The 53,724-nt window shown below is 27.5% G+C and overlaps 3 protein-coding genes across 3 annotated transcripts in view; 1 reads left to right on the top strand and 2 right to left on the bottom strand.

Moving 5' to 3' along the window:
• Positions 1–1,254, bottom strand: part of LOC115721128 (cytochrome P450 94C1) — a 1,888-nt gene extending 634 nt beyond the window's left edge. The window contains exon 1 of the mRNA XM_030650376.2: positions 1–1,254. This exon is cut by the window's left edge and continues 634 nt beyond it. Within this exon, the coding sequence (XP_030506236.2) occupies positions 1–1,210 (1,210 nt within the window). The 5' untranslated portion in view covers positions 1,211–1,254.
• A 34,978-nt stretch (positions 1,255–36,232) lies between these two features.
• On the top strand, positions 36,233–40,952 carry LOC115718683 (probable fatty acyl-CoA reductase 4). The gene is made up of 10 exons (XM_061109730.1): positions 36,233–36,454; positions 36,590–36,693; positions 37,630–37,832; positions 37,913–38,013; positions 38,500–38,728; positions 38,830–38,994; positions 39,506–39,587; positions 39,878–40,147; positions 40,403–40,533; positions 40,621–40,952. The coding sequence occupies exons 1-10, from the start codon at positions 36,373–36,375 to the stop codon at positions 40,778–40,780; spliced, it is 1,527 nt and encodes a 508-aa protein (XP_060965713.1). The 5' UTR covers positions 36,233–36,372; the 3' UTR covers positions 40,781–40,952.
• A 2,830-nt stretch (positions 40,953–43,782) lies between these two features.
• Positions 43,783–53,200, bottom strand: LOC115720620 (fatty acyl-CoA reductase 3). Its single transcript, XM_030649783.2, has 10 exons — positions 52,965–53,200; positions 52,746–52,849; positions 52,320–52,522; positions 51,594–51,694; positions 49,211–49,409; positions 46,324–46,485; positions 45,171–45,252; positions 44,705–44,977; positions 44,456–44,583; positions 43,783–44,144 (listed from the first exon to the last, which is right to left on the bottom strand). The coding sequence occupies exons 1-10, from the start codon at positions 53,041–53,043 to the stop codon at positions 43,991–43,993; spliced, it is 1,485 nt and encodes a 494-aa protein (XP_030505643.2). The 5' UTR covers positions 53,044–53,200; the 3' UTR covers positions 43,783–43,990.
• Between the last annotated feature and the right edge of the window lie 524 nt (positions 53,201–53,724).

Genomic DNA, 53,724 nt, shown 5'->3' on the forward strand with positions numbered 1-53,724 from the left:
AATCGGGTCCCCATATCCGCTCCATCCGACCCATAGCGTACGGGTGGTAAGTAACCCTCGTACCCTTCCGTACAAAAGTCCCGTCAGGAAGAACGTCGTCTTCCTGACAGAACTTCGAGTCAATTTGTATCGGCGGGAACAGCCTCATGCTCTCGTGGACCGCCGCGTGCAGGTAGTTCATCTCTCTCATCTCGCCGTATCCCGCCACAACCGGGTCACCCGACCCGGATATAACCCGACCCGCTTCTTCTCGGATCTTGGACTCGACTTCCGGGTGCTCCGAAATCAAGTAGAAGAAACTTGTCAGAGCCGAAGAAACCGTGTCTCGACCGGCTAAGAGGAAGCTAACGACTATGTCGCGAAGATAACGGTCATCGTCGATTGAAGCCATGAATCGGGAAAGAAGGTCTCGTTTGTCGGCGAAACCCATTTTCCGGCGATGGGTTATCATCTGGGTGGCTAAATCGTCCACCATTTTAACGGCTTGTTTCAGCTTCTTCTCCGAGCCGATGTTGAAAAGTCTCTTGATTTTCCATATAATAGGCGAAGCCGTCATGGCTCGCTCGGCTGAGATTTTGGAAGCCAAATCAAATGCGGCTGCGAATTCGGGTATGGGCATGGATAGTTTCAAACAACCCGGGTCCAACCCGAATGAAAAAAGGCATATATTATCAAAAGAAAATCTTCTAAACACATCTTGTAAATCCAAAACGACGTCGTTTCCTTCAAGAATAGGAATAAGCCTGTTCTGAATTTCCGAAGCCACAATTTCAAACGCGTAACTCTTAACCGTCGTACTCCCAAGTTCCAAACTCGCCATTTTTCTCTGAAATCGCCACGTGTCACCATCGACGTTAAAAATTCCTCGACCGAGTAAATCGCCGAGAATCATCGAAAACGGTTTTCCTTTGGGGTAATTATCGAATCTGGTCTTGAGAATATACTCAACGTTTTCCGGGTTGGCCGTGACGATGTTGTTAAGGACGTGAAAATGAATCGTTGAAGTCAACGATTTTTTGAGAAGGTGTGTGTACCAATCGCAGAGGTTGAGAAAATCGGCTGACCAAGTCGCCGATAAGAATGAACGGCAGAGATGGCAGTTACACCAGGGTTTGATTCTGAAGAGAAAGACTAAGAAAGAGAAGAATGAGAAGAAGAAAGTGAAAGTGAAGAAGAGAAGAGCAAGAGTAGTAGTAGCCATGGAATCCATATGAAACGACTGCGTTTTATGAGAGAGAGAGTCTGTTTTGAGGTTTTTTTGGGTTTGGTTTTTTGAGTTATATATATAAGAAGAATTATTATTATTATTAAAGTGCATGAACAACACGTGGGGAAAAAAGAGGAAGGGGTGACGTAAGCATTAGGTTTAATATAGCACGTGGGATATGTCTGGTTATTCAGTCACTTACTTTACTTAAATCAAAACTTGCTGTCTCCTGTCTGGTTTTTTCCACGTCATCATTATTACTATTGTATTGTTGTTTTTTTTTTTTTTTTTTTTTTTTTTTTGAGATAAAACTCTTGTTTTGTTGTTAAATGTTGTTTTATACTTAGAGTATAAATACTTAAATTTAATTTATAATTTTAAATAAATATATAATTTTAATTTTTAATAATTATAATATGAGTTTTAAAAATATAATTCAAGTATTATTACAGTTATTTATTTACAACTTACAACTAAGAGTTAAATTTAAATATTTATAATGCAAATTACTCTTTTATATTTTATATTTATTATAATAATAAAATAAATTCTGTATTTTTTAAACTGTAAACATAAAATTTTGAACTTAATTTTTAATAATTTTTTTACCATATAACAAACTTTAAGATAATTCCTAATACGAACAGATACATAAAATATAATTAGTTTTGTAATAACACATTTTGATCGAATCATTATTATGTTTTATTTTGACAAAAAAAGTCAACAAAATAGATAGTCTTAATAACTTTTACAAAACAAAGAGTTTTAAATGTTATTTATCCTTTAATTTATTTTATTAAAAATTAAAAATAAAACATAGTATTTAATTGACTTATTTTGTGATGAAATATGGAACACTAGTCGTCATGGCACACCGTTTAAATAAATAAAAATAAAAATAATAATAATTTTTTTAAATAAAGACTTTTTTTTTTATTTTTGGGTTATCTAATAAAATTAGATAAAATACCAAAGATATATTAATCCGTGTTAACCTAACCTTCAAAAAGGAAAATTAAAAATCTCCTTAACCTACCTCATTTTGAACTGAGTAATTTTTTTTAATAATTATTAATAATAATAGATAATGTTAAAAAAAGAAATGCTAATTATAATTTTCTATATACAATTTACAATATAATTATTATAAATTTTGAAATTTTTTTTGAATAATTTACAATATTAAAAATAAAATTTTTTTATATTCAAATTCAATAAATTTTAAATATATTTTTAAAATATTTCGAAAAGTTAACGATACTATATAGAAGGCACATATTTATATATAATATAATTAAATATTTAAATAAAATATCGAAAGCACGCAATTTGACTTAATCTACTACTCTATAATTATATAATAATAATTAATATATATTTATAGTCAAATAATTTTTGTAAAGAGATATATATATATTAGCATAAACAGTATAGTAATAAGCTAAATAAACATTTTATTAAATGGATATCCTTGAATATATATTGGAAAATAAATCTCTGACTTTTTCATAATTTATGTCTAATAATTAATGTTTGAATATGGGTATATCTTTAGCTTATAATTTCCAAGTCAAATTAATGTAATATATATTTTTTATTAAAGGAAATTAATGTAATTTTATAATAAATTAATAAATAGTAGTGAGAAATAAAAATTAATTAATATATTGTATTTGCTAATTGTACACGGCATTAAGAAATGATCGACAACTCAACTATGCTTGTCTTTTTCATAAAATGTCTTAATTAGTAGTTAATTATATTTGGAATAATTATATAACGCACAATTTTTTGTAAAATATTTATATTTTTACGTTCAAAGAATTAATGTATTTTTATATTTTTACGGTTTTCCAAAAAATAACACGAAAACAACATAAAATCAACAAGAAAACAACATAAAAGTAACATGAAAATAACATCAAAATAACAACAAAAAAACAACAAAAAATAACATACATATAACAAAAAATAAACAACAAATGAACAAAATTTCAACATAAAAAGACCGTATTTTATGTAAATAAAATAAAAAAAATCGTAAAAATATTTAAAAATTCTGTGAAACCGTATTTTTGTTGTTTTTGTGCATTTGTGAAATTAACCCATTATATTTTATGTACTTGATTATTATTGCTTCATTTAAAATATTTTATTAACTAGATAATAATACATTACAAAAAACTTTTACTTTTAGTGACTATTTTTTAGTCACTATATAAATTTTTTGTGACTAAATATAACTTTTAGTCACAATAAAAATTTACTTGTGACTAAAACATAGTATATAATTACAAGTTGTTACTAATTTAGTTTTAGTCGCAACAAGTATTGTGACTAAAAATACATTTAGTCACAGTAAATTGTAATTTTTGTGACTAATACATTTAGTCACGGACCTTTTAGTCACAAAGTAAAAATGATAATTTATAATTAGTCACAATTTTTTTACTTTTAGTCACAACAAAGTAAAAAATTTTGTAATGATATTTTATGTTAATTTTTGTTTTGTCAAGCGATCTGCTATAATAATGTCGTTTATTGTTTTGTTTGCAGTGTTTATTTATAATAAAGTTATAATTTTTCAATTTCTTATTTTACCTGGAGTCTCCAAAAATGCTTTTTTTTTCTAAGCTAATTTGGCCATTCTAAGTTGATGAAGATATATAATTAAATAAAGTATAATAAAAAATTAGAAAATAAGAGTAAGGAGAGAATAAATAAAGGCATTTGAAGTCATTTTTAGTAACGTAGTTGTAGGTTGTTTTAAATATAAGTAAATTGTAGCAAAATCTCGAATAGTTTTACTTCACTAGTAATTAACTTTCAAAATTAAAATTTTGGCATCAAAAACTTCCAAAACTCGCATTCTGCTAGCGATTTGCTATTTTTGTCTATTTTTTACTATTAATTGTCATATTAGACTGTCCATGCCCCAGGCCTCCCACTCAGGCCTAAAAATTCTTTTAAAAAAAAGCTCAAATTTATTTTTTAAAAATATCATTTTTTGTATTTTTATTATTTTTTATTAAAAAATATAGCTATATATTTTCTTAAAAAAATAGTTAATTTATTTTTTAAAATACAAAATTTGATATTTTATTTAAAAAAAAACTCTCAATTATAATTTTGAAATATTATTTTTACAATTTTATCGCTATATATAAATAAAAAAAGTATAAATTTTTTTATATAAAAAAACTCAATTATATTTTCTAGCTCAAAATTCTCAATTGGCTTTTAGACGAGCTTAATTATTATATAAGACTTAATATTTAATTGTATCAATAATAATATACCACTTAAAAAAATGTTGACATAACTATGTGTAAGTCTTTATGTAATAAAAATTTCATTTTGTATTTTTGGTGTAAAAATTTCAAAAAAATATTAGGGAGCAATAATATTTTTGAATATTTATCATATTTTAATTATGAAAAGTGTTATACTATGAACCACATTAATTTTGATGCATCATTCATGCATGCACATATGTCGATAATAATAATAATAATAATAATAATAAACATATTTATGTCGACCACGTATATTTAAGAAAAAGAAAAAAAAAATAAATAGAAATGAATATGCACTTGTGGTGCCCATATATTGCTATACAATAAAGTTTATGTACAAACTATAAACCATTATTGGTTTTCTTTGTCGGCACATAAATAATAAAAAAGAAAATTTTATTTAATATACATAAAAAAAAAATTCTATTTCAAAAAGTACCCTCTTAAATATTTTGTACAATACTAATCTACTAATTTTTTATTTTTCCAAAAATACCCTTATTATTTATTTATTTTCAAAACCTAAATAAACTCAAAACAATTTCTCTCTCTCCAGCCGCCCCTCTCATCCTCCTTCTTCTTGGCCTCCCCAAGTCGACCCAGCCGTCCCCCAGCTGACCCCCAGTCGCGTTTCCTCTCTCACAACAAGCTTTTAGAGTCTTTGCTTTTGGAGCCTTTCGCAACGTGCTTCTTCGTCGATGTAGAAGCGGATTGGAAGATGACATCGTGAAGGAGCCCTTGACCTTCAAGATCTTTTCAGCAGCAAGAAGGTATTGTTAATAAAAAGTTTGTTTTTAGTATTTTTTTGTGGTTAATTTAGAGAGATTATATATTATTTATATTGAAATACATTTTATTTTGATGAATTTTTCTTAATTTATAGTCAATTTTATATGGTGGTTATAGTATTTTCCGATCTAGTGTGGTGGTGGTGGTTATTTATGTTTTCGATTATTTATTGACAGATTCTCGATAGGTTATCGATAAGATGTTAAAAAAAAATTATTTTTGGTTTTTTTGTGTGGTTAATTTAGAGAGATTATATATATTTTTTTAGTGTGACATAATGGTATTTTACAATCAGTTAATAGCTTAATAGCTTCAAGGTCCTAGGTTCGAACCCATGACCTCTCCCTTTTTCCCACCCCTCCCTCACCACTAAGCTAGCCTTAGTGGCTTAGAGAGATCATATATTATTTGTGTTGAAATATATTTTATTTTGATGAATTTTTCTTATTTTATGGTTGATTTTATATGGTAGTTATGGTGTTTTCCGATCTAGTGTGGTGGTGGTGGTTATGTATGTTCTCGATCATTTATCGACAGATTATCGACAAGATGTTGTTAAAAAAAATTGTTTTTGTTTTTTTAGTTAGATCGATTATATATTATTTGTGTTGAAATACATTTCATTTTGATGATAATTTCTTTTAATTTATGTAAGTTTGATTATCGACATATTGTCGATGGATTCTCGATAGGTTCTCGATAGTAGTAATTAGTCTTTTAGTTGTCATAATTGATGAGTGTATACTAATTATCGATGGGTTCTCGACAGGTTCTCGATAGGATTTAGTGGTTATAGTGTTTTTTGATCTAGTGTGGTGGTGGTGGTCATGTATGTTCTCGATTATTTATCGACAAGATATTGTTAAAAAGAGTTTGTTTTTAATTTTTTTTGTGGTTAATTTAGAGAGATTATATATTATTAGTGTTGAAATGCACTTTATTTTGATGAATTTTCTTAATTTATAATCGGTTTGATATGATTCTCGATAGGTTATCGAAAGTATTAATTCATGTTTGGTGAGTGTTTACTGATTATTGATGGGTTCTCGATAGGATTTAGTGTTTTTTATCATGTTTTCTCTTACGTTTTTTTTTTTGTTGTATTGTTTATCTTTTACAGATGGCTCCAAAACTTATTATTCCCACTTCAGCTCACTTTTCAGGTCGTGTGACGTATAGAGGGAGTGGAATATTCACTTCAATCGTTCAAAAATTTAAAAGACATGAAGGATTAATTGAAAGGATAAGGGAACCCTGGCCTTTTGGCCAATTTTGGAAGGCTGAAACTTTTGCTTTCTCTTCAATAGATTATTGCAAGGATGAAGGGAACCCCTTTTGGCCAATGTAGATTGATAGATGATAACTTCAACAAAATAAATATCAGAGCTAATAGCCTAACACTAATAACAAAGAAAAAAAATGAAACTCTGGAAGTTCGCTTTTATACACCTAATTAAATCCTTCAACACTCTAAGCACCATCATAAAATACAACCAGAAACACAAGTGATCCTGCAATTCAGTACAAACCACCAACAACTGAATCAGAATGACCACTTGAGAACTTGCAGAAAAGCAATCAATAATCGTGGAAAATAATAATCAGTCAATCATCGAGAAACAGTCGATAACATGTCGAGAAATCATCAATAACATGGGACAAGAAAGTTTGAAAACACAACTATACACACTATAAAAAAACTATTGACAAACAATCGAGAACGCAAAGATAACATGCCAAGAATGACTTTTTTTTTGCTAAAACACATCTCAATCATGATTGGAAATGTAAAATCATTTGCCATTTTGACAAACTGTCGAGAACCTATCGAAAAGCTTTCGAGAAAGGTCATCCCTGACCTTAGGACATTCGAGTGGAGAACCTTTCGATAACCTATCGAAAAGCCTTAGAGAAAGGTCTTCCCTGACCTTAGGACATTTGAGTCAAGAACCTTTCAAGAACTTATCGAAAACCCGTCTAGAAAGGTCTTTCTTGACCTTGAGACATTCGCATCGAGAAACAGTCGAGAAAAATACGAACACACAGAATACTTCAAAAAATGAGATCTCGCAATTTTAGCGAAAATTATATTAAAAACAAAAGGGTAAAATGGAAAGTTCGTGTAATCAAAATATAACATCATTATTTACGTTGAGAATAAAAGATAATTTAATCACAAAATCATTATTTTTATTTAAAAACCTATTGTTATTTGATTGTGAATAATGTCATATATATATAATTGCATATTATCAAATGACAAAGATAGAGGTTCCGAAATCTTTTTAAATTTTAAAAAATTGTTAGAAAAATAATTATAAATAAATGAGATATCAACTCAATAATTATATAAATTAATTAATGGATAGTAATACATATCCAAAATAGTGTACAAATATAGGCCTTAAAATTTGAGTGGACATATACATATACTCATGTCTCTTTCATAATTTTCTAATGTTGTCGGCCTAAAAATAAAAAAGAAAAGAAACTTAAGAAAAGTACCTAAGCCGCAACTTTATCCCACTCTTCACATAAATATATGAATTTTGTCTTATTTTTCAATTTAAAATTTACATATATTATAACAACAAATTATTTAAAATTTATTTTGATTTCGCTAAATTATTTTACTTTAAAAGTGACGTGTATTTAAAATCCCCTAATTTGAAGGACCCAAAAAAATTTTTTTTTAATAATTTTTAAAAATACTAATGGTTTTGGAAGAGATGGTACTTTTATTTTTTAATACTTTTTAAAAATACTTATATGAGAAGCTTAAAGCTTGAAAACAGAGTAAAAAAAAAAGAAAGAAATGAATAAAAATGATATCTGGTATATTACTGAGCTGAGAAAAAGGGCCTTTATATAGGCAAGAGTACAAAGATAGAAAATTAACTAACTCCAAAGATAGTTGGAGTGACTTAATAACAACTTAACAACCTCTAATAGCCCCCCTCAAGATGGAGTGTAAATATTGATTACATTCATCTTGGAAACAATATTTGAAAAGGGATTCGGAAGTAAAGGTTTGGTAAATATATCAGCCAAGTTTTGTTGAGAAGTGACATGAAGGAGCTGAAGAGAGCCTTGCTGAATTTTCTCTCGAATGAAATGGCAATCTATTTCAACGTGCTTGGTGCGTTCATGATACACCGGATTTTCGCTGATGTGGATTGCAGCGGTGTTGTCGCAATAGAGATTAGCAGGTTCTTTGTGAGAGACACCAAAATCGTTGAGAAGGGCAAGGATCCATGTCAGTTCTGAAGTAGCATTAGCCATTGCGCGATATTCAGCTTCAGCAGATGAACGGGATACCACTTGTTGTTTTTTTGATTTCCATGAGACTAGGGACTTCCCAAGGAAGATGCAGTAGCCAGAAACGGAACGACGAGTGTCTTGACAGCTGCCCCAATCGGCATCAGCAAAGAAAGAAACCTGGACATTGTCACGGGAGAGGCTGGTTTCTGTGTAGGCTTGCAGATGGGGTGCTGTATCAGACGGAAAAAACAGCCCCTGACCTGGAGTTTGTTTTAAATATTGTAATATTCGGTTAGTGGCCTGCATATGAGGGAGTCTTGGACATGAGAGAAATTGGCTGAGGTAATTTACAGCATATGTAATGTCTGGCCGAGTAATGGTTAGGTAAATTAATTTACCTATCAAACTTCTATAGACCGAGGGATCTGGGAGAATTTTCCCTTTGTCCTTGCTCTATTTTAGATTGAGTTCCATGGGTGTAGAGGCCGGTTTAGCTCCTAGATAACCCGTATCTTTAAGAAGTTGTAAGGTAAATGGCCTTTGAGAAACAGAGATGCCTTGGGAAGTTCTACCAACTTCAAGGCCAAGAAAGAAGCAAAGTTTGCCTAAATTTTTGAGTTTAAACTTGTTATCAAGTTTTTGAGTGAATTGTGATATGGCAATAGTACTATTGCTAGCTATGATCATGTCATCAACATAGATTAGTATAGCTATGAATGTGGAGTTTTGTTTCTTGATGAACAAAGAGTTATCGGATAATGATTGTTTAAAACCATCTTCGATCAAGGTGGAGCTTAGTTTAGCATACCATTGTCGGGATGCTTGTTTGAGGCCATAGATACTCTTGTTCAGTTTACAAACTGTATTGGGAGGAGCATTATAACCAGGGGGATTTTCATGTAGACCTCTTCATGGAGGTCACCATGAAGGAAAGCATTGTTGATATCAACTTGATGGATTTCCCATTTATTTATGGCAGCAAGAGCCAAAAAAACTTTGAGAGTGTTGAATTTGGCAACAGGTGCATAGGTTTGAGAGAAATCAACGCCGGGTTTTTGGCTATAGCCTTTAGCAACAAGGCGAGCTTTAAATCGTACTACTTCACCAGCTTGGTCATATTTAACTTTGTACACCCATTTGCAACCAATTGGTTTGTGTCCAGGAGGTAACTTGGTAATGATCCAAGTTTTATTTTTTTCTAAAGCATGAGTTTCAGTATCCATTGCTTCGAGCCAATGTTTAAATTGTGAAGCCTCAGCATAATTTTGAGGCTCGGTCTGAGTATATGCTGCAAGCACAGCGGCTCTAAATGAAGGATGGAGTTTTATATATGATAAGAAGGGTTCAATAGGATGATTAGTGGATGCCACATGACATACATAATTTTTTAAATGAGTTTGACAATATGTCGTCCTGTTTTTGTGGTTTGGATGTCAGGTGGTGCACTTGTGTCATGTCCTTTTGATGCAGAAACTGGTGCAATATGTTGCTGAACTGGAGAATTTGTTGCTGGTTTTTGTGAAGCTGGTGTAAGGGGAGTACTCTGCTGAATTGGAGAATCTGCAGCAGGGGATGACTCGGGTGTGAGAGCGATTGGTGGCTGGAGAGAAGATGTATGTGTGTGTGGATCTGCAAGTATTGTTGCTGATTTAATAGGCTGCTGGCAGGGAAGGATTAGTTGAGAAAAACAATGATTAATCTCATCTGAAGAAGTAGTAGACATATAAGGGAAAATGTCTTCATGAAAGAGGACATCCCTAGAAATATATGTTTGGTGAGACTCAATGTCAAGCAAGAGATAGGCTTTCATTCCTTGTGGATAGCCAATAAAGACCGAAGCACGGCTTCTAGGGGAAAATTTGTGCCTTTTTGAAGGTAAGGTTGAACCATATGCTAGACATCCAAATGATCGAAGGTGATCATAAGTAGGTGTCTTATTGTGAAGGACTTCAAAGGATGTGCTTGTTTTGAGCAAAATTGATGGGGTACGGTTTATAAGGTAAGTGGCAGTGGCAATGAGATGAGGCCAATAAACCAAAGGAAGACGAGATTGAAATCCTAATGCGCGAGCAACGTTTAAAATGTGTTGGTGTTTTCTTTCCACAACGGAATTTTGTTGTGGTCGCTCAACACAAGAATGGTAGTGTGTTACTCCTTTAGATGCATAGAAGGATGAAAGATTCAATTCCTTGGCATTATCAGATCTTACAGCCTTTATGGTGTGAGAAAATTGAGTATAAACCATTTGAAAAAAATCTGGGATAATCTTTTGAACTTCAGACTTAGTTTTTAACATGTAAGTCCATGTATATCTAGACTTATCATCAACAATAGTCAAGAAGTGTTTATAACCTTCAGTACTTATTATGGGAAATGGTCCCCAAATATCCATATGGATCAAGTCAAAAATCTTAGATGCAAAATTGTTAATAGAGACAAAAGGTAGTCTTTTTTGTTTGACAATATTGCATATATGACAATGGGTATGAGAATTGGAGGTAAAGGAAGAACCAATCTTTTTATTGAATATGTTTGAGATATACAAAGATGGATGGCCAAGGCGTGTATGCCATTGGTCTACATTGATTTTATTGAAAGCTAAACTAGAATTACTAGCAGCTGCTATGGGAGGTTCTTGGTGTATGAGATACAACTTTCCTTGACGTTTAGCTGTCCCAATCACCACACTCCGAGAAGGATCCTGTATAACACAATTTTTGGTGTTAAATCGAACATAATAATCTGATTCATCAACCAAGGCAGTGACAGAAAGCAGATTTATATGAAAGTCAGGAATGTAAAGTACATTGTGAAGGGTAAGGCTATTATTAATGCTTACCGTGCCAATGTTTGAGACAAAAATTTTGTGTCCACTAGGTAAAATAACATACTTTGGAAAAGTTGAATCTTTGAAGGAAGTAAAGCAAGAAAAATTAGAGCACATATGGTGTGTAACACCACTATCAAGAACCCATTGAAAAGAATTGAAATGTGATTTACCAGCCTGGTTTGATGCTGCAGCAGGTTCAGCACGAGTAGATTGAGTAAGTTGCTGGCTGAGCAACGAAATTAATTGCTGGCATTGTGCAGTGAGGTCAGTAGTAGGACTAGCAGTGGCTGGATGGTCATTTGGGTTGCTAGTGGATGCTTGATTCACTTGAGCTTTGCCCTTATCATTGCGTTTCTTGTCCCCATATCCAGGTGGAAAGCCGTGAATGAAGAAACACTTATCGACTAGATGACCCGGTTTACCACAATGAGAACATGAAGGCCTCGGTTTTTTATTTCTTGGAGGGTTGGTAGCTGGTGGGCGTACTGATGCAGCAAGTGGAGGATTTTCAGTAGAACCAAGTGTGCGTTGACGTTCTTCTTGAACAATCATAGCGAAGACCCGAGAAAGATTGGGTAAAGGTTCATTTAGTAGAATTTGGGTACGGACAGATGAGTAAGATTCATTGAGTCCAGTGAGGAATTGAAGGACTTGATTTTGATTGTAAAAATCAAGAAAGACCTTTAGAGCACCACAAGTGCATGTTGTATTCGGCTGAAATTCTTTCAGCTCATCCCATAGGGATTTGAGTTTGGTGAAATATGAGGTGACGGAATGGTCACCTTGTTGCAACCGAGTTAGTTGCGTTTGAAGTTGAAAGATTCGAGGGGCATTACCCTCATTGAATCTTTCAGCTAAATCATGCCACATATCAGTAGCTAGGTCAAAATACATGATACTTTGGGCAATTTCAGCAGAGACGGAATTGACGAGCCAGGACATAACCATATTGTTACAACGAAGCCAAGAAGGGAGAAGTGAGTTACCAGATTCAGGGCGAGGGAGAGAACCATCGATGAATGCAACTTTGTTCTTTGCAGCCAAAGCCATGGTGATGCCCCTTTTCCACGATTGATAGTTGATTCCAGTGAGAACCGTCGAGACCAGAACGAGACCGGGGTGGTCACCAGAGCTGAGGAAGAACGGACTGGATGCATCTTCATTGGCATGGCGATCTTGAGTGGAACGCCTATGTGGAATCGGATTTTCTTCGGTTCTTGGAGATTGTTCTTCGTGATTATCAGTGGTGTGCTGAGGGCGATGCCTGGTTGTAGTTCGTCGAGAAGTCGCCATTGGAGCTGCTGTTTGAGCGGAAGTAACATCAGGTGGAGGATCTGATGAATTATTGTCAGGTGGAGGAGGAAGAAGACCATCCTAAGATCTTGCGGTAGGCCTTGCCATGGAAAAAGGAAGGGTAACGTCTGATACCATATGAGAAGCTTAAAGCTTGAAAACAGAGTAAAAAGAAGGAAATGAATGAAAAAGATATCTGTTATTCTACTGAGCTGAGAAAAAGAGCCTTTATATAGGCAAGAGTACAAAACAGACATGTGCTACAATTACACAACTTGGCAAATAACTAAACAGAAAAATAACTAACTCCAAAGACAGTTGGAGTGACTTAATAACAACTTAACAACCTCTAATAACTTACAACAAAAAAAATCTTATTTTTAGTAACAACAAAACTTCTGACTAAAAGTAAAAAATTGTGACTAATTATAAATATCATTCTTATGTTGTGACTAAAAAGTCCGTGACTAAAAGTATTAGTCACAAACATTATAATTTATTGTAACTAAATATGTTTTTAGTTACAATAGTACTTGTTGTGACTAAAATTAAATCAGTAACAACTTATAGCTAAATATTATATTTTAATCACAAATAACTTTTATTGTGACTAAAACTCACACTTAGTTACAAAATATTTATGTTGTGATTAAAAAATTATCACTAAAAATAATTATTTTTTATAGTGATTATTTATTCATATAATAAAAAGCTCATTTTTTGTTCGTAAAGCTCCTTTCTTTCGAGTCAGGATCAGCCTTAAAAAGATAATTTTAGTTAATAATTATTATATTAAATTATATAAGATTAAATATTTAATAATATCCACGTAATATATATTTATATATAAACAGTGATATCTACCTAGGAAAGCCACACACACACTTGTCAATAATAGCATAATGTGTATATAAGTTGGAAACAAGTGGATGATATGATAAAATTAAGTAATAATTTAGAATAGAGAGATACGTACGATGACAGAAGTAATTATTAAATTTGTTTTTATATATAAATGAAGAAACAACTGGTCCAAGTGGAGAAATCTACTTTCATGTCTTAATCATATTATTTTTATATGTATACATAATGAATGTGTAGAGTTGTGACCACCAATATATATATATATATAAAGGGTATATATATATATAAAGGGGATTATTATAGTATTAGGTAAATATCTTTCAATAGGGATAATAATTTATAATTTTTTATTTAATTTAATAGACTTTGATTTAATCTAATGGTTCAAATTAACTCTTAAAAACTACACTATAATTAATATATTTCTTTATTTATAATTAATCTTGAATATTATTAATTATCGATTTAATTAACCTAACTCCAAACTATAATTTTTTTTACTTTTTATTTTACATCTACTAAAAATTTAATTTTAATTATATATATTTTCATTTTAAATTTACATAAATATATTTTTATTAAATTTATTTTAAAATAATAATTATACTTATAGAAAATTATAACATGTTCAACTTATAATAATCAATGTAAATATTGTAATTGATGTAAGATAATTTTACCACTTACACTATAATTATATTATTGATTGTATTGATTATTTTAGAATTAAATAACTTGAATATTTTATACTCTTTTAGCTATAATTATTCTTAAGGAAAAATAAAATTAATATATAAATTTAAAATTAAAAAATAATTAATGAAAATTATAAAAAGTTATAAGGTAAATAAATAAGAAAAATTATAGATTTGGAGTATTGTTAGTTGGAAATTAATTATAAATAGAAAAATATTAATTATGGTGTAGTTTCCAAAAGTTAATTTAAGCCATTTGATTAAATTAATGGCTATAAATCATGAGCATTACTATTAGGCACCAGTGATAGCATCTTAACGACATGTCGCGTTGCGATTGGCTAGCGATACTCCCTAAAAGCTATTATATTAAATTATATGAGACCCAATACTTAGTTGGACCAATAACAATATTAACACATAGGAGGGTGCTAGACACTACTGGTCTCTTTTAGCATTTCTCATAAATCATTATACCTATCAATATAGGTAAAAATTACATTACCTATTGTACTAGCACTTATATATAAAGGGATATTTGTTGATATTATATATACGCGTATACAGATTCATGCATTTCACAATCAATTCAAGCCCCACTTCTTATAGTGCAATGAATTGATTGCGCCCACCAAAATGTGTTTGGCTGTCAACAAAATTTTGCCAAGAAATTCTATCACTTGCAAAGTTTTTTAATTAAATTCAATAAATATATATACATAAATTATTAGTGGGTATTAATATAAAGTGTTTAACACTTTTTTTTTTATAAGTAGCACTCTTTTTATACCAATTGCAAAGAAGATATTAAACACTAATTAATAGTATATATCATTACAAAAAAAGACCATTTTTAGTGACAATTTTTTTAGTTATAATATAATTTTTTTGTAATTAAATGTAACTTTTAGTCACAATAAAAATTACTTGTGACTAAAACATAGAATTTAGATACAAGTTGCTACTAGTTTTAATCACAATAAGTATTGTGACTAAAAACATAATAAATTGTGATTTTTGTGACTAATATTTTTAGCCACAGATTTTTTAGTTATAGTATAGAATTAGAAATAATAATTTATAATTAGTGAAAACTTTTTAACCTTTAATCGTGACTAAAAGTATTTATTTATTTTTTTTTTAGTATTTTAACATTTTTCTATATATCTACACGAAAATTAATTAAATATATATATCTACAATTTTTTCTATATATGCATGTATGAGAAGATCATGATAAGATATTATTATCTTCAATATATATATTAGTTAGAAAAGGATGTCACTTTCGTAGACTAAGTTATATATACATATAAATATAAATTGTATTAATTATAATGTTGGTACTAGTAATTAATTAATAGTCCCCACTTAATTTTTGTTTCCATATTAGGATAGAATATTAAGTCTATAGGTGTGGAACCCTATTAGCTACCGATGGTGTGTATAGATTTTGAATGATATGGCATGTTTACTAATATGTAATGAGAATTAATGGTAAGGTAATCATTTTTTTACATTTGTTTACTTACATTATTAAAATTAAGAAAGGGAGAACTTGATTAAATAAGGGAGAAAAGAAAGGAATGAACTTCCCCCACCAATTTTATAAGGAATGCCATTAAGGGTAATGGATTTTAATTATTTTTATTTTATTTTTTAATATTAAATATATAATGATAATTTTGTCCTTTAAAATATACCTCACAAAATTAACTACCATATTATATAGTTTAACTCAAAAGGGCAATTTAGTCAATTTAAGCATTCCGATTACGTTTCCTAGTAAAGTAAACAAGATAAATCACAACTATTCCATTTCTAAAAAATTTTAGTAAACAACATATTACAAATATTGATTCCGATTATTTTTCATTTATTCCGTTACATTTCTTTATTAATTTTTTCAGCATTTAGAAAAGTTTACTTCAAACAGTTCAAAACTTCTCACATTGACTTTATATCATTTATACACTTTATAAATGATAAAAATAGGCCTCCAACAACTATATTTCTATAACTACCTTTTAATTACATTCAAATACAATTAGTAACTCAATTTACTAATTAATTAGAAGGAATAATATGGAAAGGAGTTACAAAGTTTGTTATTTTCATCTTTTAAGGATTTGCAACTTCTTCTTATAATTTATGCTCAAACTATGTAACTTCCTACATATATTACCATTTGACAAAATTACTATTTAATTTATTACACTTAACTATTTGTAACATAATTATTTAATCTAAATATAATGTTATATTAATAATATAACATATACCACAAAAAAAAAATATATAACATAAATTAATAATTTATAGTGATATATTTATGGCACGTTTACTATACAGTATTCAGAATTAGAATAAATTAATAAAAAAATATAACGGAATAAATGAAAAATAATTGGAATCAATATTTGTAATATGTTGTTTACTAAATTTTTTTAGAAATGGAATAGTTGCGATTTTTCTTGTTTACTTTATTAGGAAACGTAATCAGAATGCTTAAATTGACTAAATTGCCCTTTTTAGTTAAACTATATTATATGTTAGTTATTTTGTAAGATATAGTTTAAAGGACAAAATTGTCATTATATATTTAATATTAAAAAATAAAATAAAAATAATTAAAATCCATTACTCTTAATGGCATTCCTTACAAAATTGGTGGGAGAAGTTCCCCCTTTCATAATTTTAATAATGTAAGTAAACAAATGTAAGGTAATAATTACCTTACTATTGATTCTTATTACTTATTAGTAAACATACCATTAACTCAAACAAGTTAAAAAAATTTATTCATGCAATTCTTTTAAATAATCGATAGCAAGTTCGTTGAACCCTGTAAATTAGTGTAAAATTGCATGAGTCCAAAGATACTCCAAATTCGGGAGTCCAAAGGTATCGTTGATTGGCTAGCCATTCCTGAAAACATACTAGACATTAAGAAGCATGCGATACTTAATCCATTATTAACTAGTTATTAATTAATCTATTATTAATTAGTTAGTTCAACTAATTAATCTTTTTTACCAATAGTTATATACTTTTAATAAAGTAATAATTTTAGTAGCAAACACTGAGGAACTAGCCTAACTTTTTTGAAAACAATCTAGTCAAGGTTTCACTTTCAATTTTTCATATTTTATATAAAAACTTAATTAATTATTACATAAAATTAAAGGTTTAATTAATTTTTGTCTTTAAGCCTAAAAGAAAAGTATAAGATTGTCCTGATCATTTTTCATAAATTAATTATATATTAAAAAAATTAAAAATAACCCCCCAATATTTTTCCTTTCTTTATTGAAAAAAAATACCAATCAAACTTTTGAGATTAGTAATAATTAGCCATTAAATAATTTTTATATTATACATTTCTTTAGCAAATATAATTATAAATACGCTTAGTTAATTTATAAATACACGTAAAATATTAAAGTATTATAAAATTAAGAATTTTGTGAAAACTAAATAATATTAATAACGTGCTCATGAGATCAATATTTTTTATATATGCATGTCATTTAAGAATTAATTAAATTTTCATACAATGAAAAATGATTAAAATATATAATATTTATATAGCAAGGCTAATTAAGTTGGTCAATTATGCTAATTATTATAATATTAAGTTGTGGTTGAATAATTTATCAAATACACACACCTATATATCATCATTAAATTTTTGATTTAGTGATATAAATTATAATATCGCAGTCATTTTTTTGCCGACTGAGAGCTATAAATATAAATATATAATTAATTAATTAATTAATTAGCAAAACATGTTATGCACGTTTTAAATATTGATTTAGAATAAATCTCACACACATATAATAATTTTAATAATATATTTATAGGAAAAAGGCAAAATAATAGTAATAAAGTCAATGAAAGAAGCAGCTTTGTTTGCATCCAATATTATATTTATCTTTCTACTAATAATATTAACAGTACACCATACTTTTATAGATTAGTAAATGTAATTAACATAAATTATTCCAATTCAAAAAAAAAAAACATAAATTATTGATATTTTATAATTATATATAATTTTATATTTTATTATAAGCTATTAGAGTTATAATTTCTCAATTTCGAAAATTTTATTAAACTCTAAGAGTATTATATGCTAACTATAAAATATACAATTTTTATGATTTTTGCTCGACGATGATGGAAAATGCGATAGATGACCATTAAAGTCAGGGTAAGTTAGAACCTATTCTTAGTGGGACAAACATAAGAGATATTTTAGATGGAGTTTAGGCGGGGAGGTGGTATTTGACAATTTTACCCATAAACCTTTAGTTGCTTAAGTGTGAAACAAGAATAAAATTGTAATTTTACTATTTTAGAGAGAATTGTCTCTTAGTGGATTTTGGTGGAATGTTCATTTCAGCTTAGTTTATTATAGAAAAAACTAAGTTTTATTACATTAATTATTATACAAAGAAAAGACAAATTAGAAAGAACTATCTCTTGAAATTCTCCTTCTCACTTTCGACCCTAGCAAAAACTAGAAAAATCAGCCCAATCTCATCAAGTTTTTTGAGATTTCATCAGCAAAGATTTAAGGTAGCTTAAGCCTAGGTATGCTCTAGAAACTTTTGATTTGTAACGTCCCCGCTTCAAGTTTTTATTGGGCCTTTACACCCAAGGAATGATGGCTCTTATACACGAGTACGTCACTCTGGCTGCTTCATGGGCTGACGACTAGCCCTACAAACCAACACGAGTGTTTTCAGTGTGCTTGTCCTCACTCACACGCTTCTTGGAAAAACTTCCCTGGGGTCACCCATCCTAAAATTACCCCAGGTCAAGCACGCTTAACCGTGAAAATCTTTCGTGATGGGCTACCGAAAAACAAGATGCACCTTATTGATACAGGTAGTACCAATCAATCCATTTAAGTCCTCTTCAACTGTGTAGTCCCATACCTACACAGTCTCAGAATCATCCCACTTGACTTTTTCCATGCGATGTGAGATTGCACAGATTTACCGGTATTTTTCTGACGGATCACGAGATTACTGATTGTCACATAATTTATCACGATTTTTGAAAAAATCTTTTGATTAGCAAAGGTGTGCACTGTAATTATTAGAAAGTCACTGTAGCGTACCTAGGTATTAGGGCGTTACATTTATAATTGACTTTTTATTTATTTATAAAAATAAAAATAGCATAATCTTGAAATAGAAACAACATTACCTCAAAATAGAAATAATTTTTATAAAATGGAAACAGTATAATCTCGAAATGAAAACAACATAACTTCAAAATGGAAACAACTTTTATAAAAATGAAAAAAAAAAATATATAAAAATAATAATAAAAAAAAGCAGTATACATGGTAATTCCCCATTAATAATTAATAGTAGCAAAATTTGCCGTCAAACTCCTATATGTTTGATTTTTTGTACACTTTACTTTTCCTTTTTTTGTGGCAAAATCACCTTAAGTGCCGTTCCGTCAACATATTTATTGTTCTGTCCATTTTGCCCAATTAAATGCTGATGTGTGATTGATCCTAATCACCCAATTATCTTACATCGAAAATTTTATCCACGTGGCACCCAATTTGGGAAGAAGAAGAAAAAAATTGTTACAGTTTTTTTTTTTTTTTTATATAAATTTGTTAATTTTTTTTAATGATATTAATTTTTTTAGTTTGTCATGTGATATTAAATTTGTCATATAAGATAATTGGGTGACTAGGATCGACCACATAAGTATTTAACTGGACAAAATGGACCAAACAATAAATTAACAAACAGAACTGTAATTAAAGAGATTTTGCTAAAAAAAAAAAGAGTAAAATATATAAAAAAAATCAAACAGAGTTTGGCAGGAAATTTATCTTAATAATAATAGAGTTTGGACCATTACATAAACTAGGTAGCTAGGGTTTAACTTATGTATAGATAGAGTTTGGACCAAATTAATTATTTAAATTAAATTAAATAATTAATGAATTTTTTTTTTTTTTGTATATTAATTGTTTGCCCATGAGTTCTTTTAACGTCAATATTATTGGTCTTATTTTTCTACACCACACATTACATGCATTAATTAATCAATTTTTAATTTAATTATTATCACAATTTTAAATATTTTACTCACAAAAATAAAATGCATGTGTAATTTTTTTTTAAAAAAGAAAAAATATATCATTTTCATGTAAATATTATTATTACTAAATAGTGATAGAAAATATGTCTAATTTTTCTGCTGAGAGAAAAGTATAATTTTATTCATAATAAGTTAGTATAATTATTAAGAAGTTATTTCTAATAATTACCATAAGAAAAAACATTTTTTTTTAATTATAATCAATATATATTTTAATATTTTTAGTAAGTGGATAATTTTTTTATTAATTTATAAATATGTAAAATGAGTTATTTAATAATTACTATCATTATTATAAACCAATAAGTAATGAATAGACTAATAAAATTATAAATAAATGAGATTAAATGTTATAAGTAAATAACTAAAAAAAAGTTATTAACTAATGAATTAAACATACATGCTTCCTCATGATAACAAAGTTTTTACAACTCATAGATCAATATTGGTTGTATAAGTGAAATTAATAAAAGACGTTATTTAGAATTTTTCTTCCCGAACTATTACAATTACTAAATCATGTTTTTTAAATTTTATTACTCATTAAAATTTTCCATCTAAAGAAAATACTAATATGGTTGATGTGTCATATTGTTATAATTGCACCAATCTACACTAATTAACTAAATATTTTTATCTCATTTTCAAATATTTTACTTAAAAAAAGCATGTCCAATTTAAAAAATAAATAAATAAATAAATCAATATTCCATGTAAATATTTGTTACTAAAGATTCTATAAATTTAAAAAAAAAATAATGATGAAAATATGTGTAATTAATTAATGATCTTAAAATAACTTATTTTTCTCACCTAAAACATGCCACTTACTATTATTTTGCTATAATGTTTTTGTATTATTTTTAATATATATATATATTTATATATATATATATATTTATACACCATTTAAGTTACATTAAAATCTACACTATATATAGATAGTCAACATCATATGGCCGACAAAAATATGAATATTAAATTTATTATTAATTGAAGCTTTTATTAATTTGGCAAAACTATTTATCTCTTCTTTTCTTAAATCTTCTAAGGGTCATAATTTGTGTGGTACGTAGGAGCTAGTAATTAATTAATAATTTTGTGACCTAATTTATAGTAATCAGTAAATTAATTATCTCAAAACAAGCACTAGAATGATTTTGTTGTTTGAATATTGATGTTTCCTATTTTAAATTACTCAAAGAATATATAATAGTATTTTAAAATTTGTTACCTTTTTTTTTTGAACTCATCTTAAAATTTGTTATTACTTGTAACATGCAATACTTAATTACTTTTTTATATAAATATATGTGAGATTATTATTTCTACCTACAATTTTTTTTAATATATATTGTTTACTAAATTTTTTAAAAACCGATTATAAACAAATAAAACTTAAAAAAAAAATAATAAAGAATAAAACAAAAAAAATTACGTGGTTAAAATATTAATAGGTCTTAATCGAATCAATATTAATATTAGTTGAAAAAACTTTAATATTACACATAAAATTATTTTGAATATATATATATATATTAAGAATGTGAAATTTAAGGCATGCATGCAGCCGAATTTTATAATGAAAATGTGAGAAAGTTTTGTTTTTTATTTGACTAATTAATTAATTAATTAATTATTAGGGCAAAGAGTGGGCTATAGCATGCTCAACTTTTTTATTTCGATTCAACTTTAGACATTATTATTCTTAATATATTATTAATTATGGCTTTTGGATTTATTTTCAAAATAAATAAATAATTTGCGCTGCCTTGTTCGGTGTTTTTTTTTTTTTGTAATATTACTACTTTCTTTAATTTTTTAATTAATTAAATCAGAAAATAATAACTTTTTTAATTGCTACCCAAAAAGTACATTTCAAATTATTATTATTATTATTATTATTATTATTATTATTATTATTATTATTATTTTGAAAGAAAATTATATTAACCACCAACACATAGAATAGGTAAGTCACTCTTAAGGAGATCACGAGCATTAGATTAATATCCCCATTTTCATCTAGAAGATACTTTAGTATTAAAACTCATCTTAGCTAAATAATGAGCAAAACAAAATTAGCATCTCTACACTTAAATATTATTATTAAAAAAACCACACATTATTGTACATAGTGTATATTAATTTTAAGTCCAACGTAGTATTATTATTATTATTACATAGTTTGGTATTGTGTTAGCCAAATAAAATCTACTTTTAGTGTGTTAGCAAAAAAAAGTTAGCAAATCAATATTGATATTAGAACTTTTGCCAGTGCTAAATGAAAAGTGTTAGAAAAAATAATTTTTCTCATCGCGTAAATATGCTAGTAAAAGTTAGATTTTGTCACTGCAAATGTGCATTGGTAAAATTTTGACTTTTTTGCCAGCACAGTTTGCGAGATCCGCTGGTAACTATTACCAGCACAGTAGCAAACTGCGCTGACAAAATAACATTTCTTGTAGTGATATAATAGAAAATGTTATATAAGTGGCCTTCACTTCTTAATTAATAATATTGTTGATCTTATTTTTAGTTAACGACAATGAATCAAATTAAAGCGATTAGAAACGATTGATAATAATGATTAAGCAAATAGAACACAAAAATTATTATACAGAGGTTCAACCTCATTATAGTAGTAATAGTCTACTCCTCTTTTACTTGTATTGTGAGAAAAGAAACAAGAAATTCTTGATCTTTATTGAAAACTCTTATAATACTCTTATAACGATTTTAGCAGCTTAATTAAGTGTTCTCTTGAAAAAATAATTTTGGATCTCTGAATAGTGGAATATCTACTTCACTATTTATAAAAGAAAATTACATCAGGTATGTTTCCAAAAGCTAATAAAAATTAAAATAGAAAACTTGATTACTTTCTTTAAACAAATAAAAAAAATTGGTCAGTTTCCTTTTATTTCTTGTTAGTGCGAATCTATCCCATAAAATTACAGAAGTAATCGTGATTTGAATATTTGAAGATTTATGAAAAGCATCTCCTAAGGTAATGTATTCGCATTTATTATGGTCGGTGTACACGAACTTACTGCTGGTCGGATGGTATAGCATATTTTGTCCGGATATTTTTAGTTTCTTCTTAAAATCAATTATTTAAAAGTAATAAATAATCACTCTAGATGGTATATCATGGAGCGAACTGCCAATCCAAGTTATAAAATTATCTTTACGTCACCTAAATAAATATCACATCATCCTGTACAAAAATTAGGATAACAAATATAGGGATATGATTTTGTCCTGTGATGTACTTTCACGGATTGTATTTTGTGGTACATTAGATGGGTCTCAGGGTACATTAAATGAGTGTTAGGGTACGTTTCTACTTTTTAACCCTAATTACCCCTAGATCAATCTCAGCCGTCAGATCAAATAACTCCCTCATCTGACGGCTGCCGTACATCACGGATTACAATCCGTGAAAGTACAATAACGAGACAAAATCATATCCCAACAAATATATTTATTATATATGTATAACTTTAAAAAAATCAATTTATAACACGTTTTAAAAAAGGTTATTATATATTTAACTATGGTCCTCACCTTGCTTAAAAAAAAATCTCATGGTCCTAGCCTTCCTACAAGCTATATATATAATTTATATAGCATGGTCCGAACATTGGACCAAAAATAATATCTCTTTGTCTTTCTTCCAATAAAAACAACACTACACTTTGAACAAGAGTCTAAAAGTTGGAGTGCTAGACACTCCAACTTTTAGACTCTTGTTGATGAACTTGCTAAGAGTGCTAGACACTCCAAAAGTGGTTCTTTAAACTGTCAAGGGGAGGGATTACCCCCTGTGAATCCCAGTTTATTTTGGTAATTTAATCGAACTGAGGTTTCCTTTTCAAAAAAAAATAATATCTCTTTGTTGATTGGAATTGAAAGAAAAAAATTGTGATTTAAAGTATTTCTAGCAAACTAGAAAAAAATTCTGATAATTTCAAGATTGGAATTAAATATTTTTTTAGCAAATTTAAAGATTTAAAATTATAATAAATAGATCTAGAAACCTAAAAATGTACCTTTTTTTTTTCCTTTCTTTGTTGTGTTATGAGAAATAATATATTTCAAATTTTTAACAAGTAAGAAACTTTTTAGAAAAATTTAAAAAAAATATGGGAAAAATAATATAAGTTACCTTTTTTATAGTAACTGGTTACTTATCTGATTACCCTAAGATCATTTCTAATAAGAGATACACAAGTTGATCTATATTTAGTACAAATAATAATTTTGTGATATTTTTGTATCAATTTTTACTATTATGCCTAAATGCATAATAATAAATAATGATGCAAAATTTAATATCTCATTTAATAATTTATTAAAAATATAAAATAATAATTATACAAAAGTAAATATAAAGTTAATAATTACATAATAATAATTATAAAAGTCATTTATGCAAATGAACATGCTAACTAAACATTAATAATAAAATATTAAAAATGGTATAATGGTAAATATAAACTCATAGTATTTATATTGTGATGTAAATTTTGCATCATGCTATATATACTGTGATCTAAATTTAGATTATTTTTTATTGAGATATTTGCATCACAATTTGGTACACTATTGGAGTACACTTTTGATAAAGTGAGCTATATTTTATATTTGTATCACTTATTTGCATATGCTTTACCTCTAAATAAAATTTAATTTAAATATACCTCTTTTTATGAGTATTGTCTCCAATTATCCTCACACCCTCACATATATAACCAAGAAATAATTTTAAACATAATAGATTGTGTTCTTTGGAGATAGATGTGTAGGTTTGCAAAAGAAAGAGGTAAAATTGTAATGTAATTTTTTTTCCCATAAAATATATATATTTTTAAAAAAATATATATTTGCACAAAAAATATAAAAACCCACTAAATTTAAAATTTCCTCTAAATATTTATATGTATATAGTTTACACAATATATGTACCATATTATGGTTATGTTAAGAATGTGGATTGAAGGCCCAATAAAGAAGCCCAAATTACTTATTCAAGTCCAGTAATGTATTTATTGCCAATTTGTAGAAAGCCTTTTCTAAAAATAAAAAATTAAAGAAAAATTTTATTTAACCCTAAAAATTTTTAAAGACACCCCATTTTAATAATTTTTATTTTATAGAAAATTTATATTTTTAATTGTACTGATTTTTTTTTTAAAACTTTTTTCTTCCAATTCATATTCTTAGAAAATACAGCTATTGAATAAAAATAAATTATATTTTAAATATTATAAAAAAAACTAAAATAAAAAATTATATGAAATTTCTTAAAAAGAAATATATGCATGAGTTAGAAAATTATGAAAATAAAATCAAAATAAGTTTAAAATTAACATAAAATAATGTGAAGAAATAATTTTAAAAAAATATTAAAAGTAATTTTTAAAAATTATTTTAGTTTAAATTTTTTTAATAATAAAGTGTATTCATTATTTTATGGGGTGTAAATAAAAATTCCAAAATAAAATGTTGTTATTTTCAGACAATAAAAACGGAAACAAAAACTATTTTTTTCAACAAAACAAATAGACCACGAATCAAAGAAAATAAAGAAAAGAATAAAAAAAAACTATAAAATAAAAAAAATCTAGAAGAAAAAAGAATTAGTGGCCACCCATTTTAAAGTTTTTCATCCAAAGAAGGTTTTCTAATGAAATAAGTAGATAAATAAATAAATAATGGAAAATAAAAAGCCACACATCATTACTTTTTAGATGAAATTTATATATTTTTGCATAACATACCACATTTTATGTTATAAATAAATGGGTTGGAAACCCAATAGAGAAGCCCAATTAATTATTAAAAGTTGTGTGGGGCCCAACTAAGACTGACAAAAATTGTAATTTATGGTGGAAATTATACTCAAAGTATGGTTTTTTAAATTTTTTTTTTTTGAAAATATGTTATCTTTATATTTTGGGATAATTACATAAAACACTAATTTTATAAAATCTTTATATTTTTACATTCAAAATTATTTATTTACATTTTTACGGTATTCTATAAAAATACAAAAAAATAAAAAACAAAAATACTACATAAAAGTAATTAGAAAACAACATCAAAATAACATGAAAACAACATAAAAAATAATATACAAATAACAAAAAATCAACAACAAAATAACAAGAGGATAATATAAAAATACATAAAAGTCCGTATTTTATGTAAATAAAATCTAAAAACTGTAAAAAAAAATATTAAAAATTCTGTACATATCGTATTTTTGTAATTTTTTTTTGAAATTATCATTTTTCCTATTTTTTTATGGTGTTCAAAAAGCCATATTTCTATCATTCTTTATTTGAAATACCATATTTCATATTTCTCTAATATTATGTTTATATATTTATTATATGGGTTAATTGCGGCAGAACCCCCAATAGTTTCACTTTGCTTGTACTTAACCCCCAAAACTCAAATTTGGGCAGCAAAAACCCCCAATGCTCGTGTTCTGTTAGTAATTTTACATTTCTGTCTATTTTTGGTGTTAAGTGCTATATTGGACTGTCCATGTGTGCATCTACGTGGACACAATGTATACATGGCATAATTTTATTGGTCCACGTAAAAAATTATTTAAAAAAATTAAAAAATTCAAATAAAATTAATTGAAATAAAAAATTGTAAATAAAAAAAAATAATCTTTTTCTTTCTTTTTTTCTTCTCAGTTTTTTTTTTTATTTACAGCTCTCTCTCTCCCCTGTAAATCTCTCTCTCTCTCTCTCTCTCTCTCTCTCTCCCCTAAATCTCTCTCTCCCGCAGAAACCACCATCACCAAACCAAAACCACCATCACAGAAACCCAATCAAAGCTCACCTGAAACAGAAAAAAATGCAAATTACAAAACAACAATATATAATTTCTTAAACCAAAATAGGATGGTGAAAATCTACAAATCGCCTCCCTCTCCACCTAGATCTGGAAAAATGAAACAATATTTTGCCACAATATATGATAAGAGAAATGAGGAGAGGAGAGGACTTACGAGAGCACTGAGGGGGAGAGAACCGTTGAGGCAGCCTAGGGGTTGTCGGAGAACCATCGAGGTTGGTGCCCAATGTTTTTGAAAATTTTAGATCGGGACTGAAAGAGAGAGACGAGGTCACAAGAGCTTGGGGGTGGTTGGGAACCACCGAGGTGGCCCGTGGTGGCTGCCCAAGGGTTTCGAAAACCCTAAATCGGGACTAAGAGGGAGAGAGAGAGAGAGAGAGAGAGAGAGAGAGAGAGAGAGAGAGAGAGAGAGAGAGAGAGAGAGAGAGAGAGAGAGAGAGAGAGAGAGAGAGAGGAGAAAGAAAAAAAAGAAAGAAAGGAAAAAAAAAAAGAAAAATTAGCTTTTTTATTTACAGTTTTTTTTTATTTCAAATTAATTTTATTTTATTTTTTTAAATAAATTTTTTACATGTACCAATAAAATTTTACCATGTGTACATTATGTCCACGTACATGTACACGTGAACAGTTCAACATAGCACTTAACACTTAAAATGAACGGAAATATTAAATTGCTAACAAAAAACGAGTATTGGGGATTTTGCCGCAAAAATTTAAATTTTGAGAGTTAAGTGTAAGTAAAATAAATTTATTGAAAGTTTTGCCCCAATTAACCTTTATTATATTAATACGTATTACTTTGAAAAAATAAAGTAAATTCTATTTTTATCTTGTAGTCAATTTATTTTTAGTGTGGGTGATATTATTTCATCCATTACAATATTTTTATTTCTTTTTAGTATGAACACTCACATTGAGTCAATGGTGTATACACTTTCAGATTAATTTTTATTACAAAAAGTATTACTTTATTCACAATAAAATATGTGATTAAAATTAAAAAAGTTATGACCAATAATAGATTATCATTTATATATTGTCCGTGACTAAAGATATTAGTCACAAAAATATAATTTATTGTGACTAAATATATTTATAATCACAATACTTACTGTGACTAAAACTAAATTAGTGATAGTTTGTATTTAAATAATATGTTTTAATCACAAATAATTTTTTATTGTAACTAAAAGTCATATTTAGTCCTAAAAAAATTTATATTGTCACTAAAAGTAGTTTTTTTCTATAGTGTTTGTACCTAATCTAATGTTGATTGCTATATATCTACAATTTGAGCGTAACAAGCATGCCTAGCCAAAAGATTGACGATCTTACTCCCAGATTGTTTAACAAAATGAAGAGAAACATGCCTTAAATCATTAAGAAGTAACTTACAATCAACAACAACAAGTAAATCAAAAGGAGATGACATTGTGAATTTACTGTAAATAGCATTGACAAGCACTTGACAATCTGATTCTAACACACCGAGCTCAATACTTCTTTGAGACCAATTATTGTTTCTGCAATAGTAGGTTCAATAGTCTCTTGATGCAATACGCATTTGCCTACATCACTCTTCTATCATAATTTCTAGCCTATAACCAACCAAACCTAAAAAGTTTCTGTTCAAATAAAATACAGATATATCTATATTGACTTTAACCGTGTTGACACAGGGGGCTCCCATCGCGGTTTTGGCATTTATATTATACTCATAAATTGTCTTTTTGACTTGTAACTATATATTTTAAGTTTATTTTTTTTGTATCAATGTCAAATGAATGCTCAAGTTGATCCTTCTAATATTACTATGATTGCGAATGAAAAAAAGCTTATGCTAATTCTAAGTTCTAATATGTTTCCATGCACTTCCTATTATAATGGCAATTAAAGAATAGATGTATAGTTGTCTTTGCTTCTAACTCACGCATCCAGGTCTGGGTCCGGGTCCAGGTTTGGGTCCCAGGTCCAAGTCCTGGGTCTCAAATTCTCGATCCTCGGTCCAGGTCCCGGGTCATAGGTTTGGGTCCGAGTTTAGGTCCGGGTCCGAGTCTCGATTATGGGCCTAGATTCAAGTCCGAGTCCGGGCCAAGGTCGGGATCTGGGTTCGGGTGTGGGTCGAGTTTGGGTCCCGAGTCCTGAGTCGTGGGTCTGAGTCCGAGTCTGAGTTAGGGTCCGGGTCTTGGGTCTTAAGTCTGATTTTGGGTTCGGGTTCGTGTAACGCCCCAATATTTTGCCTTATTTTACAAAAATACTATTTTCATGCATAATTTGAAAAGATAAAAAAAAAAAATAATTTAAACACAACAGTGGATTTTAAAAAAATCAAAATGCAACAGAGAAGGATCCTTCATTTGTAAAACAAGATACAGTAAGTAAATAATTTTAAATAATGTATTTCCACTGTGTTAGATTTATCAACTGCTTAAAATAAAACTAAGGCACCACCGGCGTTCTAGATCGTTTGTCCGCCCGTAGCCGCTCACAGTATACGTACCAGAACTGACCCTGCTCACTATACATACTTCCCTGTCTAATACCTGTAGGGGGAAAGTAAGGGGGGTGAGCTAAAAGCTCAGTAAAGAAATGCTTATCAAACAATACCATATAATATCACACATACCATTAATGTATTTATTAAGTTTTAGCAATATCATACATGCTCTTTTATAACTATAACCAAATAACTGTACATATATATGGAAACCTTTATCATACAAGTCTATACTATTTGTTCACACCGTACACATATACAGAGATCATAACTCCAGTATCACTACTCATAACATAATCATATCAATACTATAAATAATAATAACATTATCACAACATTGGCATATCATAGCCATTACTTACATAACCCGGGCCTAGCCTGACCCTACAATATCCTGGGCCTAATCTGTCCATATAATAACATGGGCCTATGCAGCCCTACCATTGTTATAGGATAGGGTATCTCTATATTCAACAGTTGTATCATACCCACCATAACAATCTCATACACGACTCAGTAAAATGCAGGGTAGGGTATCTCTACATTCAACGGCCTTATCCCGTATCATACCCCACCATGGTCCCCCACTTTACCTGAGACGTTAGCATACAACATACAACATATAACATGCAACATACAAATACATCATACAACACACAACCTGAAACATACAAATACAACATACAACATATACAAGTCATACAACCATAATCTATGTATCAATTCACAAACTCATATTGTGTCCATACCACACATTCTCAGTACCATATACATATTCATAAAAACAAATCATAAGTCATATTTCAATACATAAAGATTAAATTTATGCAGATAAACACATACAAAACTATCTAATTTCCTTACCTCAAATCCCGCTGCTTAAGAGTTGTTATCTCGTCACTACTACCTATAATAAGACATGGGTCAAGGCCCTAATATTAAAATTCGTACTCTTACAGTACAGCAGAAAGATTACTATTTTTGACCAACAACTACACTAATTCAGTAAACGTTGTCTTCATAAAAATTATAGGAAATTCCATTATCTTTCCAACGATATAAAGATCATTAAAAATGGATTAAAACTGAGAGAGTTATGATTATTTTACTGAAACTATTTCTGAGAAGGAATATGGAGTAACGAATTATACGACTTAGCAAAAATACAAACTTTTTGCATTTAAAGGTTCAGAACTAGAAGATAACATCTTCATGAAAGTTTTAGGAAATTAAATTCCCTTTCCAATGATACCAAAATCTCTGAAATTGGAATTATATTCAAAGAGATATTATAATTTTACCAAAACAGTTTTGGAAGAACAAGATTCAAGAAACGAATTACATGATACAGAAGGAAACTAACTTTTCGACATAGTATAACTCCGAATTCACGAAATGTTTCTTCATGAAACTTATGGAAAATTGAATAAGCTTTGAAACCATATATAGATCATTAAAAATGAACAAGAATTGAGAGAGTTATGGTATTTTAAGTGAAAGTACTTTTTCTGGGAATATGAAAAAAAACGATTTACAACAACATCAGAAAGATGATAATTTTCGACATAGAATATCACCAAACTGGTGAATAGTTTCTTCATAAAAATTTTAGATCATCGAATAAGCTTTCTAACGATACAAAAATCGCTGGAAACGGATCAATATTGAGAGAGATATGACTATTTTACTAAGACAATAATTTTCAGAAAAAAATAAAAACGAGATTTCATAGTTTAACCTAAAAGTTCACAACAATAAGTGGAAGAACTCTCTTACCTCTTGATGACTCTTCTTAATCAGTGCTAGATCTTGAAATCTCAAATTATTAGAATGGTGATGATGATCTCAATGTTATGTTGATGAAAATCATGAGTGTTGTTTGGCGAAGAGAATGAAACAAGAAGGAAAATTATAAATCTTTGATAGGTAGCGAGATGGATAACTTGTAGGATATAGGATTTTATGAGTGTCATATACTAAGAATTGTATTCGAGGTTGAAAGAAAGAGATTGAGATTGAGTTTTATTTTTCTTAGGGTTAGAGACTCTGCATATTACGTATCAAGAATGTGATAGATTTAGGTTTTATAATCTAATTAAATCTATAAAAGAAAATAATAAAATAACCCCTATAATCTGATGCTAATTTAACTCTAAATAGAATAATTAAATAAAAATCTTATTTGTTAGATATAAGTTTTAAATTTAAATTTTAAAACTTAGGGTTTCTATACTAAACTTAACAGGTCGTCACTTTGTAGCTTAATTTTGACCCCAATAAAGTTAAAATTACGATAAATCTATTTCTACATAATTGATAGATCTCTGAATTATCTTTCCAACGCCACTGAAATCACCTCAATCCGAGCTCTAGAACTCCAGATATGATCATTTTAGTAAAACAGTTTTTAGTCCTGCGAATTTATCCAAACCTACGAATTTTTAACATTAATTAATTAAACTCACTAAATATATTATAAAATCCTAATGGACCTTCATATTGGGCTTTAATTAAACGATTACTTACTCTGTAAAAATACCATAATATTTTACTTTCGTAGTTAATACAACTTTAACTCTCTCTAGAAAATTGGTACAACTACTCTAAGCAATAATATCAACTCACTAACAACACAAAGAAACAAGATAATTATCCTCGCTCAATCAATATCCAAAAAAAAAAAAAAATTAAATACTATTTTAATCTGGATATTACAGTTCGGGTCTTGGGTTCATGTCCAAGTCTAGGACCGGGTTCGAGTCTGGGTCCAGGTCTGGTTCTGGATCTGGGTCTTAGGTCTAGGTCTCGGGTCTAGTTTTGGGTACAGGTCTGGGTCCGAGTTTGGGTCTGAGTCCTGGGTTCTGAGTCTAGGTCTGGGTCCGAGTTCGGGTCTGGTCCTGGGTTCGAGTTCGGGTCCGGGTCAAAGTCCCAGTCTAGTCCTAGGTCTAGGTCTTGTCCTGGGTTTAGGTTCAAGTCTTGTCCTGGGTTTAGGTTCAAGTCTTGTCCTGGGTATTGGTCCGGGTCTGGTTCCGAGTTTATAATAGGTCCAGATTTGGATCCTGCGCAAGTCCGATCCAATTCCAGGTCTCAGTTCCAAGGGATTTGGGTCTGGGGTTCGAGTCTTGAATTAAGGTTTTTTTTTTTTTTTTTTTTTTTTAAATATATTGAAACCAGATTAGATCAGATCCAATCCAAAAAAAATTAGGTGGGGCAGAGCGAATAAGTATCCGAATATTTCGAATCAAAAGTGATCCGTCGGATTGGAGCTCCAACCCGCTCCAACTAAATAGATCTTTTTGACATGCCTATTTTAAAGTAATAAATGACCCTAAACTTCACCATACCACTGCATCGAATTTTGCTTAGGAACAAGACTATTATAAGCCAGTTTGATTATGTACCTCCATATCATTTGTTTAGGATTAATCATTTGTTTGATTTTTTCTTTTACTTTTACTTTTTGGGGCTAATACCAGTTACTTTACATTGTAGAGATTTTTACGGTATTCTATAAAAACACAAGAAAACAAAAAGAAAATCCAATGAAAGTAACAGAAAACAACATCAAAATAACATAAAAAATTAGATATATAAATAATAAAAAAAAACAACAACAAAATAATAAAAGTACAACATAAAAATATATCAAAAAATCGTATTTTTGTTAATCAAATCTTAAAAACTATAAAAATATTTAAAATCTATACGACTGTATATTATAATTTTTTTTGATTGTTTTTCTGTATTTATGAAACTATCCCTTATTAATGTGGACAAAATTGATGTATGATTTTTTTTTTTTTTTTGTAAAAAACTGTTATTATATTACAACAACATAATAGATTGGGAAAGGTATTTCCCCTAACTAAGAATAATCTTTATCCAATCGAAGAGCAAACTTAGCTAAACCTTGAGCGGCTTGATTGGGATTTCGCTTAACATGAAATACTACTGCTCTAAGGAAATAAAATAAATGGATGGAAATATTGTCTACCAAATCATATAGAAACGAGTTACAAAACAAGTAGAAGATAATTTGTTTACAACATTAGCGACTAAGAGAGAGTTAGTTTCAATAAAATGCATGTCCAACCGATTTGAAAGAGCCCATTTTATACTGTAAATCATTATATATAGTAGCCTCCATCTCCTTTAATGAATAGCAATCTCAAATTGACTTTGAAAATGCAGCAATGACATCGATCTCTAGCTAAAATAATCCTGAACAATTGCTCCTTCAGGATAATATAAAATCGTTATGAGAAGCTGCTATATATATTTGAGTAGATATATATCGTGACCACTAAGGTTGCTGATATTTTGTAAAGACACTTAATACTGAGTTTGATTCCATACTTCTTTTGCTCCATCACATTTAAATAAATCATTACTTGCTTGTAATGCAAGTAAACTTTTTCTATGCTGCAGAAGTGGCAATTTTTCTATGCACGAGATTGACAACAGTAGGGATAGCTTCATTAATAACTTTTCAAGCAATTTTTTTTTTATTTTTTTAGGAAAATTCAATGACCAAAACCTATTCCACCCCTTACGAGGAGAACTCGATGAAGAGGTAGTATCCCCCACATCCAAACTTTTTGCCATTTTCTAGCAAAGATCCTTAACCAATAGTTATTTTCTATCACAAATACTTTGCCAAGTGAGAGAGGGCATGACTTCTTTTTCGGCATTGAGAAAATCTCAATCTCGAGAGTATCATGCTTTCAGTACTTTGGTCGGTAGTGTACTTGGATCTTCAAAAATTCTCCAAGCTTGTTTGGCTAGAAGAACTTAATTAAAATGGATAAAGGAACATAAACCCATACCCCCAATATAGATTTATTGTTAGTTTAATCATACAAATATAATTATGATCATAAATAATATAGATTTATATATTCTCAAAAATAAAAAAAAATTATATGTAATTGGTTAAAATAGATATTTTTTATAATATAAATTGTTTATTATTGTTTTCTATATTTTTAAGGGTTAATGCTATTTTTGATATTTTGTTTTGAAAAAGTTGCCGAATAATAGACTTTTTATTTTATTAAATGACAAATTAGACATGTATTTCCAAAATGGTAACTCGAGCTTAATGTTTAACAATTTTGTTTTAATATAACCAGCTTGAAGATAATTTTTAATACAAACAGATACAAAAAATATAATCAATTTTGTCACAATACCTCTATATTAGATTATTATTAAGTTTTATTTTGACAAAAAAAAAATAACTCGTGAAGAGAATACTATTTTGTATCATTTTAAGTCTAATTTATTATTTTACGAAATAGAAAGTCTAATTAATATAATTTTTATAAATCACATAATTTAAAATAATATTTATCCAATTTCAACAACAAAAGTAACATTATTTTGTTTGTTTTGTTTTGTTCTTTTAGCAAAACATCAATTATTTTGTTGGATATTGGTCTTCATTGGAAAGTTATGGGTGGAGTGGAAGTAATATATAGTGAAGTAGCAAATCTTCATACGTAAAGGGTTTCACATTTGACTTGGTAGCCTTTATTTATTTAGTTAAATTTTTGACACGTGTTAAAAATTGTAATTTAATACACAATAAATATAATTTTTTTCAATACATTTTTCTATTGATCATTAATGATAAACTTTAATATAGAATAATTTTTAATCACCATCTTGATATTAATAATTTTTTAAACAATTTAATTTATTGATGAGATATTTTATTTTTTTTTGTTATAATTTGCAACATAAAATATTATATTGTACATTGAATAATAGTAAATATATTATTTGTTTATTTTTTTACCAAATTTAGTAAATATTGTAGAGATGAATACGAGATGGGTAATAAGTGGGGATGCTCTTCCTGTTCCTATCCCTTTTAATTATTTGAGGTTTTCTCATTTTTATACTTCAAAATAGTTCTTTTTTTATTTTTTTTTATTTTTACGAAATTCTAAATAGAAACCCCTATTACAACTACCACTGCAATCTAAATTGCAAAAAAATATCGTATAGAAACCCCTATTACAACTATTTTAGAAACCCAAACCGTAAATATATATTAAAAAAAAGTTCAAATAAATAAAAACGTTTATAAATAAATAAAAAGAGTTAGATAAATAAATAAAACGTTTAGACCTCGTGGTCATTACAAAGGATAGCAGTCGGAATAGTAGATATTTCTACCATACCGTTAATATTGTTGGCGAATGCCCAATTAACCACATTATGGGCCACAAAATTACAATTTCATACCAAACAGTCAAACATACTCATTTTTTCTCTAATTTGGAAATATTGTTTTGACTCATTGAAATATAACCCTTTCTTATTCACCAAAAGTATGTATATTTAATATTCTAATGTATTATCTATTCATCCCTACCTATCAATATATATATATAATGAGACTTTTCTCTCTATTCATTAAACTAAGAAGCATGTGCAAACATAGAAATCTTTTAAGTAGTTGAGGAGTATATAGGGCCACAAATTAATTAATATATATATAACAACTTATAATAAATTAATTGTATAAATAGAGCATTGTGTTATGTATATATACAACAACAACATAGAGAGGTATTCACAACACAATTATATATTCTCTTAATTTCTCAATGGAAATCCAAAATAATAATATGAGATTTTTAGAGAATAAGACAATTTTAGTGACTGGAGCAGCTGGATTTCTTGCAAAACGTAAGTACAACAAATAATTACATTATATGTTTTTTTTTTTAAAATAAACTATTATTGCATGTGTTATTTATTTTTGTTTTTGAGAAAAATTCTTTCTTTGCAACTTAAATTTCTTAAATTTATATATATTTATAGTTTTGGTGGAGAAAATACTAAGAGTTTCGCCAAATGTGAAGAAGATTTATCTTCTTTTAAGGACTTCTGATACTAACTCTGCAAGACATCGTATGCATAACGAGGTATATTATTTAGTTATTTATCTTATAATTTATGTTTTGCTTGTTTGGTATTAAATTAAGGAAAAACATTGAAAATTTTAATTAATTTTTTGTGTCTTATTAAAGTAATTTGATTAAACTAACTATTTTAAATACTAAAATTTGTAAAATAATCTCAATTAATTTACTCTATGCGACCATATAGATGCACAATGTAAATTTATAGTCGTTTTACGATTATAATAGTCATTTATGGTCGCACAATATAATTTATAATCATTTCGGCAACCATAAAAATTTATTAAATAAAGTTATTTTAACTTATAATTTTTTTTATAAAAGCTATTTTTACAAAATATTCATCTTATTATGAATATTATTACATTACACTTAAATTATATTAAAAAAAAACTAGTAAATTTAATTATATGTATTTAGCTATTAATGTAAATTTATTTTATAATTTACTAAATATATTTTTTTCACAGATTTACTACAATTGTTTTATTTTTTTCACAGCACATTTATACTAATAATAAACTAACACATAGTATTGTAGCCAAATTAAATGCTATATTATAATACAAGCTAATACAAGATTCGGGGGTCTGGGGTCTGAGTCTGAGTCTAGGTCAGGGGTTCGGGTCTGAGTGTGGGTCTATCAACCCCGATCTCTAAATCCAGACACTTTCTAAATATTATAATACAAGCTAATACGAATTATTCGTTATGTATGAAATAATACGAGCTACATTATATTAAAATTTATAATCATAATATAATTAATACAATATAAAATTTTATCTAAACTTAATATTATTTATTATTTAATACAATATACAACTCGTATACGATTTGCTAAAAGAACCCATTCGTAATGCAAGTAAACTTTTTGTTAGATAATAAGTTGATGATAATTAAACTTGTATTTTATTTTTATTTTTATTTTTTCTATAGGTTATAGAAAAAGAAGTGTTTAGGGTTTTAAGGGAAGAAAGAGGGAAAGATTTTGATGAATTTATAGAGCAAAAATTAGAAGCAATTGGTGGAGACATTTCATTTGAAGACCTCAGAATTGAAGATATTCATTTAAGGCATCAAATTTGGGACAATTTAGACATTATTATCAATTCTGCAGCAACAACCGATTTTTATGAAAGGTATTAATATTATTTTACTCTTTATATACATTAATATATTATAATTAATTGTGTTAATTAATATAATATATATATGACAGATATGACTATTCATTGTCAATTAATACAATGGGAGTGGTTCACATCTTGAACTTTGCCAAGAAATGTCGTAAAAAAATCACTCTTCTTCATATCTCTACCGGTAATTATTATTATTATTATTAATTTTTCTATTATTAATGTATGCTAGCTCTATATATGTATCTTTTACATTAAATAAAAAAAATATGCAAGTATCTAAATTTATAGAGGGAGCTAATTAATTATTATTAGGTATTAGTGTTGTTTTTGTAATTAGTACTAGATGATTAGCTGCGAATGCATGGTTATATTATATTTCTTAATATATATAAAATTTAAAACAAATGTGAAAAGATATTATTAGTGTCTTAGGGGTAGTATTCTTATTGATGTACTTAAATATCAGATCTTATATAATAACTTAATATAATTATCTTTTATGAACTAGCTAGTGCTTAAAAGTAATGCTCTTTGTAAATGATTAATAATTTTTTATAATAATTATTAATTTAAATATGTAGGACCTAATATATAATATTTTGTAATGGTGTTGAACAAACATTGATGGCCTTTAATAGTATATAATTTATTTATGTATTATTTTCAGCTTATGTGTGTGGAGAAGTAGAAGGAGTTATAGAAGAGAGAGCCTTTGAAATTGGAGGAACACTAAAGAAAAGTAGGTCATCCAATAATAATAATAATAATAATAATAATAATAAACTTGATTTTGAATTGGAAAAACAACTTGTCCAACAAAAATTGTATCAACTTCAACAACAACAAGCTTCACAACAAACAATTACTACCACAATGAAAGAATTTGGCATTCAAAGGTAATTATTAAAATATATATGCATAAATTTCTTCTATTAATTAATTATTATCTTAATAATATAATTAATAAAATATATTTATTAATCATTATTATTTCTAGGGCAAAGCTATTTGGATGGCCAAATACATATGTGTTTACTAAAGCAATGGGAGAAATGTGCTTAGAACAATCCAAATTAGATGATCTCTCCATCATTATTATACGCCCAACTATGATTACAAGCACTTATAAAGAACCATTTTCTGGCTGGATTGAAGGTTTGAGGTAATAGATTTATCTATATATATATATATCTATGAGTAATTTGCAGCTTAAATATTTAAGTTTATCTTTCGGTTACATATAAATAATTAAGTTTAATTTTTTATGGTATTAATACTTAAGTTATATATATATTTGGAACTTTTGTAGGTACATAGTCGTAAAATATCAATTATTCAAGTGTCATTTTTTTATTGGTATATTTAAATAATTTTTTCACTGTCATATGACTATTTACTTGACATTTAATGGACAGGTACACATAATGAAGTTTTAGAAATATAACTTAAGTATTGTTACCATAAAAAATTAAACTTAAATATTTATCTACGATTAAGAGTTAAACTATAAGTTATATATTATGTATTGTTGTTCTGATGATACTGATGATGTTAGTACGTGTAACATTATCAATATTGTAATGTTATTCCTAAATATAGTTTCATATAACCTATATGAACTATATATGTCTAATACATATTTGTTTTATTGATAATGGCATATATATTTTCAGAACTGTTGATAGCGTAATTATTGGTTATGCCAAAGGAAAAGTTACATGCTTCTTAGGAAATCCCAAGTTGATACTTGATTTGGTAAGTGCAATTAATTTGAGCAACTTATTATGTTCTTAAATTAAGACTTTGGAGTATAAACATGAAATAAGTAATAAAGCATGATCATTAATTGCCTATTAAGTTAAGTCAAATGAGATTTCATAAATATAATAATTGAACATGATTATCTTATAATTAACAATATTTGTGTTTAATTGCAATAGCTAATAATAATAATATTCTAATTAAAAATATATGTATAAATCGATTATTATATCTTATTGTTGATTGATACTCAAATATTATTTCGAATATTTTTTTTTTCTCAGATCCCAGCTGACATGGTTGTGAATGCCGTTTTTATGGCCATACAAGCTCAAGATAAAAAGGACTCGGGAATTATTTACCAAGTTGGATCTTCAATGCGAAATCCTATAAATATTTCTCAGATTTACAACTCGAGCTTTCGTTACTTCACTGAAAATCCATTGATTAGCAAGATTGACAAAAAACCCATCAGAGTTGGCAAGCTCACATTTTTTAAAACCTTGACTACTTTCCAAATCTACCTCACTATTCGATTCATCTTACCTTTGAAGGTAAGTAACAAATTAATTTCTTCTATATTATATTTTCGACAAACAAAATTAATATTTAATAATTAGAATTTTTCAAACCAAACTCACGTGTAATAGTTAGTTTGAATTTAATTATTTTCAACAAACAAAATTAATATTTAGATTTTTTCAAGAATTTGAAAGATTTGCTATATCTTAACATTGTATGCATTTAACAAAATGAAAAAAAAAATATTATTATTAATAAGAAATGTAATATTAATTATATTTATACAGATATGGTACCTAATTAGTAGAGTAATATGGTATGGAGATAGCAAGGACAAGTATAGTGAATACATGAAGAAGATTAATTCAGTAATTCATTTGGTACAACTTTACAAACCATATGTCCTATTCAATGGCATGTAAGTTTAATTATATATATTTCCCTAATTTTATTCTTATATATATACAAATATATTAATTATTTTATAAATATATATTATGTTTAGATTTGATGATTTAAACTTGGAAAGGCTAAGGCAAAATGCAAAGGATGAAAGTGAAGATGAAGCATTATTATTAAATTGTGATCCAAAGTGTATTGTTTGGGAAGATTACATGATCAACACTCATATTCCTGGCCTCTTAAACTATGTTTATTACAAATAATTATTATATGTATTAAGCTTAATCATAACACTACTCTACTATATATATCTATACTATCATATTGTGTTTATTTTTATATATTATTGAAACCATATTTCTATAATATTATGTTGTATTTTATTACTTTGTTTATTTGAAGACGATATACATAATATCTGTGTACTGTTCGAGTTAGTCCCATCAAATATATATAATGGTTTTCTTTTCAGGCTATTTTAATTCTATATAATGAAAATTGTATATATATATATAATATGTTTTTTGTAACATGGTTTTACTTTTAATAATGTATAATTATATATATATATAATTTGGAAATAATATATAATAATAATCTTAAGTGTAAATATGAAAACTCAAATATATAGAAGCTACGTACTATATGCGTTTCATTATTTACAATAAATATGTAAACATATATAAATTAATTAATAAGCATCTTATATACAAGTTAATAGATGATGACAAAAAAAAATCACTATAAAAAATTTTACTTTTAATCACAACAAAATTTGTGACTAAAACTAAAAAAATTGTGACTAATTATAAATTATGGTTCCTATGTTGTGTCTAAAAAGTCTCTGTGGCTAAAAGTATTAGTCGAAAAAATTACAATTTATTGTGACTAAATGTATTTTTAGTCACAATACACTTGTTGTGATGACTAAAACTAAATTAGTGACAACTTATAACTAAATACTATGTTTTAGTCACAAGTAACATTTTGTTTTTAATTATAAAAAATTATGTTATGATTAAAAAATTATCACTAAAAATAACAGTTTTTTGTAGTGAATAAAAAGGCTTATCAATATGCCATGTTATTGGCTATTCATTCACATTGGGCTGAAATGATGATTCTGTTGGAAAAGTTCTCATTACAAGAGAGAATATGAGGATTACAATCAAAATACTCAAAATAAAAATAGAAGTATTTCATCAAGATTACAAGATTGCTAAAGAAAAAGAAGAAGAAGAATAACACACACAAAGCTTGACTAAAGCTAAAGGACTTTTGTCCTAAAAGTCATTTTCTCCCTCATATGGACACTTAGGGAGATTCTAAAAATGCTCTTAAGGATTTATCAAGCCTCATATGCTCAGCCTAGTGTCTAAGGATGAGCCCATTCTCACAAGGTTCTAACTACAACAAATGGTTTCAACTACTTCTCATACAAGTGAACAATATGACATCTATTTATAGAGTTTTCACTCTCATATGAACATGAATGACCACCATAAAGCCCTTGGATGTTACCAATCATAAATTGGGCATTTATGTTATTAATTGGGTAATTTGGAGGAGTTTTGGGCTGTTACAAAGACTCTCAAAGTTTCAAAAACGTGTGCAAGTATATGTTGAAAAAAACAGTAACTAGTAACTAGTTACTATTTTTTCAGTTTTGGCCCATTCTTCTCCAAAGTATTCCAAATTATTTCTACTTGATTTTGAACCATTTATACACCTTATAAATGAATAAATCAAGTCTCCAACAACAATATTTTCAATAGCTATCATTCATTCACATTCATAAACAATTAGTAACATCTTTTACTAATTTAAGAGTGAAAAAGAGATGAGAGTTACATATTCAAGTGATCATCAATTTAAAGGATTTGCAACTCCTATTTTGTGATCATTCTACACATTTTGTAACTCCATAATATATGTTACAATTTGATAAAATTAATACTTTGTCACATTTAATTATTTATACACTAGTACAAATTAGGCTTTTAGTGACACGCATAAAAGTGTGGGTCACTAAAAAATTAAGAGTAAGTTTTAGAGACACACACTATTAGACTCTAAATATTTGGTACTTATCACTCGAAATGTGGGTCACTAAAAATATGGAGTGTCACTAAATATTAAAACCCAAAATTTATAATTTTATAAAAATAAAAAACATGGCCAATAGAGACGTGCCACGCGTGTGAGCAAATCTATTTACCAACGCGCTATGTGTGTCACTAAAACCAATTGTAAATCACGTGGCTTTAGCGACACGCATAACGCGTTGGTAAACAGATTTCTCAGACGCATAGCGTGTCACCATACACCCATTTATTTTAAAAAAGATAATTAATAACCAGCCCTAATTAATACACATATATCATATACCTTCATCGTCCCACTATCACCCACACACTCCATACCGCCTTAAAACATATTTTATAGTAAATTAATCTAAAAAAATAGGCGGTATTTTCAGTAGTCACTCTTTACCTACTGTTATTGCTTCCCTAGTTCGGGATGATTTAAGTTAACAAAGTTTAGATTTTATTCAAAAAAAAAAATAGGCGGTATTATTTTGGAAAAAGTCGCGGTATTATTCCAAAGCCCGCTCAAATTTAATAAAAAACATTTCATTTTTTTTCAAGTTTACACGAAGGGTTTTCTAGCAAAAGAAATTTAAACAAGGTTTCTCTCTTCTTCTAAGATCATCCAAGACACTTCGCTTATCGTTGACGGCGACACTTAACGACCCTCCACCATCCTCTGCTGCTGCTGATCAAGCTTCGCAAAAGACTCAGTCCAGCACTCTTCGTCTGGTATGTGTTCCTCCTTTGTCCTTGTACTACCTTTCTTCTCTTCTACATTTTCTCCTATGTTTATACATTGTTGGGTTTCATTTTTTCTTCTCATGATTTAAACATCTCATTTGGTTTGGACTATATATGTGTTTTGTTAGTCATATTTTTCTGCTAAAAAAATTTCTAATACTGACAGGAAATAGTTGAGTCCCTTTTGTAGAGTTTTTGGTTGTTGTAAAAATTTGTAATTTGGTTCCATAAAAAATTAATTTCTTTTCTTACCAAAAAACAAAATAAAAAATAAAATAAAATATAACTGCTATTGGGAAGTATATATATATAATTCCAATATTACACACACAATATTTTAACATTCACTTTTTCTAATTTGAATAAACAATAATATATTATTAATTTTGTAGTACAACATGATACATGAATTTAAATATTTATGAAGACAAAGATTACATTCAATATTAGCACGTAGTACGTACCATGCATGCATGCATGCATGCATATGTTTCAGACGTATATATATTAAATTTATAATTAAGATATTAATACAAATAAACAATAATATAATTGAGTTCACAATAAACCAATATTAATTATTTATAAAATAATAATTATAATATAATTTAAAACAATTTGAATTAATTAATTAATTATATATCATTTGAAAACATATTTGACTATGCCAGGAACATGAACAGTGAGAAAATATTCTTCCCAATTGATTGTCTTTGCGTCGAAGTAAAATATTTCTGTTTCAATCCCACTTTCCTTCGTTTCCATTATCAATCTTTCTGTGTTTATGTCATCGAATCTGCATATATATACATATACATATATATATATATATATCAGTATACAATACAAACTAAATATATAATAATGATGTGTTGGTTAATATTATAATGTATATTGGGGCATGTAGACACTACGATCTTGGGTATAGACGGGTTAGACTTATGTCTATAGCCCACTTAGTCCAGGTCTAAGAAAATTCCTCTTCCAAAATTGCACATTTTTTTTTGTTGGTTTTGAAAAATATCATATTTTTTCTAAATAAATTAAGCCCATTTTTTTTCTATAGCTATATAAATATATATATATATATATATTATAAATACTTACACTCCTTTGAAGAATAAGTAAGGTCGGTATAGCTCCACAAGTCTCATAACATATTTAATCTTTCTACTAAGATGAAGATATGTTCCTTGAAAATATTGGCAAAATGCATTGTTCACCAATTCCAAACCCTAATAATTTTCATCACAAACCAAACAAAAACATGTTGATATATATTATAATTAATTAATAATATATTATATACAATATATGATGATCAAAGATTAATAATGAATGGTCATGATTAATTACCTTTAAGAAGAGCAAGTAACGAATGGTCATGTATCTTTGGAAGCTTTCCATGTCACTCAAAATTGTAACCTTTTGAACCTTGATAGGCTTTCCATCCTTGTTTATCCATGGTTTCATTGAGAAATAACGATACCCAAACTCTTGGAGTTCTCGGTATTTCACAGGGTTTCTCATCGACGAGCCCACTTGATAGATTTTTCTATTTAAGTAAGGATCGTTCCCGTGAACTGCCATAGCTACAACTATGGCATTCACTACGTAATCAGCTGGAATCTGTGTAAATTGATATTCAGTATTACGAAACTAACTACACAGTTATTTTTCTAGATTAAAATTTTTTAAGATTATATTTTGAAAATAAAAACTAACAAACACAATTAAACCCCTTAATAAAGAAAAAAAAAATATGTAAATATATTAATTTATATAAAAATATAATTTCCTATGTAATAAAATAGAAACTTACAACATCAACAATGGACTCCAAATCACCTAGAAAACATGTCAATTTTCCTTTAGCATATCCCACTGCCATACTATCAATTGTTCTGCATTTTATTACAAATATAGAAAAAATTATTAATCAACAAATTAATATACTTCGAATGATTCCTTAATCATATATATAAATATAATACGAGCAGCCTAGGGCTCACCTAGTCTAGGAGTCTAAAAAAAATCCCTTTCAAAAATATATATTTTTTTTATTAATTTTGAAAAATACCATATTTTTTATAAGTAAGAGCCCAAAAATATATATATTTTTTTTTCTTACGGTACACTAAATTTGAAACTCGATCCTAGTTATGGGGTATCAAAGTGTCTAACACAACTATAAAGTGACGTCCTATAATTGATTATTAGTTTTTTAAAATTTTTATTAAAATAAAATAAATGAGACTCGATATTAAATTATATCAATAATATCAATAATAACGATATTACACTTTTCAAAAATAAATGCTAGATACACGTGCACCTTAACATACATTTCTCTCATAATATATCACTACAAGAAATATCACTTTTACCAGCACAGTTCGTTACTGTGCTGGTAAAAGTAACTTTTACCAGCGCATTTCGCAAACTGCACTGGCAAAGAGGTCAAAGTTTTACCAGCATACATTTCCAGTGGCTAAAATCTAACTTTTACCAGCGCACTTACGCACTGGGAAAAGTTATTTTTGCCAGCGCTTCTCATTTTATGTTGGCAAAAGTTCTAATACCAACATTGATTTGCCAACCTCCTTTTGCCAACACATCACAAATAAATTCTATTTTACCAGCGCAATACCAACTTTTGCCAGCACAAAAATGTGCTGGCAAAAGTGACATTTCTTGTAGTGTATATACATACATACAGAGTATTGCTATTAGGCACCAGTGGTGCCTAGCACCTTCTTGACATGTCTCGTTGCGATTGACTAGCGATACTCTCTAAAAACTATTATATTAAATTATATGGGACCCGATACTTAGTTGGACCAATATCGATATTAATACATAGGAGGGTGCTAGACACCACTGGTGCCCTTTAGCATTACACATACATAAACTATTAATATTTGTTATAATTAATTAATGATGAGGTTAATTAATTATTAATTATTAATTATTACCTAATCCCTTCAACCCAACCTGGAAAGGGTTCTTTGTAAGTGCTTGTAACAATGGTAGGCCTTAATATCACAACATTTATATTTGCCTTTTCTTCTTCTAATATCATTTCTCCCATTGCCTTTGTGAATACATATGTGTTTGGCCATCCAAATTCCTTAGCCCTACATATTATTATAAACCAATTAATATTACAAACAAAACAAATCATGATTAAAACATAAAGAAAATTTTGGATAAAATAAGTATTAATTAATCATGTAAACCGAACAACTCACTATAAGTATTAAATTTTGGTATCAATTTAATTGTAGCTAGTATTTTTGAGTCTAATAGTTGAGCTGATTTTAAAGCTATTTGTATTCTAAATTTTAATGAAGTTAATATTTTATTTAAAAAAAAATATGATTCATGTATAATTAAGAAAACATTTTCTTATGACTAAATATATATTTTTAGTTATATATATGAGAAGAAATAATTTTTATTTTAGTTATATAAATAAGTTTTATCTCATAAATATAAATTATATTTTCATAACTAATTAAAGAAATTACGATGGTGTAAATCTCTTCTTTATCCCTTAACTAAATTTGACAATCTCAATAATTACATGCGAACTATAGCACTAAAAATTATATTTAATTATAAAAACAAAGTATATGTTGCAATTTCCAACACATATTTTCTTTTTGAAATAATAATAATAATAATAATAATAATCAAAAGATCTTCGGCCAATGACCTCATTCAAATTTTAATAAATTATATTTTTATAGAAATTTATTTTATAATTTAAATTTCGGTCCCCGTAAAATTAATTTTTAATATTTTTATCCTTATTATGTATTTATATTTTTCATTTTTATTATTACATATTTTGCATGTTTATTCATTTATATTTTACCTATTTTATTTTTATCTCTATAAAATTTATAAAAATTAACAATATTTTCTGTTCATATCCTATTTCAAAGAATATTTTCCCCTATTTAAAATAAGCGGTTAGTTTCGCCATTGGCCATTAAAACATAATTATTTAGGGAAATTTACATAGTATACTAACTTTTGCTATTTTTTTTACAAAAATACTGCCAGGCGGTATTTTTTACTTTTTTACTGTGTTTTTTTATAAGTTTCATACTGCAGTATACTGTGTTAAGTTTTCACTGGTGTTCTACTGGTGTTTTACTAGTGTTCTACTGCTGTTTTGAGTTATACTGCTTTGTGTTTTACTAGTGTTTTATAAAAACACAGTATTTTTGAAAAAAATTCTGTGTGACAGTATTTTTGTAAAAATTAATTCAAATTCCAGTATTTTTGTAAGTTTCCCAATTATTTAATGCATGTTGACTCATCTACATAGTCTAGTATTATATAATTAATATACCATATTAATGCATTTTATTTATTTTTATTTTAAACAATTAATGTACTTGAAAAAGTGTGAACCATTAATTACATATATTATTGTTGTTAATATTAAATGTTGTATAAAGTATGAATAGTGTTTAATATTATTAAGAGATGATGTTTACAGACTAAAAATTAATGCTAAAAGGATATATTGTGAGAGTATCTCAAATATAAATATAAATGAGTAGTGAAAAGTTAAAATATAGTTTATTTTACCAAAAGTGTATTTTAATAATATGTTAAAAAGTAATATAAATTTAACACATAGTAAATTTATGCTAAATTTAGTAAAATATTTACTGTGATGTAAAATTTACACCATAATAAATATATTACTTTTTTATTTACAGATATTTATATTATTTTATTAGTATATTTAATTATTATTTTGCAAAATATTTAATTTTTTTATTTACACCATAATATTATTGTTTTTTGTAAGACTTAATTAATAAATATATATACATATATATAGTTTTGGAAAGTACATTTAAAGAGTGTAATTGACAGGTCAAGGTTGTTACTTGTCACATCAAGTTAATTATCTTATTATTAATTATGGGATAAGACACTGATGACCAACAAATTAAGTACATATATAACTAAAAAATTTATTATTATTTTGAACAATATAGAAATGTTATTTTTATTTACTTACATGTACAAACCCTAATAAATTTGTTAGTTGGGTTTGGTGGGTGTCAATTTTTGACATAAATATACTTATTTTTTTTATGATATATAATTTTATGGTAGGCTTTTATTATCACTTGCCAGGTTTCATTTAATTATTTAGTCTAAAAAAAGAAAGAAATAAAGAAAAAATTGATAGAAGAATTATCAATCACCTTCAATCTCATGATATGCATACTAATCATTATTATTATTATTAATAATTAATAAAACAAGAGTATATAAATATATATAAACATACACACTTCGAATTCGACAGTTGATTAATTATTAATAGATTAGGTTATCAAACATGGAACCCCATCAAGACTACATAATTATATATGGGTTTTTTTCCTTATGAAAAAATATATAAAAAATTATGCAGCTCCATTAAGATAAAAATTTCGGTATCTTGAAGAATTTTTTAGTTTAATTTTTTATGGTTATTTATAGTTATTTAGAATATTTTGTAAAATTTTAAAAAATTTAGAAAAATTTAACACGCCAAAAATAAAATTCAAACAGTTATAAATTTTACATGTATATAAAATAAAAGAATTTCACGTACAATAGAGTATTTGAATGCACTATTTTTTCACATATTATTCCTATAATTTACAATTATATGTAAATATATAAATCAAAACAATGTATCAAATCAAATAAACATATATAGTAGCTATAATGTTTTATTAAAAAAAAATATGTTTTTCAATCAAATTTGTTGACAATTGAGAATATTAACCACATAATATATATACTTATACATATTAATTATATATTATAGTATATAAGTACCTTTGGAGACCAAAATCTTTCATAGCAAGAGTAATTTGGGAGTTTGTAAGATCAGAATTATTAGGTTGAAGTTGTTTGAGTTTTTGTTGGAGAAGATTTAGCTCATTATTGATATCTAAACCAATTGCACCATTAAGACTCTCACCCATCTCACATGGACTTTCAACAATTACTCCTTCCTTTTCTCCTGCAACATAAGCTGAAAAAAAAAACCCTACCCCATTCAACAACACATATTTACATATATTAATTTCATTTGACATAATTGAGAGACAAACTTTTACCCTACTTGCAGGGGCGGAGCTAGGACTAAATATTAGGGGGGGCAATAACAAGCAACACGTGCAAAAATAAGGCTTCATGTTTATAAATTTTAGTGACCAATGTCTCCATTTCAAAATAGTCTTGACTATATTCATTAGAAATGACAATTTTACCCAAAAATCTATTTACCCGTGGGTACCCTACCTGTATGTGTATGGTATTACGATATTACCTGTTGAATTAAGGTAGGTGTAAGGGTATGAAAATATGTACCTGATACATGTATAAGGTTGGGTACTGGTATATGTGTACCCTTCCTTATTATCCTACCCTATCCTACTCGATTATATATTTATATTTATATTTACTTTTTTTTTTAAAAAAAAAAAATAGTTATAAAGATTGATTTTAACTAATATTTTTTTAAAAAAAAATTAAAATTTATGTTTTATTATTCATATTAAAATATTATTTTTTTACTCTTTTGAAATGCAATCACATATATTTCTATATATTGATTTTGCTTTGACTTTTCAAAGTGTTTTTTTTTATTGTTTGTAGCTATGTATATTAGTTCTAATTGTATATCAATTACTATGTATGATTTGTAAAAAATAAGGGGGGGCCACGGCCACTATAACCCCATGTGTACATCCGCCCCTGCCTACTTGTCATCACCCATCATTTTAGAAAAACAATTGTAGTAATGTACGATGAGGGTTGGGTCTGGACTAAGTCGAGCTTGGCCTACGGTTAAGGCTCACTCAGCCCAAGCACAGGAGCACAAAAACTGAAAAAACCCTACCCCATTCAACAACACATATTTATATATAATAATTTCGATTGACATTATTGAGAGATAAACTTTTACACTATTTGTCATCTTCCATCATATTAGAAAAACGATTGTAGTAAAGTATACGATGAGGGTCGAGTTTAGGTTAAGGCGAGTTTGGTTTACGTTTAGGGCCCACCCAGCTTAGAAGCACAAAACAAAAAAATTATTTTAAAAATACACATATTTTATTAGTAATTTTCAAAAATACTACATTATCATTTGAAAATGGCCTATTAATTTTATTGTTAGCTAAGGCACAATAAATCTCAACACCAGCCCTAAGTAATTCATAACACATTAATCCATAAAATTATAAAATATGTTGAAAAGTGAAATCTCTAATTTATTTATATTTTTTTGTTTGAAAGGTGTAGATACAAATGAATTGATTATAGCAAATGTAAATTAATTAAAATTTATATAGGCTCGGTCTTGTGTATAGGCAGACTAGACCTGTATTTAGAGCCTACTTAGTTTAAAGGCTCAAAAATAAGTTTTCCTCTTTTATAATTATATATTTTTTTTTACTTAGTTTAAAAATACTATCTTTTTTCTAAATAGAGTTTTTATAAAAATACTGAATTTTAGGTAAAAATTTATAATTTTTCTGTTATACGGAATTTTTTTACAAAAATACTGTATTTTTATAAAACAACCGTAAAATAACAAAACAGAAAATTTTAAATAATAGTGGAACAATTAAAAAAAAAACTGTAAAATAACAGTAAAAACTTAACACAATAAACAGTATAAAACTTACATAGCATTTTTTATAAAAATTCACCCCATGATAAAAAAGTAAAAAAAAATTAAATATTTCTGAATGTATGGTGTAAAAACCACAATAGAGTTTTTCTTTTTTTTACTCCAATGACTAATATATATCCTAAGTAAGAAATAAACCTAAATAATATGAGACATAGGATTTGATGTGTTGGGTGTACTAGATAGATTATTGCCACGTGACAGTTTATAATGGCAATATTTAATGCTATAAATATTTATATATATATAATATATAATATTTTATATAGTTTATAAACTGCATGCATGCTTTCGTTTTCAATAGTTGTATATTAATTCATATTTTGGACCACTCTATATATCGTACCTAAGATAGTAAGATCTATCAAAATCAATTATTTTATCATACTTAATCATTTTTTTTTAAAAAAATAATAATAATAATAAGAAAGCGGTAAATAATTAATTAGAAGTGGTTAATTAAATAATTAAAGATTAGATTAAAGGCTTTAATTAATTAAATGATGATATATATACCTGTGGAGACATGAACTAGAATCTTTAATTTGGTACACTGCTTGGCAAAGTTCAATACATACTTAGGTCCCATTGTGTTGAGATATAGTGAAACATCATATCTGCACATACACATATGTTGATTATAATTAAACTATAAGAAACTCGATATCGAATTAAATTATACTATAATAACAGTATGACACCTTTAAGTGACATTAGCTAAGTATTACTGGTGCCCAATTGAGTTCTTTTTAATTTTAAATTGATCGATCGATACGTAGGTGTTAGACAATAAAATACTATAGTCATGTTGTTCGTGTTGCTATTTGTTTTTGAAACTTACATATACACTATAAAAAACTTTTACCATTAGTAGTGATAGGTTTTTAGTTACAATATAATTCTTTGGTGACTAAATGTGATTTTAGTCATAACACAATGTTACTTGTGACTGAAACATAATATTTAGATACAAATTGTCACTAATTTAGTTTTAATCACAACAAAGTATTGTGACTAAAAATACATTTAATCACAAATTTTTGTGACTAATACCTTTAGCCATAAACTTTTTAGTCACAACATAAAAATGATGATTTATAATTAGTTACAACTTTTTTACTTCTATAAATTACAAATTTTGTTGTGACTAAAAATAAGATTTTTTGTAGTGATGTAATTAAACAACTTTTAATAATTTAAATATGTGAAATTCGATATTCAATTACATCAATAAATAATTACCTTTCATCAAAATTTGTGGTTGCAGCCAAATTAACAATTGCATCTAATTGAGTCAACATTTGATGTCTCAAATTAGAGTCTTCTACTCCCAAATCCTCACAAGTAATGTCTCCTCCCATCACACATATTTTTTCTCCAACAAAATTGTTGAAATTTCCACCCATTTTTTCCTTTAATACTTTGAATAAATCTTTGTTGAGAATCTGCATACATTATTGTTATTATTTACAAAATATATTTAAGAAAAAAAAATTAATCTCAACAATCGAAAAATACCAATAATATCATTCTCAACTCAATATTTATAAAACTGTCACGAAATAACATTCTCGATAGTTCAAATGTGTCATAAATGATTATTATTTTTACGATTGAAAAATTCTATTTTATGTTTTTATTTTTGATAATATATTTATAAATTCGTACCTCGGTATTCAAACGTTGTGTGGCCGATTTGACATCAGACGCTCTTAAAAGAAGGTAGAGTTTTTTCACATTAGGTTGAACCCTAAGTATTTTCTCCACAAAAACTGATTAATTTTCACCAAACACAAAAATAATAAAAACATAATTAATTATTAATAAATATATAATTATTTATAATATAACAAAAAAATTGTATATAAAATATATGTATAAATTTACTCTTTGCCAGAAAGCCAGTAGCACCAGTCACCAAAATGGTCTTGTTCTCAAGAAATTTCAATACACTATCCAACTCCATTGAGAGAGAAAATGAAATATATATATAATTATAGAGAGAGAAAGAGAGAATATTGAGAATGATTTTGAAGGAAGATGTGAGAGGAATGAAGTTGTTATATAAAGGAAGAGGAAGGGGTAATAATGTATAGGACAATGGTAATTATCATGACATAGAGTGTACGAAACTTGTTCATATATAAATATATATATATATATATATACTAGGTGAATGTAGGTGTCGAGCGCGTATTCTTTAGTTTTATTTAAGATTTTGGTCTTTTTAAGATTTTGAATATATTTTATTTTTAAAGATTACAAATTTTTTGTTTGAAAAAATTAAATATTTATATTTGAAATATTATTTAATAATGTATTAAAAATAATATTAGTGTAATTATAAATTTGTAAATAAATTTATTATTGGAGTAGTAGATTATTCTATTTAGTTTTTTTTTTAACATAGCATTGTAATGTAAGTTTATATCTATAAATATTCTGTAAAGTGTTAATATTATATGAACATCTCCATTTATAAAGCTAAAAAGTGGGTCAATGACAGAAGTGGTATATCTGCAATCACACAAAGATAGAAGTGGTATTTCTGCTTCCTATGCTTTTCTAGAGAAAACATTAGATAAGTGAGGTTAACTTTAATATATAAAGATTTTTCTTTTTTAAAAAATAAATAAAAAAAATTATT

The sequence above is a fragment of the Cannabis sativa genome, chromosome 2 (genome assembly GCF_029168945.1).
Source record: "Cannabis sativa cultivar Pink pepper isolate KNU-18-1 chromosome 2, ASM2916894v1, whole genome shotgun sequence".
NCBI lineage: Eukaryota > Viridiplantae > Streptophyta > Magnoliopsida > Rosales > Cannabaceae > Cannabis > Cannabis sativa.

Bases quoted from the DNA above. Each gene is read 5' to 3' on its own strand.
- LOC115718683 (XM_061109730.1), top strand. From the start codon at position 36,373: ATGGAAATCCAAAATAATAATATGAGATTTTTAGAGAATAAGACAATT. The intron at 36,694-37,629 runs GTATATTATTTA...TTTTTTCTATAG, and splicing joins GACATCGTATGCATAACGAG to GTTATAGAAAAAGAAGTGTT. The intron at 38,729-38,829 runs GTAATTATTAAA...TATTATTTCTAG, and splicing joins AAAGAATTTGGCATTCAAAG to GGCAAAGCTATTTGGATGGC.
- LOC115720620 (XM_030649783.2), bottom strand. From the start codon at position 53,043: ATGGAGTTGGATAGTGTATTGAAATTTCTTGAGAACAAGACCATTTTG. The intron at 52,523-52,745 runs GTACGAATTTAT...TAATGTATGCAG, and splicing joins CACAACGTTTGAATACCGAG to ATTCTCAACAAAGATTTATT. The intron at 49,410-51,593 runs GTATATATATCA...TTTTTTTTTCAG, and splicing joins TCTAGTTCATGTCTCCACAG to CTTATGTTGCAGGAGAAAAG.